The sequence below is a fragment of the Gavia stellata genome, chromosome 12 (genome assembly GCF_030936135.1).
Source record: "Gavia stellata isolate bGavSte3 chromosome 12, bGavSte3.hap2, whole genome shotgun sequence".
Taxonomy (NCBI): domain Eukaryota; kingdom Metazoa; phylum Chordata; class Aves; order Gaviiformes; family Gaviidae; genus Gavia; species Gavia stellata.
In genome coordinates, this window is record NC_082605.1 from 25678217 (window position 1) to 25734360 (window position 56144).

Sequence of the window (56144 nt, forward strand, 5' to 3'; positions counted from 1 at the left end):
CAGTAAGGTCATGGGATTTATCTTCTGTCTTAGACCCAGTTAAATCACTTGTAAGATAATCACTGTAGTTGAGGGAAAATACTGTTTCTCCCTAAAAGATAGTAAATTATGTATTTGGCTTAGACACCTAATGTTTAAGAAGACATTAAGTGAACTTAAAACTCAAGAATGCATTTGTATTTGTAATTCACTTTAATGGTATAAACCTCATTTAGGTAGTAGTATTAAGCCACAACAATATAATGCCACATTTAAACAGCATTTAATAAAATGCATAAGCTAAATCATGCACTGCAATACTCTATATACAAACACAACAATGCAAATTCCTCTTCATGACTGAAGACATTGATTAGATATAAAATTCAGATTAAAAAAAGAACATGCTATTATTTTTAAATGTATCACACATAACAATGCTGATTTCACAAAGGAAACTGTGAGAAATTAATAACTTTTGCAAGGTTTTAAACTTGAAAATATAATAACATAAACAATAGTTTTCTAAATTATAATGAACAGAGACTTCCAGAAAATATCCCAAGGAATTAAAAGTAGATGATTCCTTTTATAAAAATTTGCTGGTTTTGTAGGAGCTCTGAGCTCCCTGGTATGCCAAATAGATACAACACTTACTTACACAATGTGCAGTTTTTCAGTTATGAAACTGTTTGAACACGATGTATTTTGCAATGTATTTTGGAGTACAGATTAATTATTAAAAATATTCCCACATTGAATGTTGATTCCACATATGAGAAATTTAACATATATGCTCTGTAAGTAACATACTTTCTTCTTAAAGAATATCCTTTCTAGCTGAAATTTATTCAGTCCTACTTTTAACCCACAATCATCGAAAATATTTTAAAATGGACCTGTACCTTATTAGCATTTATCTAAGATCATTAAAAAATGTATGAGAAGCCAGTTATTCAGGGGTGTTAGATACCTGGCAATAGGTGGGCTTCTCAGACTTTTGCTTTCTGTGATCAAATACAGAAAGCTGATTTCACATTCCACAGCTTCCACAGAATGTTACAACAGAGCCTTTATTGCCACCTAAATTTGAGCGCATTTTATCCTTCAGAATACAAACAATTCAAATGTATATATAAAACAAAAGTTCACAATTTCAAAATATGCACTTTTTTCTAAATTCACAAGTGAATTGTTAAACAGATTCAATCCTGATCAATACCCCAATTGGCTTTCTAATCTTTAAAAATGTTACTGCAGTACAATGACGTTAACAGACATTCAGGTTTCCATTCAGCCTTGAAAGAGGAAAGCAAACATCATTCAAACAGCACTGCTTGTCAAGACACCAATGAAGGACCATCTGTCACAGGAATTCCTGCCATTAATTTAAATAATTTTCCTGCTGAAAATCGCAAAAATAAGTTTGAAATGGTAAAATGGATGTTTTACAGTCGTCTTTTCTGTATTTGAAACAAAAGCTTACAAACGCTTACTCAACGATATATCGAGAAACAGAGAACATTCTTAGCATTTTCCATAGCATAGACTTACAAGCAGAGCACCTGACTCTGAGAGAGACTTGTGTTTTACTTTAAGCATGCAAGAAACTCCCATTATTTTAATTGGTGTCTGCTCATCTGCTTAAACATATACAAGTCTTTGCCACATTGAGTACAAAAAGTGGAAATAAATGCCCAGAAAATTCCGCTTCACCTTTTTAATACGACAGAAATGAGACTTGCTGAACTACTGCCCTACACAGTCTGTGAAATGCTTTTTCTAAAAAACAAAGTTAATAGAATTACTTTTATAGAAGGCTTCCTTTGTAACTTAAGTCATCAGAAGGGAAAAGGAACACCAACTACTTATATTTTGATAATTTAAAATGTTTGAATACTCCCTATGAGTAATAAATTGTCTTACTGCAAGTCTAATTTCATAAATGCTCCATGTGCCCAGCTCCCATGTGAGCAATGGGAACTTCACACACACACAGAGTGCAAGATCGGCACAGATTACAGTTTCAGGAAAGGACAGAATGTGGAAATGGACATTAGTCTGACAACTAAATGAACTAACCAGCTTTGTTTAGTTTAAGCTAGATAATAAAGAGAATAACTTTGGAAAGTGAATATACAATTGAAATGCATCGTGAAAATCCTAAACAAGTCGTGATGCTTGCTAAGAAATAAACTAACTGCAATCTCCCTTTTATTTAATTACCACTGTAACAGAAATGTTGCTGTTTCATTGAACAGAGGACATCATAGTCTTTGTTTAACTAACGGTTTGGTTTCATGTTACCATTATGGCAATATGAGTATGAATCTTTTAAACAGCATCCATTGCATCCTGTTCTGTGTGCTACAGTTAAAAGAGCAACTTTTTATTCCAATTAGCCACTGATGAAGACTTAAAAAAAAAAAAAAAAAACCTCTTACCAAGTTTCACTCCAAAATAAAACTTTACAAAAAAGTCTCTCAGAAGGCTGAAGGAGAATGACTATATATTGAAAACAGGGAAGTATTGTCTATGACGGTAGTTATTTATTTATGCATTTATTTTCAACAGACATTGTATGTTTAATTTACTATTCACTGGCAGACTTCCACACATCAAATGAGAGAAGGTAAAGGGAGTAATGTAAAAGCCAGAAAATTAATGGAATATATTTGTCAGCGCTGAAGAGAAAATACTAAATTCAGGCTGGGTTTAGAAAAGGTGCAAAGCTCTGAAATTCATGAGGATTCACCTGCCTAAGCAGGGCTTAGTTTGGGCTAAGAAATGCAAACGAGGAAGCTCTGGATTAGCAAATGAATGAAAAGCTTTAACATATAGAATGGTATGAATACATGGCTACATATCTGTACATATATACATACACTACACACTTTCTATACACTGTACATAATATATTTAGACAGATAGGTATAAACATATACATTCATACACACATACATACAACTATGTACATATGCATTAGCTGCTCGAGTGAGTTTTAGAATTGAACATGCAGAAATGCACAATGGTGGGAGGCACAAAATAAAGAAAGATGTGTAAAAATCTATCAAACCCTTTAAAAAGAAGGAAGACAGGCATGAATTTAACAATAATAAGCCATTTTCAAAGCAGTCATGTAACTCAGGATAAAACAGGCTGTAGGCATTAGGGAACATTATGACAGTATTATCTGTCATGAACTTAGCATGACTTCACAACAAAAAGCTCAGTAATAAGGTAATTCTGGGGTTTGATGTTTTCCAGGTCTAATATATTTAGACTTAGAGCATTTAAACTTTACAAAGAATTTTACTTTAACCTGCTATCTCAGTATAAATAATGTTCTAACTTTTTTTGCACAAATAATTTCCCATAGAATGTTGATAACATTGATTGCAGCAGAAGTAGGGTTGTAGCATTATCTAACAAGAGGGGTTATGGCATTTTTCATCAAACAATAAGCCTGAACTTAGTTCAGGAGAATTTACTGTTAACATGACTCAGCAACTTTAGAATTAAAAGGTGCAAAAAGCACATGTTTTCATTTTCTCCCCTTTGCCATGCCCTCTTGGTAATTTTTAATATAAAGCTGTTTTCTGAACTCATTTTCTGTCATTGAAGATCCAGTAGATGCTGGCAGTTTGTCCTTCCTCTGCCCCTTACTCTCCTCTATAGGGTGAACATGGCCTCATTTTGTTGATTCTCCCTGGATCTATGGGGGCGTTAGGACTGCAGATGATGTGTGCTGCTCTCACAGCAGGCCCATGCTTATCATCAGAGCAAACCACCGCAGCAGCTGTTCTGGTGTTGTACGGCAAGTGTGGCAAGCTACTGGGGCAGATGGGAACCTACTTGTTTGCCTGGTATTTCTGCTTTTCCTCTTACAGGCAAGAGTAGATGAAAAAGAACCAACCTACCCTGCTTTTGGACTCTAAGAGAGCAAAGGAGAGGGATTTCAAATAGAAACCCAACATTTTAATTTATTTTTTCATATTTTCAGGGTGATATCATCCTGTAGGTATTTGCTGGTGCACCTGTGTATGTCTGATTGACCTGCCAGTTCTACTGCTCACACCACCCAGTTCAAACAGGGACCCTGACTCGTGCTGTTAACTGCAGAAAGCTGCTTTCATCACTGCTGCTTTGGCAGTATCCTCAGCCTAATAATTTCCAGTTCCTTTTTCCTAGCTAAACTGTATTCCTGATACCCTTGCTACTCATGCTGTTTGGTGCTTTTTTAAATTATCCCTTACTAATAAAAGAGCAGGTTATCAGGGAAGAATTCTAACTACCCTCTTAAATTTAATGGGCAGGAAAATGTACTGACATTTTCAGCATCTTGGATGAAATCATTCATGAATCTGTGAAAGTCCTGTGTACTATACACAACAATGAAAACACTGAAGTGTTTCCCAGTCTCTGCCACAGAAGATACACAGTCAGGGAACTGGTTTCGCCTGGAAGCTTCAGGCCCGACTTGTTTTCCCTGTCACACCTCCGAATATGCCCTTTGCCAAAGGGTACTGTAACAATAATGCAGAGCCAGCTGTATTCAGCACAGAAATCTTGAGTCAGTGCTATTCACAGGAGGCATTATGGCTGCCCTGAGGGCCAAGTGCTTCAGATGATGGTAAAAAGAGACTTGGTAAATGATACCAAGTAACCAGTGGTGACCAACAATAGTTTCTTGCCTCAAAGTGCTCTGAAAACTAAGCTTCCTTAATAATCTAACATTTTAAGGCAGCTAAAATAAAGGCTTGTACGATGTCTTTGAAAGATCTCACCTTGAAGATTATTTTTTCCTCTTCTATCAGTTTCATGCTCCACAGGCACCAAAAGCATTGTATCTAATTTACAAGCAATGTAAATAGGCAGAGAAAGATGACTTTTGCACATGGTCTTAGTTCTGTGTCTCTTTAGTCCAATGTATGTAAATTAAGGGAAGAAAAGTAGTATACATTTTTGCCCTTGTCATAAATGCAATAAAAATTATTATTACAAAGGTAATCCAAAACACTCCTACATAGTTATTGATCATTGTTCTTTTTACCTACAAGATTCAAATCCAGTTCCTTCTCAAAAGAGATGGAAAACAAATGAAGCACATGGATAATGGACATTACTGCCTCAGTATCACTCCCTGCATGCCCTAGTTTCAGTCAGCACAGAATTCTAACATTTGTCTGAATGAATTATTATCAATATACACATGTACTCAAGTTCAGATAGATCTGATCAGATAGATTATCACTATACTTCTACTGAGTTAAAATATTTTCATTTGAAGAACAGCAGAAACAGGACCTCGAAAATTCTGGAGAGAGAGAATTTTAGGCACTAAGGAGAGCTTCAGTGAGATGTCACTTTTCTTACAATCACTTTCAGACTGTGATCCTTTGACTCCTAGTTCCATAAACACAAGTTTGGCACTGAAATTTGGCCTTTATAAAAACAAACTATTTCCATACCTGAAATCAAGAAATAGTTTTTCAATAATTGTTACAATAATAAAAAACCCTCTCCTCTCACATACTGATAAGCAAAAGTTTGCACTTGCAAAGAAGAAGCAAAATGAAACTAATTTAAAAGCAAAGCTAGTAAGATTAGCCTGTTACCATCTTCCAGTTACTGGCAGGGAAGATGGAACCTCAGAAATTACAAGAACTGCATCAGCCTTGTAATATTTTCTGCAGATAGTTTAAGTCTTGCTTGAGTCTGCAGCTGTACTGTGTACATTGTTCTACCTTCATTATGTTAGAGTGGCCTGAAAGCCAAATCAACAGAAGAGGCTGAAAATAATGTCAAAGGTTAACATAAAGCAAGAACAACTTTGTGAGGGCCATTTTCCTTACATGTGCCTTTTTCTGTTGCTATCAAGCAACACCTAAACTGTTGGCAGAAAGAATCCCTTCATCAGTTCTGTGCCTCTTGAACATCTTATCTTCTATTGATGGACATACAAGCAAAAGATTTCTTTGAATGAACTAAAATAGCTTCACTGCTAGATTACACCTAGATCACTGATACATTAGCAGCTTCACTGCTTGATATACCAGAAGGTTGTACTGCCACTGAGAGGGACCTCAACAGGCTGGAGAAATGGGCCGACAGGAACCTCATGAAGTTCAAAAAGGGGAAGCACAAAGTCTTGCCCCTGGGGAGGAACAACCCCAGGCACCAATATATGCTGGGGGCCACCCAGCTGGAAAGCAGCTTGGCAGAAAAGGAGCTGGGGGTCCTGGTGGACACCAAGTTGAACATGAGCCAGCAACATCCCCTTGCTGCAATGAAGGCTAATGGCATCGTGGGCTGCATTCGGCAAAGCGTTGCCAGCAGGTCGAGGGAGGGGATCCTTGCCCTCTACTCAGCACTGGTGAGGCCACACCTGGAGTGCTGTGTCCAGTGCTGGGCTCCCCAGTACAAGAGCGACATGGACATACTGGAGAGAGTTCAATGAAGGGCCACAAAGATGATGAAGGGACTGGAATTATCTCTTCTGTGAGGAAAGGCTGAGAGAGCTGGGACTGTTCAGCCTGGAGAAGAGAAGGCTCAGGGGGGATCTCACGAATGTGTATAAATACCTGAAGGGAGGGTACAAGGAAGATGGAGCCAGGCTCTCCTCAGTGGTGTGCAGTGACTGGACTAGAGGCAATGGGCACAAACTGAAACACAGAAGGTTGCCTCGAACATCAGGAAACACTTTTTCACTCTGAGGGTGACTGAGCACTGGCACAGGTTGCCCAGGGACGTTGTGGAGTCTCCATCCTCGGAGATATTCAAAAGTCACCTGGACACGGTCCTGGGCAGCTGGCTGTAGGTGGTTCTGTCTCAGCAGGGGGTTGGACCAGATGACCTGCAGATGTCCCTTACAACCTCAACCAGTGATTACACTTGAAATTTAGCACAAAGGAGCTGTACTGCACTGGAAAAGATGTACGGCAGTGTTTTAAGTGATTCCTTTCAGTGTTTGTCCAAAAAATGAGCCAAATCTTTGGCTCATTTTTATGACAGCCCTTGAGCAGCATGTGAGAAAGAAGTGTTAGGTTATTCATCACATCTATCTTATCATTTATAGCTAATATTCAAATATGCAAAACATTTTAGGTTCTGAATATTTCTTAAGCTCTAGGATCTACCATCTGCCATCCAAATTTCTACAACACAAACTGTTAGCCTTGGAATCAAAATAGTGTACAGCTACAGAAAGTACTTCTTGTTAATGGCATAAGGACTAAATTAGCTTGGTTCTGACTAATGCAAGCCAGGAAATCATGTTGATGATGCTATACAAAGAGAGACTTCATAGCTTTTAGGTGGTAATATCACAATCTTAAGTATGGAACTGCTTCATTTCATCTATTAAATGCATGCACAATAAATAAACCCTAGATATGGATTGCATTGTTGTTACTTCATTTACAGAAATTAATTTTTTATCCCTAAAGTCCAGGGAACTATTTGCAGAGTAAGTGACTACCAGAGATGGATCAAGGCTAGCATTATGTGGCCTTGCATTTGTAAGGAGTGTAGTTTATTTGTAAACAGAGCTGCATGATACTTACCGTTTTGATTTACAAATGTAATGCAATGCATAGATTTTAAGTTTTATTTCATGCGATCCCTCTGTTCCCAAAAAACTGTAGTGGCTTTATTTTGTTTCCTGAACTGTTATTCTTACAGCACATGTAAGAAAAATTAGGAAAACAAATTTTTGCACAAAAAATGGGGCCCTTTTACTTGAAAAATTGGAAGTTGAAATGATGTTTGTGATGAAAAAGCCAGATTTGGGAAAAAAGATTCCAATGGCTAGTTTTTGTGCTAAGGAATATTTCATTTGTCATTAACAATGCTTCCTTATCTGCTTAAATGATTTTTACAAAATACTGAAAGCAAATTGAACTGCATAATCTTTTTTGCAATGAAAAATACTACAATAGTTCAATGCATACTGCTTTTAGAACAATACCATAACACAATAAAATTTTAAATTTTAACAAAAATGGCCATAACTCTTTCCAAGGTAGCTACATCTTCTGATGTTGTTAATATCACAATTAATTTTTAAGCTGTATACCCTTAAAACAGGGACTTTGCATCAGAAGTGCTGACACAACCACAGAAGAAGTTACACTGCAATGAAACAGCTAGGACAAAATTCTGCATTCCAGTTAACTTAACATTCAGAGCGTGGACCTTCCACCACATTAAAAATATGACAATTTCACTTGCTATAGCAAAAGCCGAGAGAAATGAAAGTGCAATATTACAAATCTCTGCACGTATATTGGACTCTTTGTAACACCCTTTTGAGAAAAGAAGATTCTGAATGCTGTAACAATGGTAACTGTAGAAGACTTTAATGCATCGAGAAGCTAAAATTAAATAGTCTTCCATGTCACAATGAGTGCTACAAACGTGAGCCTCTTAATGAGAATGAAGTATACCAGGTCAAGACTTTTTATTACATCAGAAGCCTCACCTAGAGCTGCTTAAGGTCTTTTGGCTACAATAAAAGACACAAACACCAGCCTGGTTTGTGTTTCTAAATAAATGTCAATAACAGAAGAAAAACAAAAGTGCTGAACTTATAATTAGATTTTTGTCACATAAAAATACACAAGTAGAAAATGCCTCTACCATACAAATAATTAAAATAATTGATGCATCTAATGAGCGAGGATCAGATGAAGTTATTAATTGCCATGACTTTTTTTTTTAAACTTTGATTGTTTAAAATCTTTAATGTCAATAATAATAAATTATACTAAAATGAAAGCAATGCTAGCAGCTAATGGCCAATACTAGAAAACATGTTGATGGCTCATCACTCTAGACAATTAAAAAGTAGTTAATTTTGTAACTCCATGGTATATCAGTCATTAACTGCAATTGCACATGACTGAATGTAAATCCTAACTATATTTCAGTTTTAAACTGAGCCATAGGAAGGTTGAGAGCACTGCAAAACCGGGAGTGCTCAGTCAGGGAAGGGGAGGGAGGAGGGGAGAAATAAAGTAAGAGAGTTTTGTAATATACTCTTGCTGACAGCCAGAGGTTCTACGGATTTCAGGTTTTAAATTGTACCTTTGGCTGGATGATGAGGGTGTTTAGGAGTACAGAGAGAAGGAGTAAATTTGGAAATACAAAGAGCATACTCAAAGAGCATCACACAGCTCTACTTGAATATGACTGTTCTTCCAGTTAATGACTGATTTTCCCCACAATCAAAAGGCTTACTATTAGAATAACATTTGTCATGACTGTGTTGGTCTGAATAGAAACTTTAAAGGAACCTGAATATTTCATCATTACTGTGGCAAGAAACACATTTTTTCTCCTAGTTTGGGTAATTCCTGTAGCACATAATAGTCACTATGACTGCATCGTACTAGGAATTACAACTGCACTAGTTTAACAGAGTATAGTTTCATATAAAGTGGATATCTGATTTAAGAATCCACATTAATATTTCATGCATAACATAAGAGCAAGTGACCTTTTGTAGAATAAATGATTGTCTCCTGTAGCATTCTACATTTTCACAGAAATCACTAGCATTTTGACTAAGGACATAGGCAATTTTTTTCATTTTCCATACTCATAAGCAGGATGTTGATGATGAAGTCGCTTTGACAAGAAGTGCTTACAAAGTGCTAGTATTATATCCTGGCATTTATTAGATATTAATTCCAAGGATATTTTTAAATATATACATACTGTTCTTTTTACTTTTAAAGTAATTTTATTACTAATCTCTGATATTATAAAACTCTATTTTTAACCACTGATAATTTCTAAATACAAAGCATGTGAAAATTATGTTCAGTAATCTATAGCCTTTTAAATGAAAGGCATCAAAAATACTCCTTGTGGCAGAAAAGGTCCTAAAGCAGGTCTTTTAATAGCTGCTTAAATTTTGTCAACGTCAGCAAACAGACAAGAAGAAATCTGACAGGAAACTGGTAACAAGTTGGAAATATTTGTACATACCAAAATGCTATTCTTTTAACTTTGTAATTTTATGTTTATACGAAAATTACTTTCATCCATCAAATTGTGGTGTTCCCACTACGCAGATGTGCCAGTTATTTGACCATTATATTCTGCTGTTTCCATTTTGAGAATGTAGGGGATTATGCTGTCAATGGGAACATTTCCAATGAGACCAGTAAAAAACAGTTCCTCGGTAATGCTAGAGCTCATCAGCCTAAGTGCTGGCAGGCGAACTAGAATCCGGGCTAGCCTGAAAAAGAAGTTCAGTGGATTATAAATACATATAATAGCAGATTAAAATACTCTGTGGCTAAAGAGCTGGATCTGCTTTTATTATTACCGTAACTCATGAATGGGAGTAAAGAGGCAGTTAAAGCTAATTGAGCTACCATAAAAAGAACAGTTACTTTTCTATCCTGCAAGTGAAATGAAAAGCCACCGTCTTTCTTTGTGGTTTTCCAATGAAAAGGACATATTAATGCCCTCTGTAGATACAACGTGTATGTACAAACACGCAATTCTCCCGGTCTGCTTTTGAAATTCCCAGCTCTGGAAGCATGTCATAGTTCAGGACAATGCTGAGACTAATAATATTCATACTGACTAGTGAGAACATTTGCACAATTTTAAGAGTAAAATGCTTAATTAGAATTTAAACCATAAACAGCATAGTCCTCAGTTGCCTAGCAACTTAATGACAAACCAGATAGTAAGAATGGGACTAGATATGTATAAAAGGAAATAAGAGAATCTGCTTCTGATGAGAAAAGGAATTTGGAAGGATGTGCTGTTACTCATACATATTGCCAAATGCTGTGGGTTTTTTTACGTACCAGGACGTTAACAGACATCTGATATGATGAAGTGATTGTATTGAATTTCTGGACTTTAAGTGCATTTGAAATTTAGGACAGTGATGAAAGCATACCTGCTGTGTTTATATGGCAGATGTGAAAATTATGTGAAAAAAAGATTTGTGAAAATTTTAACACTTGTGCTTCTATCTCAATTTGTACCAGCATTCAGTTACTCAGAAGTAATTAGATTTGTACTCTAAACTTATCTATGGGTGAGCATGGGGATATAGACAATATCAGTTAAAATACAGGACATTGTTTGGGAAACGTAACACTCTGATTTTCTTCCTTGAGCCACTATTAAGACAAGTAAGTATATGGAACATATTCTGCATTTCTTTTTATGGCAGATATCCAGCTCTCATGCATCAAACCAGAATAACTGAACTGTACACAGAAGAAGAATGTGGGATTTGAGGATATTTCTGAAGTACAGAATCCCATCTTCACTGCACCTAATTGGGAATTCTGATGCCCTTTCTGTTGCCCCACACAATGTTAGACCTGTAAGATCAGTGCAGAAACCAGTTTCTGAGATGGGAGAAGCACTCTCTGTTACAGGATTTATTTTTTTTTTTAAAGTTGCACTACCCTCAGACGTTGCTTAAATGTATGGGATTGCATGCTTCTTTACATGGGGTTACCTTTTACAGTAAAAGAGAGTATGTTCTAGTATATATTGGCTAGACCAAAGTTAGAATTTCCCTTGTAGTGCAGACAATCATTGTGTTAATGAAATTTAAAATAGTTTTGATGGAGATTATTAGAAAGTAGGATAATTATTTCTAGCAAATAAGAAACAGAAACAGTTGAGAGGTGAAAAAACAAGTTAGATACTTTCAAAGAGAAGTCCTTGGAAATTTGAAAAAAACAAAGGAGAAAATAAGTAGGAGGTGGGAATTGCTTATAAACAGAAGCTTAAGAGTTGGTTACTGTTCCCCACATGTAATCCTTATTGTTCCAAGGTTTAGAAACTGACAGTTTTAATAGTTTTCTGCATATGTAACTTGACAAACATTTAAAGGATGATTATCACCTTTTATTATCTCAAAGCCTCTTTGACAATTAACTTGAAAAAGGAGGCAGTTTGAATTAAAGAAGTTTGAGGCAGTTGAGGCAGTTATTCTTGAGACTTCTAATAAAGTAAGCCTGTTTACTTTTCTAAACATGGCAATAAGACTCTCAAAAAAACAACAACAAAAAAGAAAGTACTCAAGTTTAATTTACGTGGAAGAAGCTAGACAGCTGTTCTTGCTTCTACCTATCTTTACACAAGCCTGCTTGCTTTTATGAACAAGGTTCTAGTTCTTTCTCATCAATAGTCAAAAAAGAACAAATTGTGAAAAAGGAAATTTTTACATCAATCATGTTATTTTGTACTTTCGCCAGCTATGGCCCACAACATTACTTTGGGTACTATAGACAATAAATACCTATAAGTATCTTCTGGATAGGTTTTTTGTACATAGTCCTGCAATTCCATCTGTGCCTTCTCCTGGAATTTTTCTATTTGGGTTGAACTGGTCAGACCAGGGTGATCTAAAGAAACAAAACATTTCTGTATGTCGATTGTTTCCCTATACATTGTGAAATATATGTAGCTATAAGATTCTTGCATTTAATTTCATTTGAATATTTCTCTTGTATTGTGATCTCTAACATGTTAGCTGTATAAAGGAAACCACACAATTGAACATTTGCTTCCTGTCTTCAGAATTAGCTCGCTCACTTTTCTCTCTATAGCTGTGTGTATCCACAAGAAAGTGGAAAAAGATTAAGCCTGTAGGTATGTACCAGGCAATGACACTCCTAGTTTATGTTTCTAACCTTGCTTTTTAAAATGTGTTTGCCTCTATGATTTAGACTAACTATGCTGACTGAGCAGTATTCTAGGGTTGTTTTCTTGACAGCTCAATTTCTTGACCTTCCTGAGTCTGTCTCATGTTTTAATGCTAGCTGGCTTAGCTCCTCAAAGACAGTCACACGATCAGAAAAAAAAACCCAGAAAATACCACATATCTGACTACGCTCAAATATCTTCAGTGTTGCGTTCCAGCTGCTCTTCCCTTGAAAAAGGACAGAGCTAGCTTGAGTTTGGAGCATTTCTTGCTCCTCCAACTTGAATAAAAACCCTAAGAAACCTAACCCTAATGGTACAGTCTGCAAAAAAGTTTCAAAAGCAAATTTCAGGACATCAGTATGTTCTAATTAAAGTAAGTTTTATTACAAAGAGAAAAATAGTATCAATGGAAAAAAAAAAAAAAAAGCCCAAACCCCCTGATAACAAGATACTCCTTTTCTTTGTATTTTGTTAAATTCAAAGTGATAAACACCTTTGAATTAAAGTAAATTATTTACATTTCTGAGCAAGAGCTTCCCTTTCACTCAGCCTGTCAGCAGTTTTAAATTAACCTTTCTGTGTCCTAGGAACATTTCTCCAGCTTTGCTGAAGAGACTGTCACTTCCAATTTCTTTAATGTCCTTACCTTATCATTCCAGAAAATCTCAAGTGTCTTCTTAGAGTAAATCCTCATATCTCATAAACACTGTTGATCATGCTTTAGTTGTCTGCTGTTATTTTTTGGTAACACATGGAAGACAGCCTGTTTACATTTAGTTTTGGAGATTTTGTGCAAGTTCCATATAAAATACAGTGGTATTTCTGCTCATATTTCAGCGATCCCTCTTATGAGTGTATTAAAAATATTAAAATTGAAGCCAATTTATTTTTGTCACTGTGAGAATGTATTTCCTCTAATCCTTCCTGACATTTACTTCACTAATATTGCTAGTACACATCCTAGATAACTTATTACTCATAGATTCTCAGCTGAAGATAATTGAGAGTCTAGTCTTTTAAGGTGGGTGTATAGGAAATATCTGATACATTGGAACTGTAAATAACATCGATATGTTTCTCCAAAGTTATTTTTAAAACACATATTGTTTGTGACAAATTATTATGGAACCATCATTTTATCTACAGCTTAACAGATCAGTTTCACCTCAGGACATTAGTCTCATTAAAAAAACCTGCTAAATCATTAACATATGAATGCCTATTATTTAAAAAGATATGGTTACTAAATTCCTTACCAGGGCTAAAGAGGACTATAGCTTTAAGGTATGCATATTCATATCCATCAATATCAAGCTTGGCCATGCTGTTACAGAACTCCTGAAGTTTCCAGATGTGTTCCATGACTTGCTTTATTCTGTCTCCAGAAAGTTTATCTACAAAAAGATACTGCTTACTATTTCATGTGAGCTCAAGTACATCTGATATATTAACCAATATCCTTTTATAAAACAAGTGAAGTGACATTTTAAAGTCTTTTGTGTCATTTGCTATTTTAAAACTGCTTAACATATATAAGGATGGCCTGAATGACTGTGGAAGTGAAGATTTATAGAGCTGAGTGAGACACAGGGCTAGCAAACAGAATGTTAACTCTTTTGCATAATTTTGCCAGAACAGCATAATCTGCGACACCAATCTTATTCCAGTGATGTACTGTTCTGAGCAGAGACTCTCCAATTACAATGAATTATTCTACAAATGGCTAGAGTGATTCTGGGAATGAACAGAAGCACAAAACAAATGCTATCATGCAATCCTAATTTTAAATTCAAAGAGTATTGAGTTAGCTTTTCCAGAAGCGAATGCAAGAGCAGTAATGACAGTGCTACTTTTTCCTCTATCTGTACTTTCAGAAGTGAATTTTTCATTTACTGTGGTAAATAGTCTTTTTTTCCTTCCTATGGGGTAAATTCACTCAAATACGTGTGCACAGATTCTTCCATCATTTGAAAAATCCCATTCCTTATGTTGGCTTCATATTCTTTCTTAAAATGTTGATTTAAAAAAAAATCTTATATTATTTGTGGATAAGTTACAGTTGAGTGGTATTAGCTGCTCAGCTAGGGAGGGACAGATTTCTATTTTGGTAAATATACCTTCTCTCTGACTGCATATCTGCAGACTAGTCAAAGAATGAAAACTTTAGAGATCACATTAAGACAAATCTTTGAATATATAATGACTATTATCAAACTTCAGAGATAAGTCAATTTACTAGGGATAGAACTTTTTCCTGAGAAACACATTAGAACAATTTTATTCCAGTCATGATCAATAAGGCTAATATTTCATATCCTTATAACTTAAATATTTTACCTTTTTTGTACAGCTAACAGTGTATATGATTGCTTAGACCCGTGTGCCTTAAACTGAATCTTTGATGTATTTATGATATTACATATTTTCTGAAACTGCAATAAAAAGCCTGAATAGAAGTAACATTTTTTGCACTATGTCTTGAAAGAAGAATGAAAGCATAATCTACATTTCTAAAATACATGAATTATGACACGAGTTTTTAGTTACTCACGATGGGTCAAGATAGACATGATGCAATGTTTTTATTTCTATATTAAGTGGGAAATGATGGTGCAGAAATACTCAGGAAAAGTGAACTTGAATTCCAGAGTTTCCAAATAGCCTCATCACTAATATGCTTCCTAGATAAAGTTCTGTAATTCCTTCACTTTGTTTTGAATTTTAAAGTTATAATACATGATATAATATGATAACTTTGCAGAATACATAAATAAAAAATCATCAACAAATCATAATAAAACAAATCATCCTCTTTTCTTGGCCCATCTCAGGTAATACGGTATGACTGGAAGTACAGATTGTAGAACAAATTTATTTTTTCTTTTTTGAGACATGGGAACAGAAGCGGAGCCAGCTTAAGGCTGTAATAGCCCCACCACTTACTCCTCCACAAACTCATTGCCTGGGTTGTAGATGGAATGGGTTGTAGATGGAATAGACAGCTCTCTTCTGACAGAGACATAATTAAAAGCCTATCTCTACGCAGAACATAAAATGTGCACGTTTCCCTGATGGTCTTTTGAACTCTCACCTCTCTCTCTCTCTCTCTCTCTGTGCAGGAAAGGAGCATTAGTTTGTTGTATTTTGAGGGCTGTCCAGGCTCTCTCAAATTACAAAAAAACCCCAAAACCCGACTCCCCCTCCACCCCGCCCCCCCCCCATTATCTTCATTATAAAAGCATACTATCCACTTAAGAATCAAATTTCTGTCTAATTTACTTTATCATAATGAAGCTAATGAAGTAGACTAAAACAAATGTACTTTACTAGGACTGAAGGATATTAAACATTTTTTTCAGATTATCTACTTTTGTACATTTTATAGTTCTACAATCAAGTTTTACTGTCCTCAGTAAAAGCCTGTTTTCCAGTTTTTATTGTGTGCACACTAATGGCACAAAAATCATCAAATTGGCACCATATAGTATTCTGTAACTACTTTTAACTCACATTTAAATTTAAGCTAGCTTTCATGTAATATGCTATGTTTGCAGAGTTTAAAGCTGCTAGTATTGTTTTTTCCACCTATTGAAAATGGAATGTTATTCTCACGCTAATCAATCATATTGAGTGGGAGCATTCTGAAAGAAAAGAATGAAAAAAAAGCAACCATAACAGATTATCACCCATTCTAGATAAAGTCATCATTATCAACAGGCCAACACTGAATTAAAAAATAAAATTACATAAATCTTCTTAAAAGCGTCAAGAAAATAGTTTGTTTAATGCTTCAGAGGGTACTTCAAAATACATTAATCATTACTGCATTATAGCAGTATCCAAAAACATTACACTTGAAAGAATATTCTTATTGTGATACTTGGCAAATGCTATAGTTTTACACTGCAAAGAGGAGAAGAAATGTTCTGGAAGGAAAAAATTCTTGTGTGGTTTGGAAGAAGACATCATTATTCTAAGAGGAAAAATAAAATTACATCTGGATGGGAGAAAAGCTCTGTAAGCACACCCAACTTTAGGATGTACTCATCTTTCTCTATGCTGCCAGACAGATGTAGAAGACAGGAGAATACGTCCTCCAGCCTTATCCCCATTTCTTCTGTGGACACTTCTATCACACAGAGATCTCTGTGAGGTCAATGCAACAAAAGTTGTAAATCACCAGAGGAAAGGTAATTATGCAAGAGAAGGCTTCTCCTTCTCCTGGATCCTGGGGAACAATTCTGCCATCGATTAGGAAACACCTCTTGAGAAATGTTATACAAATGTCCCCGTAGCATTGACAGGACTGAACATGTATAAGAATCATACACTGAAAACATACCTTCCTGTATGCTGTTCTGGAGATGGTTGACAATAGCTGCTAGGATAGTAGACAGACTCATCACCTGTGCACACTGTGCCAGGCCTAAGGTAAACAGCTCATTCCAGCAGGCACGCACAAGGCTGGTATTACAGTCCTGCCTATAAACAACAGAAAATCAAACAACTGGAGGTAGTTTTCATATCAGGTTGCTATTACCCTATGTGTTACTATGTTAATTATAACAATTAATAATAAGGATTAAGGTATTGCAAACCACTTTACTAAAAGGCATACATTAGCACATTTCAAATATTTCAAAAAGCAAAAAGAAGTGATAGGCCAACTACAGGAAACCATTTCAGGTTATCTGTAAAATGGTGCTTGCCAGTTCTTTACCAAGATATATTTCTAGAAATTAAATGCTTGCTTTTGATTAGGCTTTAGCTTCCGTAACCGCAGTAACATCAGATATTGTAGTTATCCGTTCCTCTACTGTCTTCTATTTTATTCTTCAAAAAGGAGAATATTGCATAGTCTTCACACATTTTAAAGAATTCATTAAAAATTGAACAGTATTATCATTTAAAAATTCATAATAGCTGAAAAGTGTTCAGATCCATGCTTAAATTCATTAGAAAGCAAACTGTTCAACAGAATATGTCCATTTACCCCAGAGCTTGAAATGCAGGTATGGACCTAGCCCAGTGCATAGAGAGAAAAAGTAGTCGTGATGCTGACTCACAGATGTAGTGTACATTAAGGTATTCCGGCATTGGACTGGGCATTGTCAGCTGCAAAAAATAAAAATACAGTACAATATATACAGTTCAGACATAAATCAATTTTTATTATCGATGAAGTAACCAGCGAAAACATTCAAACTTCTCATAGTCTGTCACAAGCAACTGTGTGACCAGAAATTGTCAGAGGAAAACTGTAGTAAATAACTCATTACTACTGGCAAGGAATGCAAGATGGGAATAGAAGAAATTATGTGTGAGCGAGATCAAATGTTTCCTTATAAAATGTTTTAATATTCATTTAATAATAATTAAATCTATACATTTCATTGCTCTGGAGCGTTGGCTAGCATCACAGTGCTATAAAAGGTCTTCTAAAACTTTTTAAAAAGAAGCAAAATAAATTCTAAAATCCAAATATCTAAAATCTACAATCATAAAACACCATTAATGGGAATAAGCAGCTTATGATAAAAGTTTGACTACATTAAGTATTACTTATTTCAGTAATGATCTTTGCATTTCTTGAAACAGTGCACTTTGATTACAGCAAGATGAACACCCTTACTGTTTCTTGCACACTGTTTATCAATGTGTTTGTATTCAGTTGAAGCTGAAGCATCTCTAAAATGCAAGACCTTTTTCAGTGGTCTAACCATAAGCATCTAAGAGGGCACTGTAACCTCTCTTTACATGAAAAAGCCTTTTAGATGAAAGTTTTACACTATCTAGAATTATAAATGCAAGAGTGAAAATTGTTTTAGAAGCTTTGTAACAGCAGATGTTATCCTAGATTATATTACAAAAATTAAATATAAGAATAAAGAAAACATAGTAAACTCATTTTGGGTTATGTCTTAAGTGTTAGTTTGTTTAGTAAGACATTTAAAGAAGCACATACCTTAAATGTGACATGTGTATCTGTAAGTAGGGGTCCTTCCACTTCAATAATTGGTGTTGACTGATCTCTACTGATTACATGAATATTCCCTCCTCCTGTAGGATCCATCCCATCTGCCAAGTTATGAGGTGCTGTACCATCTGTGGTATTAAGTGCTTTAGCCAAAGTATCAAATGCCCTGAAAAAAAAAGTAATAAACAATGAAAAAGTGCTTCCTTATACCTTAAAAAAATTCAGAGTAGTGGTCAAATTAAATGCTATAAAGCATTTCCACTTAGAGGTAACATATACAGGAACTGTTTAAGCTAAGACAGAGGATCAGACTTTTCATTGCAACCTGGCCCCTCTGTACCGTTCGGACATTAATAAAAGGAATAGATCTGCCCATATATCACTGGTAAAAGATCTCCCCTGCAAGGGGGGAACTTTTTACTACTGTAACTCCTGCTCTAATAGTTTTATGCTAGTATTTGTACTAGTAAAGGGGTCTCTTGTGCCTACCATTCACTATTCCGTCCTTCTTACCTTGGAATGTTTAACAGATTATGTGAGGATTATAGACCAGATGCACTATGGAGAACACCCTACAGTCTCTGTCCTTGATGTCCAATTTTGTGGAACAGTGGAGAATTGTGCAATTCTTTTCTAGACAACATGCCTGAATTTCCTTTCCCTTAAGATGAGATATGGCCAGACACTCCTGATCTCACAGTTTAGACAGAGCCTTAGAAACCTTAAGGCAGTAACGTAAGAGAGACTGGTCCCTGGACTCCTATCAAGGAGTAGCTCAAGCTGTAGATGGGCCATTGCCAAAATAAGGCAGTGTAAATTCCCTTCTTATGATAACAGAGCTCAGATTTAAAGAAGAATTTTGTGCTTCAATTTCATACCAGTGAACAGTATTACGGTACAGTGCTGTTTTGTCAAGAAGGTTTTTTTGGGGGGGTGTTGGATTTTTTTTTTTCTGCTTTAAAGAAAGGGTAAAAGATTGACATAAGTCGAAGTTGCAGTGTCAAGTATTTTTAAGTATCAGCTCACTCCCTTGAAGAGTTTAAATAAAAGACTTAAGAGCCTGAAGTTAAGGTTCTCTTAAAAAACTTCTGCTTGAGAAACAATGGACAGGTTTGAGGCCAAGTATTTCTCTTATTTCACTACATTGCCAATTTACGTTGTCCTTCAACCCACCCACCCCCCAAAAAAACCCCAAACAAAAACCCCACGAAAAACCCCAACTGCAAAAATCTCAAGCTCTGCTGGAAATTTTAAGATTCCATGTTCCTTTTTCCCATTTTTCTCATTAATAAAGACAACAAAGACTTCAAACTCTTTCTAAACATTAAAAAAAAAGTTTATTAATCTTAGTTTAACTATATTTTCCCTACATTACCAGCAGGTATTATGGCAGCACAATCTCAAAAAGAAATCTGCAGTAATACAGACCCCTAAAGAGCAGGGCTAAGGGCATGAGCATTGCGCAGCAGAAGCTTCCATATAACAAGCCTTTAAAATAAAACAGTATCGAAGTGTTGCTCTTCTCAGGGTCTGTCAAGGTCACAAACTAGTAATTTATTATTTTTCTGAGTATGGAATCTGGTCTAGCTTCAGAACCCTACATTTATAACACAGGACACAGTTCTTCACATGAGGACAACAGCCAAACCTGGATTTCTAAAGAATTGGTTTTGTGTTTCAAAGTAGGGGGCAATCTCTCCTGTGTTTGCTGTCACAATGCCAAATTACTTTGATGAATGACTGTAAGTATACACCATGCAGAATACAAATTGCTAAATAAGATGCAAATATAAATGCATACCGTGTAATCTCACTTGCAGATTGCTCTTCTTGTTGAACTTCAGAATTATCTCCATTATTTAGTGACTCACTGAGATTAGCAAGAGATGTTACAACATTTGCTAGTGTTCCTAAAGCACCCTGGCTTGTTTCAGCCTAAAAAGGAAGAACCATATTAGTAGATAAAAATTATAGGCGATGTATCATACATAAGTTTGTCCAATTTTTAATCTTTGTGTTCTTTTTCCCTTAGGTACCTTTTCCTCCTCCTGAACACCTACAGGAAGAACAATGGCTCACAATGATCTTTAAATCCTATTGTAATCATCAATCCTAGCCCTGGCTGACATATCTTGTGGGGCACTACCTGTGGCTGACCTTTTGCAGAAATATGCCCGTGAAAAGAAATCATGCTCCTGTTGATCAGCTTATTACCTCCATTTGTACAGATCTTCAGACTTACCCCAACCTTATCTTCTCAAGAGCAAGAATTATTTGTGCGTATGTACATAGCTAAAATAATCTGAACAAATAAATATCTATGTTCAGAACTTAACTGAAAGAATAATACCTTGGAGTCAGCAGCTAGGAGGACTGTACCATCATCCCTGATCAAAGGCTGCTGAATATTCACAAGCATTCCCGGATCAAGAAGACCTGCTGACCTGTTCAAAAGCGTAAGGCATCTGACAGTCAATAGTATTTTACATTAATCAGAAGAATGTGTAACAACCTATGTCAGGATAAAAGGGATTACCAATTTTTAAATTAACAATTTAATGAAGGTCAGAGTTTATTCATCAGGACATAAGTCTTTCTGAAACAGTTTCCAAGAAGCAGCTTGAAAGACAGAAAGACTGGAAAATGTTTTCCTTTCCTGTGCAAAAGCAACGACAACTTTCCAAATAGATAGCTTCTCATTTGCTTTTTATGCTGGTTTATTCTGTCTTAAGGAAAGTTGTTGTCTTCTCATGCTCTCAGAAGTCACTTAATAGCTCTAGAGCTATGCATTAGACTTTGGAGGAAGGCATAACTGTGCATTCCAAGTTAGACAACGGACAGCACTGAAAAAAAAGTTATGTCAGGAAAATATATTTTACGTTCCAAAAACCAGCCATAAACAGTCATGTAATCAAGGTCTGCATAAAATCTCTGCTGCCTTTACTTCTGCTACTTTTTGACCAAACATCCTTTCCCTTTGCTGTGTCTAATTCAGGGAGACAGTGGGAAGTCTTTGCAGTCAGCAAGGATAAGTTTGTTACTCATGTAACGCTCCAACTCTGCATTACGCAATACAAATGCACGCATGACAGGTTCAGGCTACAGGGAATTTATAGTTTAAGGGGTCTGAGACTAACAACTAACATTGTGAACTACCACAGGCAGCAAATTATCATGTGTTATGCCCATATGAATCCTACATAAATAATACTGAGTCACACTTAATGACTATAACATTGTTTATAGGACTGTAAGGGATCTGTAGCACATGGAAATCTCAAACAAGAAAACGTGTCTGTGAGCAGTACTTTTGAACAATCTGACTTGCAGACGAGAACACTGAAAAACAATTCTCCAAGAAATTTGCAGCCCAGTCTTCCTAACTGCAGTGTCATTTGTGCAACAAAGAATATATATATAAAAAATTTAATATATATATTTTTTTCTACTCAGAAAAAGACAAATCTTTCCTCTATTTATTATGATACGCATTTCCACACCCACTGTCTATGGAGACAACTGAGAGCATAGGAACCATCTCAGAACATCTTCCATATAGTAAAAGGAAGCTGCTGCTGTTTTGCTGTTGTTGAAACTGGTCTCTTGGGATCTGAATCAGTAGTCACTGCAGTCTCTTTTACTACTGTCTTTAGGAGAATGAAGACTGAGTCTGCCATTTGCAGGTTTGATTTCAGAGAAGTGCTAACCTGAATGCATCACAGCGTAAGCCTACATGCTTTTTGCTTGAATATCACACATTTGCTCCGCCTATGCTTTGACCTGGCTGGACAAGAGCCAGCTCTGAAATGAAAACCACACCCAGCTGTACTCAGATGAAAAAAAATTTCCTAAGAAGCAGAACAATCTAGGTTGGTCTTGGTAATGGAAACAAATGATTTGTGAATTGGAGCTTTTTTCTGTCCAGTTCTTTAGAGGAGAGGGGAAAAAAGAGTATAGGTGCGCCTGCAAAGTAATATGCACAAATAACCTTAAACAAGACCCATTAAACTGAGGTACTCACCGTGTTCCATCTTTATCTGCCACAAATGTTGGAGTTGCTATTAGAGGGCTTCGTAGATCTTTTCTGATATAGATTTTTTCAGTGGAAGCTGCGCAGTTGGTTGGTTTTTCACGTTGCACATCAAAAGGCTTTCTTTCACTTTGAACCGCTACATAAAGATAGAAACATGCAGATGTGAAAGGAAATAATTCAACTGAAAAATACAAAAAGAAAGTAAAATTCTCACAGTAGGATTTCAGTTTGCACGGTTATGATGGTGTATCAGCTCAGTGCAAAACCGGAAATTTAATATGAAGACTGAAGAAACACAGGCTCCAATTTTACTATACCTGTGATAATGTACATTTTTAACTAAGGAAGTCACAGATTGATCATTTGCTTTAAGTTTTGCTGAACTGGAGTCAAAGCTTGCTATTTCATTGGCATTTAATAAGATGGAGCATTCTGCAAAATGTGTTTTCAAATTGTTTATTTATTTATTTTTTACAGGTAAAGTTATACCTAAATGTTAGACTCCATCATACTCTGGATGATTCAAAACAGTGCAAACCTAGAATGTATCCAGAAAAAGTCCAGACAGGCAAGTTGCATGAGAGATGCAGGTTAATCCCCTGGGAGACAAGTCTCTGCATGATTTGCAATTCACTCACATCCATTCATTCCACCCAGTTAGGGAAGAGTGTTCCAAAACTAACCTTTTCAGAATTTAAAATCTTTCTACTTGATAACTGGAAGAAAATAAACTCAGTCTCCAATGTGCCAAACAAGTGTGGTAAATCTTTTAATAAAAGAAGTAAGAAACAGTAACTTTGTAATTTTAAAGGAAGTAAAAAGTGCATCTTTATAATATTAAGGTATTATAAACAGATTACAGAAAGTTATCTGGAATCTAAGTCACTATACTTTACAAACTCCTCTATAGCTTGGCATAACATTCGACTGCATCAATTTTTCACCTGAAAATGAGGATAATAAAATTAATAAAAGACTATGAGGATAATATAAAGAATTTTTAAAAGTGTTGTACTAATATTAATTCTCACACACTTTGCAAATGAAAGGCATAATATAAATGGAGACAATATTTCTATGCTATCCATTGTACCAATTAATCATACAGCAGTTATTGCTCTAGAAGATTAACATTATTAACAAGCAAACAAAGAAATTCAATCCTCCTTTATAGCCCTTTTGAATGTAACAGTAAAATACATGGATATGTCTCTCACTATCCTCATAACCAGCAAGAGTTATTTAGTTCCTGATTTTATTTTTGCTAATATTGTTACTGTCAGCAAAATCTAGGGGCTTAAAAGTAGGTATATCCTTTTTGTTGGCTTGGTGGATACATAAATATTAATCAGAAACCTGACCCAATGCCCAGTAAAGTCAGGGAGTATATATCCTAATCATATTGGGATAAGAAAGGTTTAGCTTCTGGAAATGCAGCTGTTTCTCTTGTACAAATGTCTCCTCTTATACTCAGCACAGTGTGTGCAAAGCACAACAATCATCACTACAAGTCTGGAGTTCCAGAGTGCAAATACAACAAAGATCTCCCTATTTACAGCTTGAAGTTCTGCCTCTCTTGAACTCGGTGGTTGGAACTTATCCTGCCTAGATCAGAGTGGAAAAAGAAAAATATTTGTTGCTTCACCTTAAACTCTCCATAAATTTATCACAAAACCACCAGATAACAGGTTTCATGAAGTACTGGACTGAAGAAGCAGAGGTGCTATAAACTGGAAACAAAATATATTGAAAGAGGTGTTTGGATGCTAGCACTGGAATTCTACGAAGCACTGCACACAAACATGAAAGTATATTGTTTAAAATATGACAGTTTGTACAATGCCTCATAATACAATGCTCACAATATAAAACATATTTATATATTAATATAATACTTATATATTAATATAAAACTAAATAAATAAAAAAGGGACATCAACTACTTTCTATCACTGGACGAAAAAGCAGCAAAAATAAACCAGATGGAAAGCAGATTCTGAACATGGAACATTAGACTCAGATTTATATCCATCCGTGTTAAAATATTTTGTATTATAAACATACAGTGTGTTTGTAACATGTAAGTGAGGCTCTAACTAGGCTCCTCAAAGACTACAGTAGTACGAGACATGGTTCAAAACAAATCACTGCTGCAACTCAGACATAATAAAATGGTGATGAAAGAAAGGTACGGTACATGCTTTGTCTGCCAAAAGTTCTGTTTCCTTCAAGCAACATACACTGAAATGGAGAGAACACACTAAAAACTGGTAGTCCACGTATTTATTATTTGGTCGGCACAGTATCACAATGGGTACTTAACACTCACATTCCATTTTCATGCCCATCTCTAGACATTTCTTAAGCCTACAAAACTGGCAGCGATTCCGATGGTGCTTATTGATGATACAGTCCTGGTTGCTACGACAACTGTAGGTCAAATTCTTCCTCACACTCCTTTTAAAGAAACCTTTGCATCCCTCACAACTGACAGCACCATAGTGACGACCTAGGAAACATATATATTGTTATCAGATGGAAATCACGTATACTTTGGCATAAAAATATTTATCTTAAGCAAGTAAAACATTGTAAAAGTCACCCTTTAAATTTACTTTATATTCGTACCATCATTTTGGACCATGAAAGCATTGTTAAAGTCTTACAGGATGTTTCTTGTTTACCTAGTGTCAGGGCTTTTTGGTGGGACAGTGGAGAGAAGAGAGGAAGGCTAAGCCTATTTCTGAATGACAGGCCTGTGAAGTGGTAGTTCCCATTCTGGACAAGTACAGATGCAATTCTATCTGCTGTTACAGATTATAGGATACATTAAAAGAACATACAGGCTAAGAGTTTAAGTAATTTAAGAATATAAGTAATTTTACCATAAAATTTGCAATACAATCTTAATTTAAAATTCCTATACATATCAATTCTGGTATAGTTTTAATTACGTAAACACTTTAAAAAAAAGGCAAGACAGAGAGATGGAAAGGTATCTCCTCTGTAGCATGAAAGCTACAGTCCACTTCCTTGGCTAATGTAGAAATTTTACCTTGTAGACTCCTTGTTACTGCATGGATCTGAAACACTGAGGACTCACTTGATCTCTACTTGCCTTTTTCCATGATAGTAAAAGAACAAAATCTACTGGGAAGTCTTAAGTTTGTCAGAGAGCACTAAGAAGTGTTTTCCTGGAGCAGGTAGACTTTTCTAGGTGATGTGTTTATTGCATGGTTGCCCATAGCTGTGGGGAACCCGACTAAATGCTTCAAATAGTCTCTTTCCATTACCAGGAGCTATTCAATCATTATTGTGTTTTTTAGCACATGCCGATTTATCATACACTCCAGTTGAAGTACAAACTAATATTCTTCCAAGCAGAGTTAAACTATTCTGTGTATATAGATACAAAGTATAATGTTATCTTTGTCCGTTTTACACCTAATTGCTTTTGCCATCAGCATGGCTAAAATCAGTTAAAATACATAAAAACCTCTTCCCTTCATCCCAGTCATCCTTTCAATCAAGTTTCTTGAATACTACTTACTCTGCTTCCTTACCTGATGCTTTATCGCCACAGACTACGCAATATTCTACTACCTGGGGCCGCTGAACATCAGCTTTTCCCAGCAAACGTTCCACTGAAGCAGAGTCTGTCACTATCTAAAACAAAAGAATTCCAGAACAAAAAGAGGTAATTAGCCAATATTTTCTTCCGACATGAAAGTAAGGGCCTTTGCCGACAGAACAAGTTTGGTGTATCAACTGGGAAGAGGTGGCTGAATTTGAGAATAAGTATGACATGTGGAATGAAATTAAGTAGTATAAAATGCAAGTTAATGACAGTTTTTACTGTCAATACTGAGACTGTTGAAATAGTCATAGCAAAACAAATTCCAAATAAAACTCCTAGCTTTGTTGAGTACAAATAAGTTTCCTCACTTACGCAGTCAACAGTATTCTTCCCTTCTTGCAATTACTTTCAAACAGCTGCTACATTTTAGCCAAAGATGGTTGTTTTTCAGAAGCTCTTCCCATCTATCCCTTCTCTAGCTATTACAGGTATAGGGTTCAGAGGGGATAGCCTGAAGCTGAGATCTGTTAAAGAAACAGTTTAGCTTCCGAAGGCCTTGGATTCCAAAGCTTCTGTTCAGAACATTCCACTTAACACAGAAAAATTAAAAAACCCCACCCCTCTGTAACATCAGATAACCCATTTAGTTAGTAAAATTAATTTTAAAAGACTGTTAATATATTTTTTCCAAATATTTATGTAAGAATGATACTTCTCCCTGTAAAATACTATCTATTGTAAAAGTAGCAGTAGGGACCATACACCTTTTTTTTTTTTTTAATTTAAGAATGCTAGGAAGAAATCTCAAATTTCACTAGATTATTGTTTACATAATTTGTTTTGCAAGACTCCCATTGGTCTGGATTATGCTCAAGACCCACAAACAACTGTGCCAAAGGACAGCAGCTGCTCCAAAGACCTTTTACTGCTATGTCTTGCTACCACATTTTGAACGTAAATTTGCTCAGGTGAGTTGTATCTCTGTATATCTGTGAATCTTGAACAGACCATCTGAAAGCCTGGCACTCCTCACAAGCATCATCTTAAATATTTGCTTATGTCTTTGGAATTTTAATGAGAACATACAACAAGGGGTGATAAGTGCAATGGAATGCACGAGGAACGTGAAGACAGAAGGATTTATGATTGAATAACGAAGCCTACAATTAGTATGGCCTAATCCATGTCATTAGATCTTCAGAGAACTATTGCAATCTAAAAATCAAAACCTGAAAAACAAAAATCTATGGTCTATCTCAATTACTACATTTACCTGAATTCTGCCTGGCACAATGTTGTCTGTGGTGGTAAAGATAAGCTGTTTGGCATTAGATGTCTCAGGTGCTGCCAATATCACCTTTCCTGTACCAGTTCCATCTGGACTGGCTAAAATAAACTGTTGCTTTGGAGACACAGCTGAGTCCACTGCTGTCACTATTTGGATTTTTTGACCTGTTTGCTGATCTGTCACAATCTGTAAAACACATTGAAGAATTTTATAAGCCACAGTGAACTTTATGTTTTAAAACCTTCTATTCTGTCTCAGAATTATATGATACTCTCTGATAACTGTCCTTGTTATTTATTATTTTGCTAATTATACATTTATTACAACGGTGCAAAGTTACTTCAGCTACCTACGTAAGTGCAAAACAATAAAATCAAACCAAATATATATGTATATATATATCTACATACCTACTGCACAGACGGAAAATATTAGACAGAGTTGTGGAAAGTGTGAGTCTGATATTATTAGTAATGAACAAATGTGAGGAGATCTTGTAATCACATTTAACTGTTTAAAAGGATATAGATATAGTGGATCCCAGACAGAGTAAGAACTAAATGTAATGTTAAGGACTGCGGCAGATGAATGGCAGGTATACATGCAGGGTATATTCTGCCTAGTGAGACAGCATCACAGAAATTTCATAGAATCATAGAATATCTTGAGTTGGAAGGGGCCCATAATGATCATGGAGTCCAACTCCTGGCTCCTCGCAGGACTACCTAACAATAAACCAAATGACTAAGAGCGTCGTCTAGATGCTCCTTGAATTCTGTCAGGCTTGGTGCTGTGACCGCTTCCCTGGGTAGCTGTTCCAGTGACAAGCCACCTTCTCAGTGAAGAGCCTTTTCCTAATGTCAAACTTGAACTTCCCCTGATGCAGCTTCTTTCCATTTCCTCACATCCTATCGCCGATCACCAGAGAGAGGAGATCAGCACCTCCCCCTCCACTGCCCCCCTTGAGGAAGTTATAGACTGTGATGAGGTCACCCCTCAGCCTTCTCTTCTCCAAGCTGAATAACCAAGTGACCTCAGCCACTCCTCGTAAGTCTTGCCCTAGAGACCCTTCACCATCTTGGTTGCCCTCCTCTGGACACACTCCAATAAACTGATGTCCTTCTTATATTGAGGTGCCCAAAACTGCACCCAGTACTTGAGGGGGGGCTGCACTAGTGCCGTGTAGAGTGGGACAATCACCTCCCTTGACCAGCTTGCTATGCTGCGCTTGATGCACCCCAGGACACGGTTGGCCCTTTTGGCTGCCAGGGCACACTGTTGACTCATACTCAACTTTCCATCAACCCAAACCCCCAGATCTCTTTCTGCAGGGCTGCTCTCCAGCTTCTCATCCCCCAATTTGTACATATAACCAGGATTACCCTGTCCCAGGTGCAGAATCCAGCACTTGCTCTTGTTAAATTTCGTATGGTTGGTGATTGCCCAGTTCTCTAGTCTATCCAGATCTCTCTGTAAGGCCTCTCTACCCTCGAGGGAGTCCACAGCTCTTCCTGATTTAGTGTCATCAGCAAACTTACTTACTGTACATTTGACTCCTACCTCCAGATAATTTATAAAAACATTAAATTAAAAATTACTCTAGCTGACAAAAAAAGCATAGTGGTACATTCTTGAGATTTGTATTGATTTTGTATACACCTGACTATGAAAGCTATTTTGATATAATTCATTTATGTATTTGGCTTAATGTCAGAGTTAAAACAACTACTGAAAATAAGATGTGAGGTGAATTTACACACACTGATATTCCTATTAAATTGGCTGTATTAGGTGTCACAATAACAGTGTATTTATTTCCCTAATTTTGATTACCTAGACTTTTTATCCAGTTGTCATGTCCTTTTTGTGTAATGTGTCTTACAGAAAGTAAGACGTATGCTAATAGTTTAATAGTAAGTCTATGCTAATAGATTTACTAAGCTAGATTGCCTTAAAAAGGCATTAGGACTACCCAAAGCAGGAGTTGAATTACAGAGCTGATGATTTTTCTAGATTACAGAAACTCTTCAGGAAAGACTCATCTCCCATTTTGTGATTACAAACCTAAAGAAACCTGCACAAAGGAAATGGTACACAAAGTTGGGGATGAAGGCAGTCTACTATTGAATTTTGGACAAGACAGAGCTTTTCAGGGACTCTCTAGATTCTTACATTTACGGAACAGAATAAGCCATTTTAGGTCTCATATGCATAAATGTTTCAGTGCATAAGTGTATGGAGTCTACAAACATAAAGCTCCAAAGAAGCTCAAAGTTTAAAGGACAATCATTACCCCTCAGTTGCATTGTTGTAAAACAGTTAAGTTGTTAAGCTCCCCGGAGTTTTCCCTGCCGAGATTTCTTCAGCCTCCACCATTTTCATACAGATCTTAACTAACAGGACAATTCACAGTGAAATCTAATCTTGGATTATGACTGACACTACTACGATATTGCCTGTATTTGTTCTGAGGAAGCAGAAATACTCTTTTCTCATCCTAGTATTCTCCTTCACCACTGAGTCGTAGCTTTTTTTCATAAATACCAATGATATAAGGAGGTAGATTATTTTGCAGAATTGAACAAAATTTACAATGTAAATACCTACCTTATGAATGCTCAATATTCAGCATGCTTCAGTTATACATGTTGTGAGAACATCTACCTTGTAATGAAATATTGATACACATTGATATGGTTACTCTACTGGGCAAAATAGAGATTATGTTACCAGACAACTGTATCAAAAATAGAAACCTTCCATCATAACAGAATCTTGAGAATCAGCACGTGAAACAGTAAGGCTGCCTGATTCCACCTTCTGTTGACAACTTTAAGGAATAACATCTTAGATAAAATACATAGCTAAATGTTGTCGATAACTGAAGAACATCTCCTTGATGCTGTCTATAAAGAAAAATCATAGAGACTTCTTTGTAATTTTTCGTGGATCAGATATAAGCACTGATGATAACAAATCAGTTTTGTCAGATAAGACAAAAAAATTAGGCTGGATAAGAAGTGAATGATATTTAAGTTCATAAGAAAAACTAATGATGCACGTCATTATACATGCTGCCATTTGAATCTTTGAAAATAACATTACAGAAAAAAATGTATCATGTATAGTTAAGTATAATGACAATGTCAAAATAACTGAAAAAGTGTTTAGGGCTGTTCATAGGGGCAGTACCCACCCACCCTGATCAAGACATATCTCAAGAAGAGTCCATCCTGTGACAGAGGCTGCATTGCCAGGACTGTTCCAAATGCCCTGGAGTACAAGATCCTCTTCTCCAGCACCACCCCTGGCAGAAGTACATGGGAGTATTATACTGGCACAGAACAAGGTCAAGGAGGGCAAAAGCTCAGTATTGCAGTACTGCAACACTCTAGTAACATTAATACTTAACAGTTCTTATATCATTTGTCACTGCATACGTTGTGATACATTAATGGTATCTTTATATTATCTATCTGTAACAACAACCCTCTGTGCAACATTCCCGAGAGAGAGAGAAAGAGGGAGAGAAATGTCCTTGGAGATGATCTTAGGTGTTTTGTTGACAATGTCTGCCCATTGGCTACGGCTAGAGCTCAGGAGACTTGCATACATAGGCTAAGTTTAACCTCTGCAAATATTCCTCACTGACTACATACATCATCAATACAATTATTATATACAGCCAGCTAGTCATCACCAAATACTGAGGGAGAAAGAGAATTTTAGTTTGCACTAAAAATGATCTGTCACAAAATTTAAAGAAGTCTTCCATAGACTTTAGCATGCTTTTGTACAAACCTAAATGGGAGGAAGAGAAAAAAAAAGAAGATGTAATAGTTAGTTATTTCATCAATGGATTTTTACCTGAATGCGTTGTGGGGAAGCTACAGAGGAGTCTGTGGAAATTATCTGGATACGTTGGGAAGGGCTGGTCATCACTGGAGATTCAGATAGTGAAGTCTGAACAGTCTGCACCTGTAAATAATGTACAGAATTTTAATTTACTGTTACAGTACTGAACACTTAAAAATACATATATTTATTAAAGATCAGATGGCCCTATAGCATGGAATCTAAATTTATTGGAAAGGTTACAGTCATTAAACCAACTTGGATTTGTTTTCAATGAATTATCAGAATATTAGGGTTTTTTGGGAACAGAATGAATCCGATAGATGACCAAAACCACAAAACCAAACCACCACCACCACCCTGCCCCAAATAAATCACTAGATAATTACTATGTGATCCTTCAGCTTACTGAAATGCAGAAATACCTTTTTCAACTTTCAAGTGTATATTTGCCTCATATTTTTTACTTCTGTAAAAACAAAATACACTGTATACACAATAACGTATCACGTTTACTATTTCACCTTTTAATAATTTTAAAATATTTTATGAACTACTTCTTACATTTTCACGTAGCCCAAACTTAGAATAGCTTTCTCTAGGCCCGTGAATAAAAATGTCCTCAACCCCAGGAACATATATGGGACAAGAGATATACAGAATCTGCTGGAAGAGCGCACAGAACTCCTATCTGACCAAAATGGCCTTTAGTTTTTATGTCTCTGACCTTATTTCATCTATGAAGCCTTCTGAAAGTGTGGTGTCTATACAGGTCACGGAGAAAAAAGCGATTTCATTTTTCAAGTAGAAGTAAGAACAATTTTAACTGTCCAGTATTTTTAAGATAAAAAGTTAAAATTAAGATGGCTGGTTATCTGGATATCTGTGTTTTAGACCGTAGAATAAATCAGAATTCCAGTTGTTCAGTGTGCTCATATCCTCTCCCCCTTTTTCTTGTTCCCCAATTTCTGTTTTTCTACTTCAGAGTGGTGCAGATTTTTTCTGGAATCTATGCTCCAACAGATCACCAATATATTTGGCATGTGTTCAGGTGTACATGGTTAATTCTTGTTATTCTAGTGAGGATTTCACTAGCATGACAGAGATTAAATTTGGCACTACAACTATATACTATTGTTTCTTGTTCTATTCCATATCTTTCGAGAGCAGCAAACTATAAGGCAAATCTCGTTCTGAATACCCCTTACATAGCTATTTCTAGAGCAAAACTGTTAAATGTTAAATTAAACATGCAAGATAACATTGGCTTGACAGCCTTCATCTTCTGTTTACAGAAGGGATATGGCATTGGCAATGTATATTTACACACATAATTCTATAGCTGTGCATATTTAGACTTCGTGCTTGTTCACCCTCAGATTTATTAATGCAACTGTCAGTACTAATTGTTCCTTCTTAATAATTGTAAATATAGGATAGATAAAGCACTTGTATTCTAGTCCTTACAGTCAGCTCACAGGTAGAAAGGTACTGCTTGCCACTCCCCACAGGCATCCAGTCCCATTTTTATTAAGCTTAGGATATACAGATGTTTATAAAAAGTACCTTATTTAGTATTACTGGGTTTTTTTCAGATATAACATGAGCTGAAACTAGTATATCAGTCTTTAACACAGAGAAATATCTGCAGATGTAGATGTCTATATGTGGGTTTTTTCACTATTGGTACATACATTTTTGCCACTCTTAGTTTGGAACCTGACCACACAAAAAAATTTGGCTTAACTGAACAAAATCAAAACAAGGTATATCAAAATTATTCTGGAAGTTCTTGAAGAATTAGAACATGGTTAGTTCCAGATCTCTTTTTGTTTGTTTGTTTTCAATAAAGTAGAGGGAAAGCTAAATCATTCTGCTACTTCTAATACAGTAACTTAGAAGAAAATCCATATGCTTATTTGTGCTGTACTCATTACAAAAGCTCTGCTTTCTTCGTGCATTTTACAAGTTACTAGTCCATGACATGGCTCAATGTTTTGACTCTTGTGAGAAAATTCAAAACAAAGGAGATAATTTGGTTCTGCATATGTTCACCAGTATTTTCAAAACAGTTGCAAAAATATTTGAACAACAGTTAGTGCACACAAGACACTAGTATTTTAGTGTAGACTACAGCAACTCCAGAGGTGACATTAATGTCTGCAGTCAACAGCACAACATGGATACTTTCAGTGACATTCTTTATTGAAAGTTATTATATAAAATATTGGAAAAACACAACAGTATTTAAAAGACTGATGATAGCAAATTTTACACATGCAGCATATCTGAATAACAAGCATTGTAAATTCTTGTAATATGATATAAATTTATACACACATTTCATTTCAATTGGAATAAAATACTGCAGTGATGTACTCTATAAAAAGAATTAACAGAATATGGCACTACTGATTTCTTCTACACTCAGTTTAAACCATAACTACTTATTTGAAAACAATGCATATAGGCCAAAACTCTGTTCTTTGGAAAAATGTTCTATAATGTCAATGACCTAGCAGCCTAGATTTTTAAATAAGTCTGCCTAATACTAAATAAATCTTACTTACATTTTCAAAGATTTAACATTTTGATAATTTCATAATTTTAAGTAATTTTATATTGTAAATTGTATCATTTACAATACTTGTAAATTGTGATTGTAAACAGTAATTTGGGTTTTCATAAAAAACCCCTAAGTACACATTTACACTGTCCCACAGAATCTATAGGACTGTGTTTAGTGTACGACTGATTATAATAATTGCACTCTATATGGGAATTTGGGAGTATCAAATTAGTGTTTTAATACCTGCAGTGACATGTGGCCAAAACCAGGAAGCTCACAAGCTGTTTTTATTAAATCCTCTTTTAAACAATCTTGGAATTATTTGTTTATCAAAACCTATATAGCTGGACAACAGGTTAGTGTCAATTTAGTCATTATTTAAGCTTGCATAGAAAAATCTTAGTTTTGTAAGCTTTCATGTTTAATATACAAAAAAGTTAATTTGTGATGTAAAGAAAAAAAACAAAACAGTTTGTATAGCAAGGAAAATTTACTGCAGTGTCTTTGGGGAAGCAAAGGTGTTAAAATACACAGCACTTAATGAAGCCATACTGTTCTACTCTCCTACTGCCTGTACCATAAGTAGTCCCATACACTGTAAAAGTAAAACCTAAATCGAACATACTACCTCTAATTATCTTTAATACACCGGTCACAAAAGTTGCATGATAAATGAGGAAAATATACAGGAGAGATGTAGAAATAGCAAAAGCTTCTAATTATTGGATGATACAAGGCATCCAGCAGCAGAAAACAAGATAGGTGAGAAAAAAACCAAGACTCCCAAAATCAAGACTCTTAGAAGACACATTTGAACAACGATCTCTTTATCTTCCATGCCAAGTTATTATCTAAGCTATGCACCCTTTAAAAGGTCTAAATTAGAGAAAGATGATCTTTTAAAACTGTTTTCCAGTTCTTTCACCTTCAATTATAGAATCCTTAGCCTTTTTTTGAAGCATCTTCGAAACTTACACCACGATGCACTGTGGGCAGCTTGGAAATAAACACGGAGATCTATTTTTCCATGTTGTTCAAGGATTTATAGCAACTTATAAAAAGAATGCCAGTATATATATAGTAACTGCACTGAAATTCTTCTGTAAACATTTTGGGACTAAACAACCATTTCTTTTTTCTGGGTTTCTAAAGTACCTGCTGCAAAGGGGTCCTAGTGTACAACAGTGGTTCCAGGTACTCTGTCACTATGAAAACTAGCGCTTTATGCTTTAAAATACTTTCTCAGTTTTTATAGAATGGACCATGTCCTCATATAAAGGTTATTTTTACTGATCAACTCCAGTCTCCTTTAACGAGTTACTTCTCATCCTCACGGCATGACTAGTTGGCTACCTTAAGTCTAACAGTGAGTTCTCTATGAAGTTGGGTAAGACCAGCTGCCGTTATATGCCGATATGTCTCTTCCATGTTTAAATAATCAAGAACATATATTTATTAAACTGAAAACAAACAATATTTTAGTCTTCTCTTGACTGAGAAGATATGGTGCACCAATGGAGAATAATTTGTCCAATACCAATAAATGCTTCAGTGTGCACATATAATTTACTTTTACACTCTTATTAACATGTATACATACTGAGGATGGTATAGTGCTCTGAAATGCAAAATTTTACCTTCTTTTCAGGCTTGCCTACTTAATGCTCAGTGGAATAAGAATAGCTTTGAATTTCTGACTGCTACTGAAAATCTCAAGTTTATTTTCCAGACTGAATACACATGCCATTGGTTGACAGCAGAACAACAACCACGGTAAATAAATAAAATGCAAAAAGGGAACGTATTTTTTGAAATAATTTACAATTTTTGAATAATTTACAAGACTGAGGAAAAAAAAATCTATCATTTTGTTTGACAGCTTAATTTCTACCTTGAGCATTGTCACACACCTAAAAAGGATCAGGCTGGATAAATACGTGATGCTTTATTACAGTCCTACGCAGTCAACTGCACCAAATTTGACTTCTTAAGTAACAATATTAAAAAAAAAAAAAAGAAAAAAAAAAAAGAACAGTAGTCCAAGAATGTGCAACAAACTAAAGAAGTTCTATCAGAAATTTACAAGGTTAACTTCAGACAGCTTATATAAATACTATAGGAAATATTAAGCTATCATTAATTAGACTCCCAAATAAATTTAATCAAAGCATTCTGAAAGCAAATGGCTTGTAAGTACTCACATCAGTAAGATAATACAGTTTAGCATTATATTAGGTTCACTTACAGGATTAAACATAACATTGACTATTCTAATCTGTTATTCAGAAGAAACTTGACACCATGAAACCAGTATCATGTTTAAAGCAACTGCTTTGGAAGCTGTACATGAGAAAACCCTAGTCCTCCAAAGCCAATGATGGTATGTTCCTTTAATTCTAAAATATATTTTAAAAAATTAAATACACTTTAATTTCTTTAAGACTGGAAAAAAATCTCAAATGAGACTTCATCTTCAAGAGATGAGGAAAGAAACAAAGTAGGCCATATATCAGAAAACTTCAGTGCGCCACATCTTACAGAGGCTTAATCAACAATCATTTAAAAGTAACCACTAACACTGTGACTTAGACATAGTCAGAAAATAATACATATAATGTAAAAGATAACGCAAAACCCCCTAATTTCCCTACACAAAACACATCAAATACATTTATTTTAAGAGAAGGGGGAAAAATAATCTGCTTTAATACACTTAGTACTGTTTTCTTCCTGGAGCTCCTTAGTTGTACACTGTACAGACTCTAGTACTTACAGTGTCAAATTCTTCCTGCAGTCTTATTTACATTTTTCCTCAGCAAACCTCTGAGGGCAAAACAATCCGAGAAAAATGTAGAGGTCACTTTTAGTCAAATCACAGATATTTTCATCCGGTCTCCCTCACTGAAGATTCCAATCACAGAAAGCACCCAGTATTGTTTTAAAATGCCCTCTCTGTGACCCTGTTCCTCTGAAGGTCAAGTGCACTATCATTCCCTGTAACCAAGGAAGCAGAATCGATGTGTTCCTGCTGTTTTGCCAGCTGCTGAAGGAGTATGTCTAATAGCAAGATTAATGTCATCTGGGGAAGATAGTCCCAGGTTATCAAGCTTCCCCCTCCCTCTGTTCTCAAGCCCCTCAAGCTGCTCACTCTCTGTGAATTGTAAACCACCAAAATGAAATCTGAGAAAAGTTTGCCTGTATCTTGGATTATTTTCAAATCAGCAAAATTGGAAGGAAAATCCACCACATACCCTGTGGAGCATCTTTAGCCTTAAAGTTCATTAAGCTAATGTATTTAAAGGAACATAGGCCTTTCAAAACTGGTCTGGGGCCCTCAGATATGAAGTAGCATAATCAGTCTTAATACACTTAAGAATTCATATAGTAAGTTCATGACACACATGTGATTAATTAGTTTAAGCTCTGTAACAAAACATTCGTTATGAGGCTGCAGTGAAGGCTGATAAATGGGTGAAAACAGAAAATATTTTTAAATTCTTAGAAAGTGAGATTTGTTAACGTTATTGTACATGATTTTTTGGGAAAAACAACCACATACCTGACAACTTTTAACAGTAAACTTGAATGCAGTGGACTTCCACTACAAAGCCTTATGCAACAAATGCATTACCTAGGTGTCTTTAAGTAGCACTGGTATTTATTTTAACTTCAAGGACTCCTAATCTTAGCGTAGAAATGCGCTCACTATTGAAATGAGGCTCTTTACCTGATAGAAAATACAATTATCTATTGTACAACTCTCTAAAAATAACATCTATGAATAATTACTGTAACTACAGGAGTGTATTTACAGCATGGGTATAACGTCAATGTTAGGTCAACTAATTGTGATCTAGTGTGGGGAAAAGTATTATACCTAAAACATGTGAGAAAACCCAATGAAATTTTAGTTGGATTTTCCTTGTGCTTACTATTTGACACTACACTTAATAACCTTGTCACTCTAGGCTTTTATTTATACAATTCATTCAGGAAAGATGTTTATGATACCTGATTAGCAGCTGTCTTTCCTGGGACAAAAACCAAATGCTGAATATAATAATGCTTTATCACTACATAACCCTCTGTTCAGAAGTAGACTTCCCAACTTTGAGGTTTGGAATAGCTGTACTGCAAAGAGAAGGTGGAATCCTTGTAACGCTTAAGCAAAAGTGATATAAAAACACATAGTAAGAAAAAAAAGACTAAAAGTTTCTTGTTTTCTGAATCAAAAGACAAGCTAGCAAAGTAATCAAAATTTGAAACCTATCAACTATAGTGTACTATATATCAACTATAGTAGTTAGCTTTGTCACAGCTGCCTAAGCCACCCACAAAATCTCAAAGACTTGAGCAAGAAATATAAAATATATGAAATGCATCTTTAACTAAGAGTAATGTTAGATTTTTAGGGCCTGATAATTCTTTTTTTATGGAACTTTCTCAAGTACTATATGCTGCACAGAAATATTACAGCTACAAAGGCTTTCACTCTTATTTTTACAGGACATCAGCTATGCTACCACAATAAATGTTCATAGCAAAGCAGAATTAGTATTTTGTAACTTTAGAGTTTCTAATATTTCAACAGTGACATTCTTATAGAACAATGCTTACAAGAGTATATATTATGTTTAATATAACAGAGGGCCTCTTAAGTTAATGAGAAATTCTGAAATTACTGTACCTAGTAATTTTCACAGGAAAACACTACTGAGAAATTAGTTCAGATATCTGTCATTCTATTTAGAGTCTTATTTTTGTTGTTGTATGTATTTCTCTTATTGGAAATGTCATTGTAAGAATGCCTGTGACCTCTCTGGCAAATGCTTGCAGAAGACTGGGACCGTATCTTGTACTGAAATTTTTGCTAATGTGCACAGGGATTGTGGAATTATCAACTGGAAGGAGGGGAAAAGAGGAAAAAGCAATCAGTATTAAATGTAATTTTAGGACTTAAGAAGACGCCGCATCTCTCAAAGCAGTTTTCAGATTCACAGCACTAACCAATCCTATCTGGTACAGATTAAAAACATTTCATGCTTAATTACTGTGTGATTTCCTTAGAAGTCCATGAGGATGCAACTGGTATTTTAATTTTAGCACTCCCATTGCAAACACTAGTTATATGTAGGCAGACTGGGAGAACAAAACAATTTCACGAAGTATGCCAAGTGTACTTCTGGTATACCACTGGAAGATAGAAGCTGAAGACAAGTGGCATAGCACGGAGATCTGTCTGCTTTGGACCAATCCGCAGAGGATTGTATTCGCCTGAGCTCTCAAACCAACACGTATCACTGGCAAAAATTTCATATGCTGAAGTGTATATAAATTAATTAAGAGCTATTTGAATTGAATGACACAGAGGATCTGCACAAAGCTCAAGAAATATGAAAATACACTCAGAAACATACGTATCTACTGTCTTGCCTTTTTCCTCATTAAACTGAAAACAGGTATTTGGCAATTAGGTGCATTTTGAAGGCTGGCAAAATTAAATTTGGCTTCTTCTGTTTCATTTATTTGTCATTGTATATACATAAAAATGTATCTAGATAAAATTGTATATTTATACTTATTTTTTCCTAATTTTTTCAGTCATTCATTATTTAATTAAAAAAATTTATTGTTTTTATGTCCTTTGAAATAAATAAGGTTTCTTCATAGCCATATAGTCAAGGAGATGCTACTTTACTAAACTGACTTGCCCATAGTGTACATACACATCTATGTGTGTAGGTGTGTTTGTATGAGCGTATGTATACATATAATAAATTTCTGTACTTACTAACCAAATTTTCAATACTTTCTAGAGCTTATTTCCCCACTACCACATTGATTATGAAAGCAGTATTTGAGAAATATATTGAAGGAATAATCAATTGGCCACATAGTCGAGGAATTTTTAAAGCCTCTAAGTTTCTCTAACTTAAGTAGAAGAACATTTCCTATATTCACGCCACTAAAAGTCGAAGTAATTGTATTGCTTGAATACACAGGTCAGTTCTCACTAAGCATAAACCAATTTCAGAGATAGTATTAATATTATAGAAAAGAGAATAGAAATTAAAGTAAGGCATAGTTAAGCAATCGCAGACCAGATATGCTCAACTGCACCCAGAAATTTAAACTATTTTTCACAAGTTCTCTCATAAAAGTTAAAGAATTTCAATGAAAAATACGGTACCAAGCTTTACACCATAAAAAATGCTACATCTCAAATCAAATCAGAAAGACTTCTTTTTCTGTAGATATTTTTCCTAATTAACTTCTTTAGCTATTAAATTAATAATAGGCTTTTATAAAAAAATGTGTATTGCCCGGAAATGTCCAAATATATTTCTTTAAGAGATGTAAAATATATCTAAAAAAAGTCTGAGTGATACTCTTTGGAATTAACTGTCCCGACCGTTTGGGCCCTCTGTAGAATGGCAGATAAAACTCAGATCCACCACAGCAAACAGAACTCATCTGTAGTTTAACTGCCCTAACACGATGCTGGTGCAAGATCTTGTATGAGACATATGAAGGCAACCATCATGGAAGAAGCTGCAATTCTTGGCATATCTGCATCCTAAAAAAAACTAATCACAGACTATGCTTACATAACACCCCAATACCTATATTGCACCAGTGGTTATGCCACATCTGGTAACATTCTTGAATTCAGAGGCTGCCAAACTGCATAAGCTATGTAGGATCTCATTACTCCAATAAGCACTTTTTGTGAGAGACCTCTCAGGCTGAAGGTATGTCTAGGTCTTACGCAATTAACAGTAACCTGAGAAAACCTGTACTTGAACTGAAAATTGTTTGAGAAGACTCAGCATCAAAACTCCACCTTGCAAATTCATCCAGAAATGAGTAAATGGCCAATGATAATAATAAAATATTAAACATAAATGGCCTTATTTTACACTTCGTTAATTCTTATAACAAAGCAAAAACTTATTCCATCAGAACAGCAGTGTTTCTACTTTCCTTTTTCAGCATGCTGTGCTTCATCTGGACTTAAACCTAAATTGCTGAATTACTTATGATGTAACGTGTCAGAGAGAACTGATGAGTGTCAAGAAAATACTTTATGTGAGAAAGATATCCAGTATTTTTTCAGTCCTATGGCAAAACGTACTTTCATAAAGGCCCAAGGTTTTGATAGGTTCTTCTCAGGGTACTGAAGGAACTGAAAGCAACTGAAATCTTCCAGCAGTACAGCTGGCATAAATGAGATCCCAGTAAGCACAGGGCTCAATAGAGTAATCTCCTGTGACTCTCTCCCTATATAGCCTCTGACAGAGAAAAAGGATGCACTGGGAGTAGTTTGTGGCTGTCATGGAACCAGAAGGGGACAGTTTTAGCAACTACTAAAAGTTCTTCCTGGACACATCAGAGCTGATGTTGGAAAGAGGAAATAGCCCTTATTCCTCCCCACAGTGACAGTTCTGTTTAAAAATTTTGCATTAAAAACAAAGGCACTGCACAGGGAATACATCTCCACTTCATAACCAAACACATTTTTCTTAAACAACATGTAAATCAAATCTAAGTTGGTGCTGGGACTGAACCTGGGCCACTGATACATTGCACAGTGACAGTACTAAATAAATGCTTGAGAAAAAGCAGTGTTACTTATTTTTGCATTAAGGCTAAAGTATTTTTTATGCTTTTCAAAAGCTACTCGGGATGAGGTAGAATTACTGAAATTCCCTCTGAATCCCTCAGCTGCTCTCTGTTCTCCAAGCTCATGAACTGTAAGTAAAGGCAACTGCAGACACTAAAAATGGAACTCTCTCACCCAATCTGTTCAGAAATACACAGTTGGAAAAATGCAACAAGCAACACAGCTATAAAGCAGAAGCAAGCAACAGCAGTGAAACCATTTGAAACCATTACAAGGATGGTTCTACAAAGTCCTAAAAATAGAGTAAGTACAAAAATACATGCAACACTGGAGTGCATTCAGTAACTTCTGTGATACATTCACAGTTTCATGGAAAACAAACCCATTGAACTATTGCTCAAGAAAGAAAAACAACATATGGCCTACTTGCATGATAGTCTGATTTGGTGCTTGGCATCATAATTCTCAATAAATCCATGCACTACATATGTAGCAATTATGTTGAAAAAATGATGCAGCGATAGCTAAACCTGCCAATATTTGCATTAAGTTATCCTGTTTGCAGCTTTCCTCTCATAATTCATAACTTAAAATTCAGTGCATGATTAATAACTCTTTCTTTCCTTCCATTTAATTTTCATTGATGAAAAATACAATATTTTGAAAAAGCCTCTCATTTTTTAAGGCCAGTGCCAAGTTTCATACTACATTTTCTCTGAGAAACAGTGAGTACAAATACAGAAATTTAGCATACTTCAAGAAAACCAGTAATGTATTTACCTGTATTAAAAACTGTCTCTGACTGAAGACACAAATAGCAGGCAGCCAGCCATTCATAAAGAAATGGTTCAACGTTAACATGGTCATAGCGTTAATTAATTCTTAATGATATAATGCCGCTTATAACTAGTTTTCCATGAAAAAAAGTTTTCATGGTGTTATGCAGTGGACAGGCATATAATTTAAGGAGGAGTTTAATACTATAAAGAGATGAAGCCCTCTATTTACCCACCGGCCAGGAAGAAATCACAGAGCTTCATACACTCTTGAGATGGAGCGATCTCTCCAGTGGCAAGATACAACCATCACACTATGTTACCACGGTGCATTTCCTGCACGAGGAATTACAAATGTCACATATTTTATGTGCTTTAGATGTGATTATAGCACTCAATTTCTACCGAATAGTATAAGGTTTGCCAGTATTTTCATTATAAGTTTTTATTCCCAAGTTTGTTTCGAAGTGTTTTTAAAAAATGCAGCTTGCCAAATTGATACCTGGTATAGCAAACTAGAGTGAAAATTTACTTTTCAGTTTTCAGTGTGAAATTTTAGAGTTTTTTAAAACTACTCCTTAGATATTATTTCCAGGATACCCAGTAGGCCATTTTCCACACTATTTAAAAAGAACCAACACTTTTTAGAAAAAAATTGTTCTAAGTAGGGAATCTCGAATCCATATCTGAAAACACAATGACACACGTATTTCCTTCATATATAGAGCTTCTTCTTGAAGTAAAAATATTTTTAATATCCAGGTGTAATCTTAGTTCAATAGGTCAAAAAACCCCCCAAACTAATGTCTGAAAAGTGGCCTTGTCTACAGACATCTCAGCCTACTTGCCCTTTGTTATTTATGAAATCCCTTAATTATGTAGTCATATGATAAATTATAGTAAATTTGAAGGATATTAAACCAAATAATTTTAAACAGACAAAAATTCTAGTTTATTTTTTGACTGAAGTTTGCATACTGAAGTAGATAAATAGGTTATTTTCTATGGCCATGGTCACATGCAGTTTCAGTGTTTACGAGTTGATTTAGACATTTTAGCTGTTGAGCATCCCAGCTTCAGGTAATATACATCAAGACAAGACATTACTTAATATCACTTTAAGTAGATTTTGTGCTCTTTTTCTCATACATGTAAGCAGGAAATATAAAGCCTGATTTAAGTTAATCACCCTACTGTAAATTCAATATAGTGCATAAGTAAAACAGGTAACTTCAAACACTGTTCTGACAAGATGACAAGAGATGAGCAGAAACCTTTCATATCCAAAACGGTCAAGCTAACAATAAAATGACCAGAAATTTTGTTGTATTCATTTTTTTCTCTATAGCTTATGTCGAATTTCCTACTTGCATTCCTAGTACGGGGACCACCAGAATAAAGTAAGGTAAACAAACCACATATTGGTTGCACTGGTTTCCTGTTTGTCCCCAAGTGTAAACCAATACTGTTCTATAAAGATTTTCTGCTCCATTTATGCTTAATGGTAAACAGTAAGTATTCCCTAATATGTTTGTCATTTCAAAAGCTCATACACCAACTGTTGTGATATCATCTGTCACTCACCTCAGCCACCTGCTGAGTCTCCACTACCTGCTGAGCCAGCACCTCCATATTGGTTGCCATGGTGAAGAAAGATCATTAGAGAACCTGTTTGAAAAGATGCCAGCAACTTCCATCAGGCACAAGTGTTAGGTTTTTTCTTATTATTAAAGAAAGCTCTGATACAACTTTTTGATAATTTACAATACTGGTTGACATATCTGACAAGTAAGAAAACATGCCATGGATGCGCGTTTGTGTGCGCATGCGCACACATATATACACATATACGTACAGTACATGCATACTGGAACCATACTGTTCAAAAAGCTGAGGCACATAGTTATTCTTTTACTTTGTAAAGCCTCTAATATACTATTTTTACTCTACTATTTAAGCTGCAAAGAAGAGATGTTAATTTCATAAATTAGAAAGGACTAATTTGAGTGTCAGCTACTGATGCAGTTTGTGGAATTCACAGATCTCTAAGGTGCTTTCCTCAACTCAAGGGAAGAGAAACCTTCTCTTAAGAGGCAGTTAAACTGCTTCTACGCTATGTGCTGAACAAGGAAACCGCAATCTAAGAACAATTTTGAGCAAATTTTTATTAAGCCATTCCATCAAACTGCCATGTTCATCCATATTCTTGCAGTAATCTTGCACAATAAGGGAAATAACCTGTCACATCTAAAATGTATTTTCCATTATCTAAACTATTTTTTAAATTATAATGTGATAGTATTATCACTCTGAGGAGAAAATACTGCAGAATTGTTTTATCCTATTGTGTCTGTATGTTCAACTTTACGCTCTTCAGTGTTAAAAAAAAAGACAAAGCAAACAGAAAAAGAAAGAAACAAGAAAAAAACCACTTGCAATATGTTTTTAATGATCATTATTAGGGCTGTGTTTCTCCAAGAGTAAATTTAATTAAGATTTCAAATTCATGCATTCAGTTTTTAACTGTGACTTGCTCATTACAGAGCCAAAGTTCAGATTCTGACCCTGGTGTAGGTAATGAAAAGGTATTCCTGAATGCTGGCCCATTTGATGTTTTGTTGAAAACCTTCTGTTGGTACTTGCAACGCAATCATTTAACATAAAATTAAAACATACTGTGAACAACAGCAAAACACGTATCAGAAAAATGCATGCATGTCTCTAGCACCAACCCCTCCCATTCAAATGCAAATTCTACAAAGCTAACGTTGAAAATTTAAAAATTCATTACATTAAAAAGATTAAATCATATTGTGGTAAATTAAATGTGAAAATTATTTTGTATATGTCAATGGAAGACTACTTGTAACAATGCATAATCGAAATTGAGACATTCCCTATGGAAATCATAATCATGCTAGTTTCTCATACAGCTTGTCATTTTTATTGACATGTTCAACTTGCACAGTAAGCTTATCAACAATATCCACCAGACCCATTAAATATTGCAGCTTGTGCATGGTTTCTCGGTTGTTCAGTAATTCCTTTTCAGTGTTTTCTCTTATTCTATATTCATTTTTTATGTTCAGCAAGGCAGATAACCATATGCTCATAACATGCTGTTCTCTCAGTGGTTTAAGATGAAGGAAGCCCTGAAGATGAGGCATTTTGTTCACAAGAACACCTTTCTAAGACCCAAGGAAGTTTCTACTGTGGTAAGGCTCTGACAGATTTGCTGTTGGTGCTGTTATCCACTAAGGTTTTTTGTACTTTTGACCTTCCCAAAACAGCAATAAGCTGAGGCCATCTGATCAAATCCAACCGAAAGCCCTGAGCCCATACACAGCCACGCCAAGTAAGCTTGTTAATGATGTTGACTCCCAGAACGTGACACAAGGCAAAATCGGCTTCCTATCAAAACCGCTGAGCAGCAGAGTATGTAAGGGAAAGAAAAAATACCCAAAGCAAACCAACAAAAGATGTGCAACTTAAAAACTGCAAGGAGGCACCTGGAGCACCAGGAAAATATTTTCCACGTAACAGGGTGGCAGGCAACTCAGTACATGTAGACATGCTACTTTCCAAAATACAGCATAAAACCATTAATCTCTCCCTAAATTGCAGTGAAATCTCAGAAGAAAGTCATACACTCCATTTGAGACATTCTATGGGTATGGCCCTACCAGGATGACATGGTAGAAGGCCGAATTCAAGCTCATTGAAATGTGTTCCTTTGTCTTAAGGAACCAGGGCTCTTCACACTGCGTGCTTGACTCAGCTACATCGAGCCGCAGGCCAGCGCGCTTCTCCTCAGCGGGAGTCTGGAGGAGACAGAAAGGCGGGGCTCGCAGGTTGCGCTCTGCCGGGAACCTCTGCTCACTGTCACGGTGCCAGGAAGCCGGCAGGAACCCTTACAACAACCGGTACGACGAAAGATGACGAGGCCAGAGCCCTGGCCAGGAGCAGCTCCCACACCTCAGACCCACCGCCCGACGGCAGGCTCCTTCCCGCCGCGCTCGCCGCCTGCCCCCATTGGCTGCGGCGCGGTCGCGGCCCGCCGCCACACCGGACCCCCCGCGCAGCCCGCGGCTGGAGAGCCTTCAAGCAGCTGCCGCCCCGCGCGCCGTGAAACCACTCCCCTCTCTCCCGCCTCTCGTTCCAACCAATGACCTCATCGAAGACGCGGCGCTCCCACACACGCCACCGATTGGCTGAGGGAACCGCCTGTAAGGCCGGTGGCCCCGCCTCTCGAGTAAGAGGGAAACCACCCGAGGGACGCGACTGAGCACAAGATGGCGGCGCTGGCTGGCGGCCAAGTCCCAGGCGGGGCTGCCGCCGCCATTAGGCCCCCTCCCCCTCCCCTCCGGTATATCCTTATGTCAGGCTATGAGAGGCCCGGCCATGGCAGTAGGGAAGCGGCCGGTAAGATGGCGGCGGTCTCAGCCCCGTATGCAAAGTACCCGCCGCCCCCTCCCCTCCGCCCTCCCGGTGGCAAAGGTAAAAGGGTCGGGTTCAAGCCGCCGCCTCCGCCCGCTCAGACTCCATCTTCTCTCTGTGTCCGTGTCCCGAGCTCGTCATCTCCGCGACCATCGCCCCTACGACCCCCCGGACAGCAGACTGCTCTCACCGAGACCGGACCGGCTCTGACCTCAGGCGGCCCGCATTCCAGCCCAGCGGCTCCGCAACGGGACTCCCGCACCGGATCGACCCAGCACCTCGCAATGGTCCTCTCTCTTTCCGGGAGCTGTAGGCCAGCCTACGGCACGGCCGGCTCTCGCTTACCAGCAAAATACCGGAGACTTAAAATCCCCCCCTCCCCTTAAACCGAGCGTTATCCCTCCCCTCTGCCGCTCGCGGGGGTGTCCCGAACAGGGCCCCGATGCCACCTCCCCGCGCCCCCTCCCTCTTCCTGGCCCCAACGAAGGAAACCCAACCGGGCCGCCTCAATTTTAAAAAACGGTTTTTACCTCAGGAATTGGCGCCAAACGTGCCCTGGCGGTGACCCCGACCCGGGCCCAGGCGGGCCGGTGTTGGGTGGCGGTGCCCAGCGGCGGCCCTCCCTCCCCCCGTGAGGGCGGCGGCGGTGAGGGGGCTAACGGGGTCCGCGGAGGGCAAGGGGGGGGCCGGGTCTGTATTACGGGGCCGCGCGGGGGGGGTGGTGTTTTGTTTTGTGTGCCGTGCCCCTGTGAAAGGTCAGAGTTCGTGACCCCGCCCGCTGCTGCCGCCGCCCCAGAGCGTTTCCCCGCTTCCTCTTCCCAGCGCCAGGCCGGCCGTGGCCCCCTCCATCCCCCTCGCGGGGCGGGGCTGGGGACGCCGGCGGGGGAGGGGCTACCTGAGCCGCGCCGGGCCTTCGCGGCAGCGCTCCGGCGGGCAGGGCGCGCCGCGGGCCCGCTCCGGCTGTGCCTGCGGCGGCCGTGTCCCCTGCGCGCGGGGGGGCGGCTCCGGGGGCCTGTGCTCGGCTCTCGTTGCGCCCCGGTGGGAGAGGGCGCTGGGCGGGCACCTGAGCCTGGAGGGTGCCCAGGCTCCCTCCTCGGAAACTGGGCGGAAGATGCTGCCCCTGTGCAAGGCGGTCTTTTGTAACCCTCGCTTGGGAGGCTCCTCTCTACCCTGCAGCTTGAATTAATTGGTTGGCGGTGGTTATTATGTGCGCAGGTGGGTGTTGATGTTCCACGTATATCTTGGTTCTTACTCGAGATGCAGAGTCAAAGGTAGGCTTGCAGTTGATGCCTGCTTTCACAAAGGCCACCGCCAGACTGTCCTGAGTTTTTCTTTCATTTCGTTAAGTCGGTGTCATTGATTAGGGCTCTCCCCGTGGAGCTGGCTGTAAGCCAGGCTTGTTCTGCCTCCCAGCGTGCGATTGTAGGCATGAGCCAGGCCTGGGTGCAGCTGAGGGGGTTTAAGAGCTTGCCTCCTTTCAGTGCTTGTCGTTGCTTCCTGAGGCTATCGTATGTTGACTTGTGACCCCAGTTCGCTGTCATAACTGCGTGTAGCTATTTCTATCAAAATGATCTTAGTACTTCTAGTAAGTTTAGTTAGCTTTCACAGAAGCGAACTTAAGAAGTGGTCAGATGAACAGTAAGACTGGAAGATGTGAAGTGATAGTAACTCCTGAAAGGAAATGTATGGAAGAGGTAGCAGCTGAAGGCAATAATCAGTTAAACAGGAGGTGCTGTTGTCTGAATAGTTACAGCCAGCACCCTGATTTGTTTGGTTAGTTGGTTTTGGCGGGGTTTTTTTGTTTGTTTTGTTTTTAGAACTGGCTGTTTGGGGCAAGGACAGGAGACATGAAGAACTGGGCCTATGAATTATAGCCTTACTATCACAAAACTGGAGTTAATAACATTAAAGCACATGATGTACAGATGTGTTTGCAATACATAAATAAAGTGTTTCAAAAAATGTCTTGTGTGTTTGTTCACTCTTATAATGTTAAATATATCAAGAATTTTCAAATTCTAAAAATATGGACATGCATATACCTTCAAAAGCAGATTTTTTTTTTTTACTTCATAAAACATACAATTAAAGTGTAAATAGGTTTTTGTAACACAGATACCTTTAAGGATTTTTAAATATCTCATAATAGCCTTACTGTAGAAGTAGGTTAGATGTTAGGGTAGGAATGTGTTTCCCTTGTTATAAATCAAGGATAATGATGTGTGGAGCAGCATATTTTTTAGATAGAGGATTTGGCGAAAAAGCCTGCCTTTTTAAAAGTGAAATAAACTAAGAGAATAAATTGCTGGCTTTAAAGTGTGAGATGTGCATCTCTTGGATTGTGGTTGTAAGAAAATTTGAGCTGAATCTTTTGTCCATTATTTGCCATCCTAAAAGGTTTTCATCGTAATCATAATCAATTTTTATCTTTTAATTTTTTTTTCACACCAGCTGTGTTCATGGTTGGGTAGAAAAGTATTTCAATCTTGTGGTCAGAGAATTCAAGACAAGACCTAGTATTTCTTGCCAATGGTTATGTTCAGTTGTGCACTCTTCAGTGATGGATTGTCACTTGCTGGATAAACCAGAGGAGAATCCCACCATAAATAAAGAAGCTTTTGATTTTTAGCGTTATCTTTATATGAGCAGGGACATCGGAATATATGGCATGGGGAGGAAGTAGGCTGGGATGCTTTCAGTTAAATTTCTGCTTTATATGGAAATCTCTATAGTGGTGATTATTTTGAGCTCTTCAGGGAAATAGTGTGTTATTTTTCCTTGGTAATAAAATATATTTTAAATTCATTTGCTTCTGCTCACTAGGAAATTCTCTTGCCCACACCTCTTAAAAGGGAGGTCCAGCATTTCAGTAACTTTTGACTGCTAACCTGTTCCTTTCTCCTTTTCTGATCTCTGGCTATCGTGTTTGGAGAGGATTGAAACTTTGAGCTTTTCAGTTGATGCATAGAGAGACCCAGGGCTTCTCAAGGACTCCCAGTAACAACTTCCCTAGCTTTTTGTGTTTTGGCATTTACTCACTTTTCTGTAGTAGTCGTGTAATTGCTTACCAGATAAGTAATTTTTCCACAACAAGTCTTCTAAATGCTTTTCACTACTCCATGTTTAGACGTGGGCAAGAGCGTACATGGGGGGGTGTGGTGTTTTCTTTTTTTAATTGGCTTGGGCAAAGGTGCATTAGGTATCATGACAAAGCTTTGTCAGTGGTCTTAGTGCATGAGAGAATTTACCAATTGGCTTAGAACTGATAAATAGAGGGGTAGACTAGTGCAGATTATTCGCTGGTTTGCTCACCTCCATCTGTTCTGTCTTACAGTCATGTCGTGACCACTTTTGACATAGGTTGTCTGTCTTCTGGTTTTATGTATTGAAAAACTAATGTGATTCTGCACTCCAGGGCTCACAGGCGCTGCAGTAATAACCTTGTACACCCTGTGCCATTCTGCTGTATGACGGAGTCAGTTGGCATACCTAGGAAGGTTGCTTCTCTTGCCTGTGTAATTACCCCTGTTATTTCTTGGCCTTTTAAAGTGTTCTGCCCTTACTGTTGTGTTCAAGAACATACCTCTGACTTGTCACTATGTTTTATTTTTTATTTTTAATACGAACAGAATTCTTGTTGAAGTAAGTTTGAGATTTGTCTGAGGAAAGACTGGAAATATGAACATGTATGTCTGAAGGCCCTAAAAGTCCTGTCAAAGATTGTTACGTAAACCTGCACAATTAAAGATCTGCAATATCCTTTCAATATGTATTTAATAATCTTTGGTAGCTCAAGGGAAAATGAAAACACTTGCTTCCATAAACTGGTGTTTTGGTTTCTGAAGGATTTTCTTGATAATACAGTGTATACTGGCAACCAAATGTATGTGTACTTGTGGAAGGATTGCTGTGGCACAATGGAGTAGGAGAACAGAAAAGACCAGCAACCACTGGGATACTATGTCCATAAAGCAAGTGTGTGCTGATGACAATTTCCAAGCATGTTATTTCTTCAGCCTGTTGGATGTGTACCTGTGTACAGCCTGCTTCAGCAGGGCTCCCTCTTCTAGAGTTTTGTGCATTGTGAGAATTTTGCTATGGGAGGATGCTGCACTGAAGGTTTCTTCGCCTTGGAGCCTAACTGATCTAGTGGTCAAGAGAAAGGGTGGTTTTTTCCGTTTACATCATTGTGCTTTTGAGCATACACATTTTATTTCTTTGTTAAAGCCTAAGGTCTGAGATACTTTTGAGAAACAGAATATTGCACTTAGACCAGTGGTTTAGTCAGTTAAAGCAAATTTCTGTATAGTTTTGAATGTTGCCAGTAATTCTGTGTTGTTTTGAATGTTGCCAATGACTGAATCAGTTACTGACCCTGCTGGAAGGCAACATATACAGAAATGCTTTAAAGGTGTATTTTTCCTCTATCTGAGTGGTACTGGAAATGAAGATGCAGTAATGAGAATTGTATATTCTATTAAGCAAAGCCTGCAGATACCCTATTGAATGTTTTGCACAGTAATTGGAAAATAACGCTAAGCAATCTTATTTGGTTTATCTTGCAAAAATGTTCCAAGGTATACATTGATAGCTGTGAGGATTTTGAGGGGGAGGGGAAGTGATTGTAAGTTAAAACTGTGTGCTTTCATAGTATTACAATTTTATGGAAATTAAAATATTGGTATGTCGTAATTTCTCTGTGTGTGATTTCGTTTGTTTCTTCTGTTTAAAAATACTGAACAGATCCCGAGTTCTGTTGTGTAGTGTTGTGCTAATCTTTGTAACTACTTGAAATTTTGGAAATGTTAAATTTGCAGCTCACAAGTGATTGGTTGTGATAGTGACAGGCTGTTGTTTTTATTATTGTTACTATTTTATGGGATGCCTCTAGCAGTAGCTGACACAAACATACTGCCTGTGCTCTAGTGAGACAACTGTCTTGCCTGTGGGCTTATTTAAAGTTAGTTAATAGCTTAAAAACACCATGACTCCAAAATTCTATGTGATACACCAAATTAAAGATAAACGGTTGTATATTCTTTAGTGTCTCTTCCAGTTGCCATCCATCTTCTTTCATTCCCTTTTCACAAATTCCTCTTGTTCCGCTTACCGGCAAGTCTCTGACTGAGTGAAGGGAAGAATGGAAAATGCTAGAGCCAGAGATGAATTGCTGCTTTCCCCCTCTCTCCTTTCTGCTTGGAAAGTTGAGGAAAGGTTTAGAGGACAGGAGGAGTTGTGTCCTTGTTCTTCCTTGTTTCTGCCACCAAGAGAAGGCCTTGCAGCAGTCTTATCTGAGCTCTGGTGCAGAGTGCAATCCTGCTTGCTGTGCAGTTCCGCCATGCTCACTGGGGTTGGCAATAAAAAGCACACTGGAGAAAGCGGCATCAAGATTGTGACAAATTTTGCTGCAGTTCTTGCAATAACTATAGTAAAATATAGAACTATACTGTATGTCCTTATTAAATAAGCAATATTATATTAATAATGCTGAAATTTGTAAATTTATATACACAGACTTCTAAAGGAACATTAGTAAAAAGTGCTTGTATGGGCTGTTTTTGGCTTTAGCTATGACTGGAGAGAAATAAAATCAATAGAAGGTGCTGGCAGTGAAGAGAGAACTGAGATACTCTAAAGGTTAATAACTATACTGGCAGCAAAGAAAAGAATTCAATCGGTCTACCATACTGTGGTGAGTTGACCTTAGACTGCAGCCAGATGCTGACCCAGCCGCTCGCTTTCCCTGCCTTAACAGGAGATGGAGAGAAAATAGGATGAAAAAGCTCGTAGGTCAAGACAAAGACAGAGAGATCACTTGCCAGTTACTGTCATGGGCAAAACAGACTCAACTTGGGTAAAATTAATTCAACTAATAGCCAGTTAAAATAGGTTTGGATGGTTAGACGGAGAGAAAGACTTCACTGTCAGGTTCAAATTAACAATTTATTTGAACTTCACTCACAGGTCCAATACGCCTCTATTGCAGGTTCTTTTATGGATACAATGGAGGAATGCACTATTGCAATTAAATACACAATTCACAAGTGCGCTAGATATTAATACCTTACAAAAAAGAGTGCACTAATCACGATCTTAAAGCATGCCAAATACCATACGTATGTTTCTTAATCACTTACCCTCTCTCTCAGGTTAGGCCTCTTAATCCCTGGGAAGTTACCTTGTACAGCGTCCTGGACAAGGGGGAAAGAATCTCCTACAGGCCAGCTGTATCCTTGGAAAAGCGACTCTCCCCATTTTCTGCCCAAACCTTACGGGTTTTATTCCCTGATTTGATGGGTGGGGGCAGGCTTATGCAGGAATGTTTATCTCTGGTGCCTTGATGGCTCGGCTCCTTAGTCTGTATGGTAATTTAGTGATGTCCCGCACACAAAGTCACTGAATAGTGGTGGAATGGTACTCAGGGCATTTGGTTTGTTAAGGGATCATTCAGGGCTCCATTGGGGTTTCAGCTTTCGGCAGTGTTCAGACAACCCCGGGCTGAGCCCTTTCCGCAGCTCCCCCCAGGTCATCTCTGCATAGATAAGGATTTGTCAAGGTGAGACAAAGCTGAGTCGAATCACAACTCCCTGCATCTCGCCTTTGTGCCCCGAGGCAGGTTTAGCCGCGTGATCCCATACAGATGGTGAGAAAGCCAAAAATTAAAACACCTTCTCCGTCCAGGCTCAATGTCGCTCCTTCCCTCCTCACTCTTCTACCTGCCCCTCCAGCCCTGAGAGTGGTCACGGGGGCTGGGGGGGGTTCCCGTCAGCACACACCAGCTCCTCCCTGCCCCTTCTTCCTCCTCGCGCCTCTCCCCTGCCCTGGCGCGGGCTCCTCTCCACAGGCCACGCTTCCTCTCGGGAGCACCTGCTCCGGCGCGGGCTCTTGTGCACGGCCCACAGTTCCTGTCAGGAAGTACTCGACTGCTCCCGGCCATAGCTCAGAAAGGATTTTAGTGGTGGTCTCCTTCAAGCTCTTCTGCTGATAAGAAGGACCTTTTATCTCCTCCCTTTTGTGGGATAGTTGCCTCAGAAGAAAAAATGCTCTGCAAAGCTGCCATACCAGAAGAGGAGGGAAGAGATCCTGTGGAAGTTCCCTCTCACCCAGGAGGACCGACTGAATTCACCATGGACCAGAGGTGAGATGGGAGATAATGCGCACTTACAGGGAGGGAAGGAAGTTTTATATGTGGAAGGAGAGAACCATTGCGATGCAAAGGTGGGCTGTAAGAGTACCTATAGCATAGGCCAAAACCCCTCTCTCTGGTTGTGGTGGTGGTGTTGGCAGTAAAAGTACATAATGGACTAAGTGGGGGTCAAAAGTCAGGGCAGGCCAAGAAGTACAAAATAAAAGCAGGATTTCAGGTTATTCATGTGTTTTAAATGTTTGGGATTGACAGTATTGTAGAGCTCTGGTTTTTTTTCTTAAGTTGTCATTTCAGGTCCTTAAAATTTTCATAGGATTTTCCTGAAACTTTTGAGGTAAATTTTAAGAGCAAAGCTGATATCTAGCATGGAAGAATTCAATAGTTACAAGCAACTGAGAAGGTTGTAACAGTATAAACTGTTTGGTCTTGTTAATGCCACATCCAATTTAAACTTCTTTTAAGTGTTAGTAGATGATTTTTGAAGTACAAGTCTTTATGCCTTGTGTTCAGGTTTGTACGTGGCTGGGCATGCTGAGGGAAGCTGGTGACCGCCATCTTGTGGGGGTTTTGCCCTCATTTCTCTGTAGTTGTCTCTTAGCAAAAGTGAGCTTGCTGTCTGCTCTAGGCTTTGTCGACTGCAGAAAAACGTCGCTTCAACATGAGTTCTGAATATTTGACTGGTTTACTTGGAAATGCAGTTACTTAGCTCATGACCTGCTGTTTTACTCTGGAAAGAGGGAAGAGTGATTCCTTGTGCTCACAACGCTCAGGTGTTGGTCAGTATTAAAGTATTGCTTGTGCAGTGGGAACTGTTCTAGTGAGTAAAAGATGCGTCTTAAAAAAAGTCTCTTTATCTTATCTGTTATATGCTATTTGGTGTTATCGCCAGAATGTGCAAGGACAAAGATGAAGTGATGTCTGTGGCATTTGCCTTTTAACTTCTCTGTAGCAAACCTGTGAGCATAAATGCAGTCAGGTTTAGTTTAATAGAGGATACACTGTCCACTGAGACAGTATGCTACAAGGATATTGAGAGCACTAGAGAACACAATGACTTCCCTGACATCCTGAAATGCCATGTTTATAGTGTCACAGGACCTCCTGATTCTTCAGGAGCTTGAGTAGCAGTTGCTGTTTTCCACCATCTAATTGACAACATCGGAGCTCACCTGATCCCTTTGTCTTGTGCACCAAGCTGTTTGATGGCCCTCCTTTTGGTACTGAGGCCATTGCATAGTTGATACTGTGTGCACATTCAGACAAATATGTGGCCATGGTCTACTAATTGACAGCGGGTTATAGCTTTGTGAAAGTGCAAGCGACTGACCTTTCTTAAATCGAGTTTGTCATCTAAAAATATTTGAGACAAAGGCAGGCAATTATGTGGTAGAGCAAAGATGTGTTTCATTCTACTGAACTTGCACAGCAGATTCAAGATTTCTGAGGCAAAATACAAGTTCATGACAATCCAAAGTTGGATTAAGGTTTCCTTTAATGTGGTTAAATGCTTTCAGAGTTACTCTTTTCTCACCTCTGTGGCGAAAAATATAGCATTGTGCACTGAAATGGAATGTGAGGAATCTGAACCAAGTGCTGTGAAAGCTGATGGATTTAGCAGGCTTTATATGTTTGGGGTTTTTTTCTTCTGATTTGCATCATCTTGTATTAATGACTGGATTTTTTTTTTGAGATCTTGTTCAGCAGTGAAGTCCCACACTGACTGCAGCTCTGTTCGGCCTGCCAGCATGCTGCAGTTGTTTTTGGGCAGATCAGAAGAAAGGCAACAAAATTCTAGAAGGCATGCAGGAATATGGAAAGTATCATGTACGTGGCACCTCAGTGTAGTCTGGGAAAGTGTGTGGTTCGGATCTAGTTTAGTTGCTGTGTAGTCTTGCTGTACTTATTTTGTTGTTGCGCTCTCTGCTGCTCATGAGAATTGTATTTCTGATTGTAGGAGATAAAACTTGTTGATCCAAGAAATCCTTGGTGTTTATCGTGTTGTGGCTGTACTTCAAAGTGAAATTTTGCAGAGGATAAGCTAGAAAGAGTTTTTCATTTTATTTAATAAATTTCATATAGGGAAATTTATTTTTTTATTAATTAATGTTTGTAAAAAGCAGTTTTAAGAACAATATGCAACTGCTATACATTGAAGACTGTGAAAAGCAAGAGCAGTGCAAAATCCTAAC

At 37.5% G+C, this 56144-nt stretch overlaps 1 protein-coding gene across 3 annotated transcripts; it reads right to left on the reverse strand.

Annotated features, from left to right (window-relative positions):
- Nucleotides 1-9737: 9737 nt before the first annotated feature.
- NR2C2 (nuclear receptor subfamily 2 group C member 2) lies at nt 9738-47351 on the reverse strand. 3 transcript variants are annotated; one of them, XM_059823063.1, is made up of 15 exons: nt 47339-47351; nt 43956-44039; nt 31415-31525; nt 27533-27733; nt 26246-26348; nt 25012-25191; nt 22671-22818; nt 21000-21093; nt 20451-20584; nt 18638-18815; nt 17666-17787; nt 17015-17154; nt 13929-14066; nt 12266-12371; nt 9738-10225 (listed from the first exon to the last, which is right to left on the reverse strand). In XM_059823063.1, exons 2-15 carry the CDS (start codon nt 44013-44015, stop codon nt 10051-10053), a joined length of 1890 nt encoding a protein of 629 aa, XP_059679046.1. In that variant the 5' UTR covers nt 44016-44039; nt 47339-47351; the 3' UTR covers nt 9738-10050. The 3 variants fall into 3 exon arrangements, with proteins under 3 accessions (XP_059679046.1, XP_059679048.1, XP_059679047.1); XM_059823065.1 differs by lacking the exons at nt 43956-44039; nt 47339-47351 and adding an exon at nt 42608-42616; XM_059823064.1 differs by lacking the exons at nt 12266-12371; nt 43956-44039; nt 47339-47351 and having other exon boundaries at nt 10209-10225; nt 31415-31514.
- Nucleotides 47352-56144: the final 8793 nt, after the last annotated feature.

Coding starts and splice junctions, on each gene's coding strand:
- NR2C2 (XM_059823063.1), bottom strand. CDS start 44,015: ATGGCAACCAATATGGAGGTGCTGGCTCAGCAGGTAGTGGAGACTCAG. Junction 31,526..43,955: donor AGACTCAGCAGGTGGCTGAG/GTGAGTGACAGA, acceptor CATTATTTACAG/GTGCAGACTGTTCAGACTTC. Junction 17,155..17,665: donor CCTGCATTTCAAGCTCTGGG/GTAAATGGACAT, acceptor TGTTGTTTATAG/GCAGGACTGTAATACCAGCC.